The sequence below is a fragment of the Salvelinus fontinalis genome, chromosome 27 (genome assembly GCF_029448725.1).
Source record: "Salvelinus fontinalis isolate EN_2023a chromosome 27, ASM2944872v1, whole genome shotgun sequence".
NCBI lineage: Eukaryota > Metazoa > Chordata > Actinopteri > Salmoniformes > Salmonidae > Salvelinus > Salvelinus fontinalis.
Genome location: NC_074691.1, coordinates 7,057,522 through 7,129,610, shown reverse-complemented (window position 1 = coordinate 7,129,610; position 72,089 = coordinate 7,057,522). Strand labels below are relative to the sequence as shown.

Genomic DNA, 72,089 nt, shown 5'->3' with positions numbered 1-72,089 from the left:
TAACCGTTTACCCAGGAGAGGCATGCAGAAGGTAGAGGGGGGAGGTGTAGGATAAGGGATCAGACTTTGGAATGGTATTGCTTCCGTCGCTCTCCTCGCCTCAACCTGGGCTGGAACCAAGGACCCTCTGCACACATTCACAAAAGCCGCGACCCTTGCTGAGCAAGGGAAACAACTACTTCAAGGTCTCAGAGCGAGTGACGTCACCGATTGAAACGCTATTAGCGCACACCGCTAACTAGCTAGCTATTTCACACCGGTTACACTCACCCCTTTGATCTCCTCCTTTTCCACAGCGACCAGTGACCCGGGTCAACAACATCAATGGGATCAACTTTTATTGGATCAACTTTTTTTCTAGGACTACAAACCGCTTTCTATGCGACGCGTGAGAACTTTTTGCCCTAGGGGGAATCCCAGCGGCTATGTTTGTCGTCGGTCCAAGTGATTAGTCAAGCAAGGGAAGTTTGCAACATAAGCCCCCCTAGCCCTCGTTTGAAATGGAATTTGCCAGTGTATAATTATGTTCACTTCGGGGCCTGAAATGTCCCATAATTCAATTTGCGATGATTGTACATCCGCTAAGAAAAGTCAGCCAAAACGTAAAACCTCAACGTCAATATGGAGTCAACACACAAGTGTAAGTTAAAACAAATGTAAATAAGTTAGAAATTGTGCTAGTAATGCACAAACACGTCTCGTAAAAGTAATTATGTTTTTGTTTGGTTAGCTTTCGGAAATTGTAGAAAAAAGGCATTCTTTCCTTGACCGCCATACAAAAACTCGTTGCTTCGTGAGTCATTTTTTTTTTTTTTAACGCCACCTGCTGGAGAAGACAGATTTTGGGCCCAGCTATCCCTCTCGTTTGCCCTCTTCCTCTCTGGTATGACTCAAAAATGTCCGTTAATTACTATAGCTCCGGCCTTGGGCCAATCAGTGTAATTTTGTAAATCAAATCAAATCAAATGGTATTTGTCACATGCGCCGAATACAGAAGGAGTAGACCTTACAGTGACGTGCTTACTTAGAAGCCCTTAACCAACAATGAAGTTTTAAGAAAACAGATCTCTATGGCTAAATGACTCAAATGTAAATGTAGGGCAAGACGCATCATTCACCCAAGTTTCGTCAAAATCGGGCCAGTTTCATCTTGTGGGACAATTAGGGCTCTGGCTGTCATTTAATTTTGTCAGCCAGTTATTGTCATGCAAAAGAGTGCCGGTCTCACGGTAATTGACCTTAAATAACATAAACATGTTTAGCATCTCCAGGCTCCACACATAAAAGAAGCATACCAACCGCTGTTGCGAGCCTTTGGAACATCTACTGTACATTTAAAAGTTGAATAAATCCATTGAATAGAGACCATCACAATAAATTCAGCATTTCTTTTAGGCAAGACTAAAGAAACATTATGATATGAAGAAAATGTATTTCAGAAGAACAGAATATGAGTTGGCCTACTGTATGTTATCTGGCTATGTGCCGTGTCATAGGCTGTAGGCTTGTACATTTAGTAGACAAGATATGCTTATAAGTCCCATGCCATTATTTTATATTATATGATTTTATAGTTACAAGAATATAACTGAACTTAGCTGAATAAAATATAATGGATATTTTTCCCATTCTGGAGCGAGAGCACGCGCATATGAAGTGGCTATGTTGAGCATAAAATTCGTCATTTGAAACAGGTCCTATATGCTAGATTTAGAGTTATTTGGCAACTTTAGTTGTGAGTGATACAAACCTTAGAATGACTTAGAAATCACATGGGCTGCATGATGCGACTATAGACTATTGATGTTTTGAGAAAATGGCAAAGTAATGCTTGCACTCGGTTCCGTGTCTCAGGCTGCACCCGCTGTTCTCTCATCAAGTGTTCATATTTTCACCCGTCAGACTATTCTCAATGTAATCTTGTCTTTACTACTATGGAACGTTTGTTTCGAATTAGAATGGGCCTTATCAAATGGGCAAGACAAAAAAGACATAGACCATCATAGTCCCTGTGCCCAAGAACACCAAGGAAACCTGTCTAGATGACTACCGACCCGTAGCACTCACATCTGTAGCCATGAAGTGCTTTGAAAGGCTGGTCATGGCTCACATCAACACCATTATCCCAGAAACCTTAGACCCACTCCAATTTGCATACCACCCCAACAGATCCACAGATGATGCCATCTCTATTGCACTCCACATTGCCATTTCACACCTGGACAAAAGGAACACCTATGTGAGAATGCTATTCATTGACTACAGCTCAGGGTTCAACACCATAGTGCCCTCAAAGCTCCTCATAGGTTAAGGACCCTGGGACTAAACACCTCCCTCTGCAACTGGATACTGGACTTCCTGATGGGCCACCCCCAGGTGGTAAGGGTAGGTAACAACACATCCGCTACTCTGATCCTCAACACGGGGGCCCCTCAGGGGTGTGTGCTCAGCCCGCTCCTGTACTCCCTGTTCACTCATGACTGCACGGCCAGGCACAACTCCAACACCATCATTAACTTTGCCGATGAGACAACAGTGGTAGGCCTGGTCACCAACAACGACGAGACAGCGTATTGGGAGGAGGTCAGAGACCTGACCGTGTGGTGCAAGGACAACAACCTCTCCCTCGGTGTGATCAAGAAAAAGGAGATGATTGTGGACTACAGGAAAAGGAGGACCGAGCACTCCCCCATTCTCATCGACAGGGCTGTAGTGGAGCAGGTGGAGAGCTTCAAGTTCCTTGGCATCCACATCACCAACAAACGAACATGGTCCAAGCACACCAAGACAGTCGTGAAGAGGGCACAACAAAACCTATTCCCCCTCAGGAGACTGAAAAGATTTGGCATGGGTCCTCAGATCCTCAAAAGTTTTTACAGCTGCACCATCGAGATCATTCTGATGGGTTGCATCACTGCCTGGTAGGGCAACTGGGGCCAAGCTTCCTGCCATCCAGGACCTCTGTACCAGGCGGTGTCAGAGGAAGGCCCTAAAAATTGTCAAAGACTCCAGCCACCTTAGTCATAGACTGTTCTCTCTGCTACCACATCTTTTATGCTGCTGCTACTCTCTGTTATTATCAATGCATAGTCACTTTAATAACTCTACCTACATGTACACACTACCTCAATTACCTCCACTAATCAGTGCCCCCGCATTTTGACTCTGTACTGGGAAACCCCTGTATATAGCCTCGCTATTATTATTTTACTGCTGCTCTTTAATTATTTGTTACTTTTATGTCTTAATTTTTGGGGGTATTTTTCTAAAACTGCATTGTTGGTTAAGGGCTTGTAAGTAAGCATTTCACTGTAAGGTCTACACCTGTTGTATTCGGCGCATGTGTCAAATACAATTTGATTTGATTTGATCCATATGCACTGGAATAGCGATTGGAGGCCACTTTTCTGCCGGTATGTTTTTCACTCTTATCGGGTAGGCTACTCTGGTAATTTCATTGCAGCACAGGTGATATTCCGCCCAAACTCTGTATGCCATGGGCTCTCCAACCGTGTTCCTGCAGCTACCCAGTGCTTCATTTGGGAAACCAAGGGAAATCTGTTTGGGAACATGGATAGTAACATGTTTTCACAATGAAACATATTTCATTAAAACTTCTTCGGGATCGGTGTCCCTTCCACAGAACAGTTAAGCTAATGTAGGCTAATGCGATTAGCATGAGGTTGTAAGTAATAAGAACATTTCCCAGGACATAGACATGATATTGGCAGAAAGCTTAAATTCTTGTTAATCTAACTGCAATGTCCAATTTACAGTAGCTATTACAGTGAAAGAATACCATGCTATTGTTTGAGGAGAGTGCAAAGTTTTGAACATGAAAAGTTATTAATAAACAAATTAGGCACATTTTGGGCAATCTTGACACACAATTTTGAACAGAAATGCAATGGTTCATTGGATCAGTCAAATATTTGTAGTGGCCAAAATCTAAATTGCACCTGGGATGGAATAATACATTTTGGCCTTTCTGTTGCATTTCAAAGATGATGGTACAAAAAAATACAAAAGTTTTTTTTTTCTTCTTTGTATTATCTTTTACCAGATATATTGTGTTTGTCACGCCTGCTCCCGCTCTTCCTACCCCTGGCACTCGAGGGCGCCAGGATCCCCAGCATTACGCACTCAAGCCACCATCAGTACGCACACCTGCCTTCCCCCCGTCACGCGCATCAGCGATCATTGGACTCACGTGGACTCAATTACTTGTGTTATTACCTTCCCTATATCTGTCTGTTCCCAAGCTCTGTTCCTTGCTTCGGGATTGATTGTCATATGTCCGTGTTAGCCGTGTTCTGACGCTGTTCCTGTCTTGTTCTATGTCTGTTCCCTATTAAATGTTTAACTCCCCGTACCTGCTTCTCCTCTCCAGCGTCACTCCTTACAGTGTTATGTTCTCCTACATTCCTTTTACATTTCCTCAAACGTCAAAGTGTTTCCTTTCAAATGGTACCAAGAATATGCATATCCTTGCTTCAGGGCCTGAGCTACAGGCAGTTAGATTTTGGTATGTCATTTTAGGAGAAAATTGAAAAAAAAAGAGGCAGATCCTTAAACTGTTGACAGCCCCACTCTCTGCACGCTGGAGAAAGGAATGAAGGAGAGAGGGGAGGAGATGGAAACTCAAGATGGTGAGATATTCTGAAGCTAAAGGTAATGGTCAGTCTATTAATTATGAAAAAAAAGTCCTATTACTAGGCTATTCAAAAATAAAATTCATTACAATTGTAGACTAAATCTGAATTTGTTTAATTTAGTCTAGATCAATTATGTACCAAAGATATCCTAAATCAGTATTATAATTGTTTTTCTGCCATGTGTAATATGCAGTGGGCTCAGTATTGTATAATGGCACAATCATTATTTTAATTCTGTATTTTTTTTCGGGCTTGGCCTCATATATAGGCCTATGCTTATACGTAAGCTCTAATATGCATTCGGGATTTTTAAATGAATCATCACCTTAGAAAGCGCCGTCCATTTCAATTGTGTTTGGCTTCGAAACAACATCCACAAAGACCATGTTTTCCACTCAGTTTCAACCCATTGTTGAACTTCTTTCTTTAAACTGATCAATCACACTGAGGTGAGTTTTAAAAGCATGGTACTGTTTTGATGATAAGAGTTTGATGTGATTTTCGATAGCATTTGCGTTGATGTCAGAGCGGTTAGAGGGACAATAGAGCCCTTACGTACCAGGCCGTTAGCGACCTGATGAGATCATCAGGTAGTTAGCGAGTTGCATGTCCATAAAAGGAGATTACCATGACTCAGCGGTCACATAGAATTTCACTGCGGTCATGACTCCCGGTGTGCAGGTAATATGGTCACTGCAACAGCCCTAGGGACAATAAATGTTCTATCTTCCAAAACTTTTTAACCCTTTCATGCATGATATGGGCCTTGAAGGGCCATCCCGCAAGGTGATGAACACACATTTAAGATCACACACTTAATATAACATCATACCTCATAACTCACTAATCATACTTTGTCCCAGTTCTGCCAGTGCTTTGCAAGACAAAGGAGCTGATCGTGAACTACAGGAAAAGGCGGGCCGAACAGGCCCCCATTAACATCAACAGGGCTGTAGTGGAGCGGGTCGAGAGTTTCAAGTTCCTTGGTGTCCACATCACTAATAAACTATCATGGTCCAAACACACCAAGACAGTCGTGAAGAGGGCACGACAACACCTTTTCCCCCTCAGGAGACTGAAAAGATTTGGCATGGGTCCCCAGATCCTACAGCTGCACCATCAAGAGCATCCTGACCGGTTGCATCACCGCCTGGTATGGCAACTGCTCGGCATCTGACTGTAAAGTGCTACAGAGGATAATGCATACAGCCCAGTACATCACTGGGGCTAAGTCAAAGGCTCCAGTCACCCAAGTCATAGACTGTTCTCTCTGTTACCACTTGACAAGCGGTACTGGCGTCTAGGACCAAAAGGCTACTTAACTGCTTCTACTCCCAAGCCGTAAGACTGCTGAACAATTAATAAAATGGCCACCTGGGCTATTAACATTGACACCCCCCCCCCCCCCCATTTGATTTTACACTGCTGCTATTCGCTGTTTATTATTTATGCATAGTCGCATTACCCCTACCTACATGTACAAATGACCTCGACTAACCTGTAGCCCCCGCACATTGACTCCCTGTATATAGCCTCGGTATTGTTATTTTATTGTGTTACTTTTTATAATTGATTTGATAAATATTTTCTTAACTCTTTCTTGAACTAAATTGTTGGTTAAGGGCTTGTAAGTAAGCATTTCACGGTAAGGTCTACACCTGCTGTATTCGGCGCATGTGACAAATAAAGTTTGATTTGATATAACCAGAACTTAACATTAACATAACCATTACTCAACGTAACATAATATCACACACTTACCATGTACTGAAGTATAATAGTCAAATATTAAACAAAAACATGACGTACATACACTCAGTGGCCAGTTTATTAGAAAAACACTCATCTATTACCAGGTTGGAACACCCTTTGCATCCAGAACAGCCTGAATTTTTTGGGCCATGGACTCATGCTGCTTATGCCACATTTCGACTCTGCCATCAACATGACCCAACAGGAACTGGGATTAGTCAGACCAGGTGATGTTTTTCCACTCCTCAATTGTCCAGTGTTGGTGATCGCGTGCCCACTGGAGCTTCTTCTTCTTGTTTTTAGCTGATAGGAGTGTAACCCATTGTCATCTGCTGCAATAGCCCATCTGTGACAAGGACCGACGAGTTGCGCTTTCCATTCTGCACACCACTGTTGAACTGCGTCGTTATTTGCCTGTTTGTGGCCTCCCTGTTAGCTTGCACAATTCTTGCCATTCTCCATTGACCTCTCATCAACGAGCTGTTTTCACCAACAGGACTTCCGCTGACTGGATTGTTTTCTGTTACACCATTCTCAGTAAACTCTAGACACTGTTATGCTTGAAAAGCCCAGGAGACCGCCCATTTCTGAGATACTGGAACCTGCGCACCTGGCCCTAACGATCACACCACGCTCAAAGTCGCTTAAGTCACTAGTTTTGCACATTCTAACATTCAATTGAATAGTAATTGAATGTCTCGATGTCTGCTTTATATATAGTGGCTTGCAAAGGTATTCACCCCCTTGGCTTTTTCCTATTTTGTTGGGGGGTTTGTATCATTTGATTTACACAACATGCCTACCACTTTGAAGATGCAAAATCTTTTTTATTGTGAAACAAACAAAAAAATAAGACAAAAAAACAGAAAACTTGAGCAGGCATAACTATTCATCCCCCTCAATACTTTGTAGAACCACATTTTGCAGCAATTACAGCTGTAAGTCTCTTGGGTTATGTCTCTATAAGCTTGGCACATCTAGCCACTGGGATTTTTGCCCATTCTACAAGGCAATACTGCTCCATCTCCTTCAAGTTGGATGGGTTCTGCTGGTGTACAGCAATCTTTAAGTCATACTACAGATTCTCAATTGGTTTGAGGTCTGGGCTTTGACTAGGCCATTCCAAGACATTTAAATGTTTCCCCTTAAACCACTCAAGTGTTGCTTTAGCAGTATGCTTAGGGTCATTGTCCTGCTGGAAAGTAAACCTCTATCCCAGTATCAAATTTCTGGAAGACTGAAACAGGTTTACCTCAAGAATTTCCCTTATCACTGGGGGCACACTACCTGCCCTCCAGGACACCTACAGCTACAGGAAGGCCAAAAAGATCATCAAGGACGTCAACCATCCGAGCCACGGTCTGTTCACCCCGCTACCATACAGAAGGCGAGGTCAGTACATGTGCATCAAAGCTGGGACCAAGAGACTGAAAAACAGCTTCTATCTCAAGGCCATCAGACTGTTAAATAGACATCACTAGCTGGCTACCACCCGGTTACTCAACCCTGCACCTTAGAGGCTGCTGCCCTATATACATAGACATGGAATCACTGGTCACTTTAATAATGGAACACTAGTCACTTTAATTATGTTTCCTTACTGATTTGCTCATTTCATATGTACATTTGAAGTCGGAAGTTTACATACGCCTTAGCCAAATACATTTAAACTCAGTTTTTCACAATTCCTGACATTTAATCCTAGTAAAAATTCCCTGTCTTAGGTCAGTTAGGATGACCACTTTATTTTAAGAATGGGACATGTCAGAATAATAGTAGAGAGAATTATTTATTTCAGCATTTATTTATTTCATTACATTACCAGTGGATCAGAAGTTTGCATACACTCAATTAGTATTTGGTAGCATTTCTTTTAAATATTTTAACTTAGCTCAAACGTTTTGGGTAGCCTTCCACAAGCTTCCCACAATATGTTGGGTGAATTTTGGCCCATTCCTCCTGACAGAGCTGGTGTAACTGAGTCAGGTTTGTAAGCCTCCTTGCTCGCACACGCTTTTTCAGTTCTGCCCACAAATTGTCTATAGGATTGAGGTCAGGGCTTTGGGATGGCCACCCCAATACCTTGACTTTGTTGTCCTTAAGCCATTTTGCCACAACTTTGGAAGTATGCTTGGGGTCATTGTCCATTTGGAAGACCCATTTGCGACCAAGCTTTAACTTCCTGACTGATGTCTTGAGATGTTGCTTCAATATATCCACATAATTCCCCCCCCCCCTCATGATGCCATCTATTTGGTGAAGTGCAGCAGTCCCTCCTGCAGCAAGCACCCCCACGACATGATGCTGCCACCCACATGCTTCACGGTTGGGATGGTGTTCTTCGGCTTGCAAGCCTCCCCCTTTTTCCTGTTAACATAACGAGGGTCATTATGGCCAAACAGTTCTATTTTTGTTTCATCAGACCAGAGGACATTTCTCCAAAAAGTACAATCTTTGTCCCCATGCCCAGTTGCAAACCGTAGTCTGGCTTTTTATGGTGGTTTTTGAGCAGTGGCTTCTTCCTTGCTGAGCGGCCTTTCAGGTTATGTCGATATATGACTAGTTTTACTGTGGATATAGATACTTTTGTATCTGTTTCCTCCAGCATCTTCACAAGGTCCTTTGCTGTTGTTCTGGGATTGATTTGCACATTTCGCACCAAAATACGTTCATGTTTAGGAGACAGAACGCGTCTCCTTCCTGAGCAGTATGACGGCTGCTTGGTACCATGGTGTTTATACTTGCGTACTATTGTTTGTACAGATGAACGTGGTACCTTCAGGCGTTTGGAAATTGCTCCCAAGGATGAGCCAGACTTGTGGAGGTCTACAATTTTTTTTCTGAGGTTTTGGCTGATTTCTTTTTATTTTCCCATGATGTCAAGCAAATAGGCACTGAGTTTGAAGGTAGGCCTTGAAATACATCCACAGGTACACCTCCAATTGACTCAAATTATGTCAATTAGCCTATCAGAAGCTTCTAAAGCCATGACATCATTTTCTGGAATTTTCCAAGCTGTTTAAGGCACAGTCAACTTAGTGTATGTAAGCTTCTGACACACTAGAATTGTGATACAGTGAATTATAAGTGAAATAATCTGTCTGTAAACAATTGTTGGGAAAATGACTTGTGTCATGCACAAAGTAGATGTCCTAACCGATTTGCCAAAACTATAGTTTGTTAACAAGAAATTTGTGGAGTGGTTTAAAAACAAGTTTTAAGGACTCCAACCTACAGTGGGGCAAAAAAGTATTTAGTCAGCCACCACCACTTCAACTATGACAGACAAAATTAGAAAAAGATATCCAGAAAATCACATTGTAGGATTTTTTTATGAATTTATTTGCAAATTATGGTGGAAAATAAGTATTTGGTCAATAACAAAAGTTTATCTCAATACTATATACCCTTTGTTGGCAATGACAGAGGTCAAACGTTTTCTGTAAGTCTTCACAAGGTTTTCACATACTGTTGCTGGTATTTTGGCCCATTCCCCCATGCAGATCTCCTCTAGAGCAGTGATGTTTTGGGGATGTTGCTGGGCAACACGGACTTTCAACTCCCTCCAACGATTTTCTATGGGGTTGAGATCTTTAGACTGGCTAGGCCACTCCAGGACCTTGAAATGCTTCTTACGAAGCCACTCCTTCGTTGCCCGGACGGTGTGTTTGGGATCATTGTCATGCTGAAAGACCCAGCCACGTTTCATCTTCAATGCCCTTGCTGATGGAAGGAGGTTTTCACTCAAAATCTCACGATAAATGGCCCCGTTCATTCTTTCCTTTACACGGATCAGTCGTCCTGGTCCCTTTGCAGGAATACAGCCCAAAAGCATGATGTTTCCACCCCCATGCTTCACAGTAGGTATGGGGTTCTTTGGATGCAACTCAGCATTCTTTGTCCTCCAAACACGACGAGTTGAGTTTTTACCAAAAAGTTATATTTTGGTTTCATCTGACCATATGACATTCTCCCAATCTTCTTCTGGATCATCCAAATGCTCTCTAGCAAACTTCAGACGGGCCTGGACATGTACTGGCTTAAGCAGGGGGACACGTCTGGCACTGCAGGATTTGAGTCCCTGGCGGCGTAGTGTGTTACTGATGGTAGACTTTGGTCCCAGCTCTCTGCAGGTCATTCACCAGGTCCCCCCGTGTGGTTCTGGGATTTTTGCTCACCGTTCTTGTGATCATTTTGACCCCACGGGGTGAGATCTTGTGTGGAGCCGTAGATCGAGGGAGATTATCAGTGGTCTTGTATGTCTTCCATTTTCTAATAATTGCTCCCACAGTTGATTTCTTCAAACCAAGCTGCTTACCAATTGCAGATTCAGTCTTCCCAGCCTGGTGCAGGTCTACAATTTTGTTTCTGGTGTCCTTTGACAGCTCTTTGGTCTTGGCCATAGTGGAGTTTGGAGTGTGACTGTTTGAGGTTGTGGACAGGTGTCTTTTATACTGATAACAAGTTCAAACAGGTGCCATTAATACAGGTAACGAGTGGAGGACAGAGGAGCCTCTTAAAGAAGAAGTTACAGGTCTGTAAGTCTGTGAGAGCCAGAAATTGCTTGTTTGTAGGTGACCAAATACTTATTTTCCACCATAATTTGCAAATAAATTCATTAAAAATCCTACAATGTGATTTTCTGGATTTTTTTTTCTCATTTTGTCTGTCGTAGTTGAAGTGTACCTATGATGAAAATTACATATTTTTAAGTGGGAGAACTTGCACAATTGGTGGCTGACTAAATACTTTTTTTGCCCCACTGTAAGTGTTTGTAAACTTCTGACTTCAACTGTATATACTGCATTCTATTCTACTATATTTTAGTCAATGCCACATTGCTCATCCTAATATTTATATATTTCTTAATTCCATTCTTGTACTTTTAGATTTGTGTCTATTATTGTGAATTGTTAGATACTACTGAACTTTTGGAGCTAGGAACACAAGCATTTCACTACACCCACAATAACATCTGCTGAATATGTGTATGTGACCAATAAAATTAGATTTGATTATAAATGGTGGTTTGGTGAATTCCAGGACAGATAGTATTTTGACCATTAACCAGATCAAATGTGGCCAATCTGATTCAAGTGTCCTCCATAACTCTGAAGTGGGACTGGTGTCTGGCAACTGCCTCAGTCTTCTGTAATAGATCTGATATGGTAGGGGGAATTGGAAGCGAGCGGGGAATGGCGTCCCTTGAGAGAGCAAGAATGAGATTTATGTGTGAGGGAAAATGTTATGTTTGTATATCAGATCAATGCTGCTTTTCTAATAACCAATTAGATGGGTTCATGCAAGTGACTGATTGATCGTGCATGGAGAAATCCTCACTATCAGAAAAATCTATTTGGCAGTATGCCCAGAACATTGCTTTGAGAACAGAAAGGGGTATCTCAGTTTCAAGGTCTCAGCTTGAAGAGAAGAAGCCTTGTGAGGTATTTCTCGGTCACATGCAGGAACCAACATTATAATGAATAATGTAAATCATGTGAATATAACTTGTTTGTGTAAGTAGTAAATAAGAGAACTAATGGGACAGCCCCGGCAGAGCTCCCGACCGACGTGTACTATGGTGCATTACGTTTTTTGGAACCTCTTAATATTGACTTCATGTGTCCCTGGTGTTGAATTTCCACGACATATGTCAGAGGAGAAGTGCAGTATTATCATAATGAGACATATACGTGGATTACGGAGGAGGAATGGAGGGAAAAACAAAGGCAGGGGAGGTCAAAGGGGAGAGGGAGGAAGAGGGTGAGCTTGAATCGGTTAGAAATGGAGGAAGAAAGGGAGATGGTTTGTTGAAAAAGAATGGTAGAAAGTGTAAGCAGAGTGAGCTGTACACCGGATCGAAGACAGAAGGAGAAATGGAAGTGAATGAGGGCGAAGTAACAGAGGTGGTGGGTGTGTTAAAGTTCTCAGAGCCGAAGGCTTGCACCGAGGCTCTGTGACGGTAGGAGTGACATTTTTGGAAAAAGTGAACCCTTGCCTTTTGGGTGATCCATTTGTGGTTTCAGGGTGGGTGAAAATGGAGTTAGGTGCTGTGGAATTGGTGAAGGTAACCAGAAGTGATGTTGTGATAATTGTTTGTGTTTCTGTTGGTCAGAGGGAGCAGGTGCTCTGCATCAAATGACTGGGGACAAGAGATGTGAATTGTTTTGCTCTCAAGAAAAGGGTGCCATTGAAAGGAGCAATTACTGGGGTATGGATTGTGAAACTGGACAAACTGAAGGGAAAGATTCCTGGTGTTTGTGATGCTCGTCGTTTGGTGTGACACAGACAGGGTGGCGTGAGTGGAGAAACAGAAGAGTCGTTGTTTGTTCTTTTGTGTTTTGATGTTGTTATATCAGTTATCCCCTACAAGCTTTTGTACCAAATCCATTACGTTGTTACAGGTGTCAAGCTTATGGGCATGTGGCAGCAGTGTGTAGGAGGGAGATTTCAAGGTGTGAGAAGTCTGCAGAAGGGCATGAGACAAAGGTATGTGTAGCATTGGGGAATGAAGTGGTATGTGTTTAATTGTAGGGGTTGCCATGGGACTGGGGATCAGAAATGTCTGGGGAGAGAGAGGCAGGTTGAGGTTACCAGGGTTAGAGTAGAGCAGAACTTGTCGTATCTGAACCAGTACAGTAAACTTTTATGAGAACAGGCATGTTGTTTTGGGTTAACAGACGAAGCCCCCGAATGCTAGCTAGCTAGCTAGCTACATAACTTGCAAGTTCGGGTTAATTATCATATCTTTGTCCTAGTTTAAATTCATTGGCTAGCTAGCTAATGTTAGCTAGCCAGTTCAAGTTGAAACATTATTGAAAGGAAGCTGGCTAAATCATATGATTAGCTAGCAAACTAGTATCCAAGTGCCTGCCCTGTGTTGACCATACATTCCAATGGGCTTTAGTTAGCGGTTGTTAGCAAGATAGCTAGCTAACATGAGCTATGCACATCTTCCTTTGACATGCTACATCACATTACATGCTAGCTTGATTTATTTAGCTAGCTACAGTATCATTCCCCTTTCATCTGTGGTATCATAGCTAGCATTATCAAGTAATGTTGTATAACCAAAAGTAGTTACTAGCTAGCTAGTTACAGCTATCTACGTACTCAACAACACCAGTGTTTTGACGGTTGACAGGCATCCGTGTCGGATGTAATCCATTCCTGGCCATCTAGCAATATTGTTAAAATGCATTGGAAGTTTGCACCAATTTTATGGAAGCCCATTTTCACTCCTATTTTCCGAGTGTAATGTGTGTGTATGCAGATTTGACAACAAATGTCCACATGGCAGCTGGGGGCGGAACACAAGGTGTTGTCTCTGGGCAATTGGGCATCTTTGGAAAATGTGGGCTTGTAAGTAATCCAAACCCAACCCTCCAATAAATCGTGAAGAACTCACTTACGAAACTCTGTTTTGAACGAGACTGACTTTATGACCATAATGATCCTATTTACACTTTCTAGTCAATTTTGACACTATACTTAATGTTTCTGACTCATATCAATGTCATATAGGCCATTTAAAAAAAGGGCAGTTGATGTTTTTTTTTTTACTGTACACGCTACAATAAATGATAGTTGTATCAATGAAGCTTACTTGGTCGTATGTTTTATTCCTTTTACTGTTTCCTCCCTATTGATGAGATGTATTTGAGAGTTTTTTTCATGTTATGATCTTGTGTATATTGTATTTTCAAGAGGACCACAATGGAAATATATTTGTACACTTTTTTTGAGTCATCCTCATTGATTTTAAGGACATTGTACTGTATCCACATACAGTACAATGTACAACAAGCACAGTGAAGATGATCATCACACTGTCTGGTAGGATGTAGCCTAGATAATCATGCGTTTTCTAAGTTATCTGGTCTGTTTGTTGTATACTCTCTGTTGTCTCTTGAAGTTTGATATTGTTTGGGTTTACATGATTTGGGCTCCGACACAAGGGCCCCTGTGCTTGCATGCGAAAACTTGTGGCTGACTGTCTCTGGCTGTCAGTATTTGTCTAAATATCAAAGTAAAGAAATGGACGGGTCCCGTTGTTAAACCTTATTCAGGAGAGCCTGACACAGGCCTGAATGTAGGTGAGGAGCCACTGAAAGGGGGCTTTTGTGTCAGTTAATGGCTCCTTTTGTGAATGGACCAGCAAGGCTCAACAACTTCTTCTCGCTCTTGTGAGAGTTTATTCTCTCATTGTGCTGCTTTCTTGTCAGAGTTATTTTTACAGCCACTCATGTTGTCCATGTTGTTGCTCGGGTTGCAGTCAATCACCTTTTACAATGACCCTGGAAAAACTGTTTCCCCATTTTACGTGCCTGTCTTATCTTATCTCCATCATTATCGCTCAGTCTGGGTCCTGGCCCCATGCTCCTCCTGGTTAATCAGTGATGTTGGGGTTCTTTCCCCACTCCCTAATGGGAACCGTACAGGTGTATTATGTCTTCTTATCCCCACACTGAAGCACATTCTCGCCTTTGGTTCAGTCCTTTTCTGCTCAGTCCATTTCTTCTGCTTTCACTCAACCTATCATTTTGTAACCCAATGAACCGCCTGTGGAGTTTTCTGAGTCACGAGGACATGCCACGGTGTTTGTCTCATATCATTAGGCCCTATTGTGTCACACAGACGGCTGGATCCCAGACAGGTCACCTGGCATTGAGAGTGTTTCCCCATTGTTCCTGCTTAGCGCCGCTCCAGGCCAAGGTCTGCATCCCAAATGACACCCTATTCCCTATATATAGTGCACGTCTCTGGTCAAAGTAGTGCACTGTGTAGGGAATAGGGTGCTATTTGGGATGTAACCCAGGGCTCTGCAGCTGCCCCAGAGCCCTGGGGAAGGAGGGGAAGGACAGTTCATGTTTACCTGGCAGACAGGTGATCCTCAGCAGCTGCCTTAATCTGCCTCCCAAATGGCACCCTATTCCCTATATATTGTGCTTGGTCAAAAGCAGTGCACTATGTAGGGAATAGGGTAGGATTTGGGATGTAACCTCAGTCTGCCTACACACAGTCAGCACAACCTTCCACAGACCAGCAGTTTCCCTGTCGCTTCACAGCTCTGCTACACCAATGTGTTTAAATGGAATGAACCTATATAGTGCTGTGCATCTGTATAATGGGAGAGCACATACTTTCTGCTCCCTCCATGTGTTCTCCCTGCTGATAACGAGGCAGGTCATCATATGTTGAGCTCTAAGTCCCTCAAGAGTGTTCTTGTGTTATGTTCTGCCTTAGAGGCGTCTCTGCGTTAAGCACCCGTCGTTGGCTAGAGTTCGAGCGTGACCGGCACATCTGCCATGTCGACCGATGCCCAGACTCCTGACGTTCTCTCTTTGTTTCTGTGCATATGCATTGCAAACCAACTCTGTGCCTGGCTGTGTACTGCTAAGATATAGCCGGTGTACCAACCTGGCACCCCATTCCCTATATATAATGCACTAACTTGAACCATGGCCCATAGGGTTCGGATCAAAATAGTGCACTATGTAGGGAATAGGGGGTTGTTTGGGACAAAGTCACAGTGGTAATCCTTCTAGTGGGGAACTCTTTATCCCTGTGTTCTGGTTGCAGTGACCCTTGGGGACGAACACACTGGCTGGCCCTGCACTAATGCACTGAGAACATGGAGAGGTCTTGTTAGAGGTTAATGCAGACTAAGAGGGGAAGACCACACAGGTGAGAGGAATGTGAACAGGCTCACCAATGCAACGTCAATATATCCATCTTCTCTGTCAATACTAAAATGGTTCAATTCAGACACATTGCTTATGTTTTCTGTGAGTAGATAAAGTAACGAACAACTCCATATTGTAGTTGGAAGTATTTGATTACCCCAGTATGATAATAATGATACAAGAAAATTGCACACAACACAAAAATATATATATATAATTATATTTTATTTTACATGAATCTTGTTTTTTTTTAAATTATATGTATTATACAATTCTTTATACGCTTTGTACAACCTGTAACAACCTGCATTTTGCATACTTTTAAAACAAACAATTTCTTCAATCAACTGCTGTAAACTCTTATCCTTACTGAATGCCCACTTTGATTACCGTCTCCCTCACTCTTAAAGTCAGACCTCTTTTTTTGCTGGCGACGCAATGAGTTAATAGCTAACCTGTTATCTATATGCCTCTGGCCCAACCCTGCAAATGGCTGTCAATCTTCTGGTCACTCCAAACTCTCACCACAGTGAAGCAAAAAAGTCGCAGAAACAGGCTTTTAGGTCGCCTCGTGGCAGAGTCCTCACCTTACCAAAAATAAGCCATTGAAACCAAAACCAGTTTACATACACAGTCCACTTTGACTGGAGTCATTAAAACTCGTTTTTCAACCACTCCACAAATGTTTGTTAACAAACTATAGTTTTGGCAAGTCGGTTAGGACATCTACTTTGTGCATGACACAAATCATTTTCCCAACAATTGTTTACAGACAGATTATTTCACTTATAATTCACTTTATCGCAATTCCAGTGGGTCAGAAGTTTACATACACTAAGTTGTGCTTTTAAACAGCTTGGAAAATTCCAGAAAATGATGTCATGGCTTTAGAAGCTTCTGATAGGCTAATTGACATCATTTGAATCAATTGGAGGTGTACCTGTGGATGTATTTCAAGGCCTACCTTCAAACTCAGTGCCTCTTTGCTTGACATCATGGGAAAATTAAAAGAAATCAGCCAAGACCTCAGAAAAAAATTGTAGACCTCCACAAGTCTGGCTCATCCTTGGGAGCAATTTCCAAATGCCTGAAGGTACCACGTTCATCTGTACAAACAATTGTACGCAAGTATAAACACCACGGGACCACTCAGTCGTCATACCGCTCAGGAAGGAGAAGCGTTCTTAGAGATGAACATATTTTGGTGCGAAAAGTGCAAATCAATCCCAGAACAACAGCAAAGGACCTTGTGAAGATGCTGGAGGAAACAGGTATAAAAGTATCTATATCCACAGTAAAACAAGTCCTATATCGACATAACTTGAAACGCCGCTCAGCAAGGAAGAAGCTACTGCTCCAAAACCACCATAAAAGCCACACTACAGTTTGCAACTGCACATGGGGTCAAAGATTGTACTTTTGGAGAAATGTCCTCTGGTCTGATGAAACAAAAATAGAACTGTTTGACCATAATGACCATTGTTATGATTGAAGCAAAAAGGGGGAGGCTTGCAATTAGAAGAACACCATCCCAACCGTGAAGCACGGGGGTGGCAGCATTATGTTTTGGGGGTGCTTTGCTGCAGGAGGGACTGGTGCACTTTACAAAATAGATGGCATCATGAGGGAGGAAAATTATGTGGATATATTGAAGCAACATCTCAAGACATCAGTCAGGAAGTTAAAGCTTGGTCGCAAATGGGTCTTCCAATGACCCCAAGCATACTTCCAAAGTTGTGCCAAAATGGCTTAAGGACAACAAAGTCAAGGTATTGGAGTGGCCATCCCAAATCCCTAACCTCAATCCTATAGACAATTTGTGGGCAGAACTGAAAAGGCGTGTGCGAGCAAGGAGGCCTACAAATCTGACTCAGTTACACCAGCTCTGTCAGGAGGAATGGACCAAAATTCACCCAACATATTGTGGGAAGCTTGTGGAAGGCTACCCAAAACGTTTGACCCAAATTAAACAATTTAAAGGCAATGCTACCAAATACTAATTGAGTGTATGTAAACTTCTGACCCACTGGGAATGTGATGAAAGAAATAAAAGCTGAAATAAATCATACTCTACTATTATTCTGACATTTCACATTCTTAAAATAAAGTGGTGATCCTAACTGACCTAAAACAGGGAATTTTTACTAGGATTAAATGTCAGGAATTGTGAAAAACTGAGTTGAAATGTATTTGGCTAAGGTGTATGTAAACTTCTGACTTCAACTGTATATATAATTGGAAAATGACTAATGTTTTCTCATTTCTTTTTCGAGCGACCAAATGTGCCTTTTTTATGTATTATTCTCAACTGCTATTTCTCTTCTTTAAAAATTATAGTTGTCAGAAATACAAGTTTCTCACATTTGTACAAAAACTATTTAATATGTGATAGATAATATCTACAGTCTTGCTTCTTTTCTAGGTGTTGGGAAGTTTCTCCCTTCATGAGTGAGGTAATAGTGAGTGCGGATTATAATTTATACTGTGTCCTCATTCTTGCCGGGCCGTGAGATCCCCAGTAGCCAAGCTCATTTCCTCTTTTCCCTTACTTTACAACTTTACACCCTCTCTTCTGTTGGTTTTGACTGTTTGCTTCAAACACCTTTATCATCTTTTTGAATCCGGATGGATGAAGTACAAACATATAAATATTTGAACAAAAACAGGTAGTTAGTCTGACGTGTGCCAGACAGGCAAAGATTTTACGTGTTAAACACCACTGGTAGAACCACTCTGTAAATCACTGTTGCCTGTATTTGGCCCTCGGGTGGGTTTATTTGGCCGCCCAAGTTTTCTGAGCAAAAAAATCTAATGTTTTGTGTTGTTGAATTTTCATTGTTGGACATAAAAAACTGTGAAAACACCAGGAAATCAGCTCCAAGTGATTTTAATTTGTGAAATCTGTTCCCAAGTATTTCCTCGCATAATAGAGAGACACGTGATCATATACAAATGTAAGGAAGGTTTGAAATTCTTAGGTTTTAGTCAAATAGTATATCTGTTTGGGCTGATTTCAAATAACTTGGAGTCTCTTCTGTAAATGCAGAGTTACATTTTGAAGTGTAAATAAATGTATTATCCAAAATAAATAATACAAATCAGATGTGAGGCAAGTGTGGCATGCTATAGATGTAGGATCTTAATTTGATCACCCGGTTACAGGACATTTAATAAAAACGTGTCATGTATTTGAGGGTTAAAAAGGCTTCTGAAGTTTGTAATTTCCACTTTGAAATTTCAGACTTCATTTTCACTTTTGAAAAATACATCAACCTTACCAAAATGTCCATTAATTATAATCCACATAATAATTCACATTTCCTGTTGTTACAGGATTATTTTCCTGCTGTAGCAAACTGGCTCAAATTAAGATCCTATACCTTCATACCCCTAAACTTATTACACATTTTGTTGTGTTACAGCCTGAATTCAAAATGGATTAAATATATGTTTTTCCTACCCATCTATACACAATACCCCATAATGACAAAGGGAAAACTTGTTTTGAGAAATTTCAGCAAATGTATTGAAAATAAAATACAGAAATATCTAATTTACATAATAATTCACACCCCTGAGTCAATACTTTGTAGAAGCACCTTTATGAGCAAAATTATTATTTTCAAAATTCTTCAAGCCCTGTCAAATTGGTTGTTTATCATTGATAGACAACCATTTTCAGGTCTTGCAATAGAGTTTCAAGCAGATTTTAGTCAAAACTGTTACTCTGCCACTCAGGAACTTTCACTGTCTTCTTGGTAAGCAACTCCCGTGTATATCTTGCCTCGTGTTTCAGGTTATTGTCTAGTGGAAAGCAGCCTGAACCAGGTTTTCCTATAGGATTTAGCCTCTCCTTAGCTCCATTCCATTTCTTTTTTTTTTTTTACTCCCCAGTCCTTAACGATTACAAGCATACCCATAACATGATGCAGCCACCACTATGCTTGAAAATATGGAGATTGGTACTCAGTAATGTGTTGTATTTGCTCCAAACATAACACTTTGTATTCAGGACAAAAAGTGAATTGCTTTGCCACATTTTTTGCAGTATTACTTTAGTGCCTTGTTAACAGGATGCATGGTTTAGAATGTGTAAATAAAGGTTAAATTTAAAAATATATTTTTTTTAAATCCTTCTTTTCACTCTGTCAAATAGCTTAGTATTGTGGAGTAACTACAATGTTGTTTATCCATCGTCTGTGTTCTCCTAGCACAGCCATTGAACTCTGTAACTGTTTTAAAGTCACCGTTGACCTCATGGTGAATCCCCTGAGCTGTTTCCTCCCTCTCCGGCAGAAAAGACGGCGGCATCTTCGTAGTGAGTGGGCGTATTGATACACCAAGTGTAATTAGTAACTTCTCCATGCTCAAAGGGATATTCGATGTCTGCTTTTTACATTTTTACACATTTACCAATAGGTGCCATTCGATGCGAGGCATTGGACAACCTCCCTGGTCTTTGTGGTTGAATCTGTGTTTGAAATGCCCTGCTCAACTGAGGGACCTTACAGATAATTGTATGTGTGGGGTACAGAGATGAGGTAGTCATTCAAAAATCACGTCAAACACTATTATTGTCACGATCGTCTTCGTGAGAGAGAGTGGACCAAGGCGCAGCGTGTGCAAAATACATCTTTTATTTTAGAGAAGGGAAAAAAACATGCAACGAACACTATTACAAAAACACCGTGAAGCTAAAGACGTAAGTGCAACCACAAGCTACAAACGTACAACATAGACAACACCCCACAAAAGCCTACTGCCTATGGCTGCCTTAAATATGGCTCCCAATCAGAGACAATGAATGACAGCTGTCTCTGATTGAGAACCAATCTAGGCAGCCATAGACATAACTAGACAACATTACTCTACTCTGCCCCATACACATACACCACCCCTAGACACCACAAAACACATACATTCCCCATGTCACACCCTGACCTAACTAAAAAACATAAAGAAAACAAAGAATACTAAGGCCAGGGCGTGACAATTATTGCACACAGAGTGAGTCCATGAAACTTCTGTGACTTGTTAAGCACATTTTTACTCCTGAAGTTATTTAGGCTTGTCATAATAAAGGGTTCGAATACTCCTTGACTCAAGACATTTCAGCTTTTCATTTGTAAAATAAAACATAATTCCACTTTGACATTATGGGGTACTGTGAGTAGGCCAGTAACAAAAAAAAAATCGAAATCGAATCATTTTTAAATTCAGGCTGTAACACAACAAAATGTGGAAAAAGTCAAGTGGTGTGAACACTTGCTGAAGACAGCGTTTATGTATGTGTATTGACCTGTGAACAATGTTTGTGTTACCTATCCAGCCTTCCAAACCATGTGGGTGGCTCTGGTGACTAGAATGCTGGACTGCTTCCTTAATTTGCCACAAGGGGTCATGGATATAGCCCCACTTGAGAAGAATAAATTTGTTTTGTTTTCCAAAGTGAGGGCTTTTACACCACAAATGAGTTTGCTCACCCCCATCGTTTGTTCAACCAGACCTCCCATTTCAAAAGGCTCAGAATACCTGTGCCTGTTCCCTTGCTCTTTTCCAATATCTCTTTTCTCTTTTTTTTCATTCCTTCATTCGAATGCACAGTGTGGATAGTTACGAATGTGGGGGGGCAGTCGGGAGATACGGTTGGACATGAAATTTTGGATCACCAGGAAGCAGCAGGCAAACAGTGTGTCTCACTGGATCAGGCATTACTGCTCGTGTTTGCGGTTGTCCTTGACAGTGAGCGCCACTGACTCCAAAACACCTGTGTTTGCTCACTGGCTTTCCCCAATCTACTAGGAAAAGGCCTCGGCATGTCACATGGCAGCCAGATAACCCAGGCACCAAGGGAATACAAAGGGCCAGGCTTTTAGCACAATTAATGATTAATGGACACCTTTCATTTAGCTTTGTCCCATTCAATCTCTCTGACTAGAGTGCTGATATTTCATTATTAGCTTTCGGTCTAAGATGTGGTCATATCCAAGCAACGCAGTTAATATTCCCGCCTTCACATGTTTCCTTGAAATGTTACTCGTGGAGAAGGACATTCATGGCGCAGTAAGCATGGACCGTTTCAGTGTTCGGGTTGATAACACTGTTTAAATGTACCACAGATGCAGGGTGAATCCAGGGCCAGCGTTGAGAGTTTCCGCTAGTCTGAACTCTTGTCTGTTTTTCAACCTCCTCCACACTGCAGCCAGATCAGCACACAAACCTGTAAGACAATAGATATTAACCAATCAGGTAGAATTGGTTCTGCTGGCCCAGGAATATTAACATATTACTATAGTTTCATAAAAGTCAGGCAATTTACAATGACAAGCTTAGCTTGAGTCCCAAATGGGGCCCTATTCCCTATATAGTGCACTACTTTTGACCACCGGCCCTGGTTAAAATTAGTGCCCTATATGGGGAAAAGGGTGCTGTTTGGGACGTAGTCGGAGTTGGTCCAGCCTTTCACTTAATGTATGAACCATGACTGAAATAGATAATAGTTCTTTCATTCTACACTGTGTGTTAATTAAATGGGGCCCTCGTGTTTCTGTCTTAATTCATGCTCTGAATGAGAACTCTGATGCTCATTTCCTCGTTGTCAAGTGCTTTTATTGGATCGGGAAATGAAGCTCTCAGAAAAATACCTCCATTCATCCTCAGATGAGAGTCCACACCAAGACCCTCATTCTCAGTCTTTGTCGCTGTGGCAGCCAATCATCCTTTCTTATGTCCCGGCCCACTCGTAACGTTTGTTTATTTATGTTTTCCCAGCAGAGGCGTTTTAGTGGTATGTTGTGGAACTTGAAGAGAGGACAGGGAGAAGTTTAAAACATGGTGAAACTCCACTGAGTCAATAGAGAGGCCCAAACACAGGAGGACTCTAGTGGGTGGGAGTGTCAGGTCAATCATTTACCACAGTGATCTGAGTGGCCTGCCCCCAAGGGGTTTAGGACAGAGTACCATGACAGTATGAGCACCGTAGATTAATACTGAGGGAGTATGGAGAGGCTTTATAGATTCATGATGGAACAACTGAGAAAAGTAATGTGTTTAGTCAAGTTTTTTCTCTTTATGGGAAGCGAGCCTCTACTGTTTTCCTTTCAGCTTCAAGTTATAGCCACGGTGAAACATACAACTATTTAATATGGAAATGTAACGGGGGGGGTAGATCATCTTTAATATTGCAGATACACTGGGCCTTCTATCAATGTAATTGTCTACATAATTTCCATAAAAAAAATACATATTTTTCTTCTTTATTATTTTCCCATAACCCTACCACCCCTCCACAGGTTGGATTAAACTATTTGAAGACAATACTTAGGCTGAACAATGAACACTTCGTTAATGGATAGATTTCTCTCTCGCTCTTTCTGAAAAATGCTTCGAACTTCTTCATGTGTAACTTTGACTGAGCTGATTTTATGAACTTCCATTAACAGTTGTCGTGCACAAGGTTGCAATATGGCAGCCATAGATACTACAACTCATAGGACGTTTACTAGCTGGTTAGTATCAGTTTTAGTAAGTGATGGAGAAGCCGTGTTGACACAGACAGGAAACACCTGTCTGGTTTAGTTTATAGGTCTTGAATGTTTATGAGAGCACACCATCCCTCTCTTATCAAAGAGCACCTGGCCATTCGTGTTTTACATTAAATTACTGTTTGTGCTGGTAAATAAAGTCTCTGTGGGCAGTAAATGTTGTCAGGCTGCCTTAAAGGCCCAGTGCAGTCAAAAACTTGATTTTGCTGTGTTTTATATATATTTTCATTAACACTTGCCATGTACAAGGTTGCAATATGGCAGCCATAGATACTACAACTCATAGGACGCTTACTAGCTGGTTAGTATCAGTTTTAGTAAGTGATGGAGAAGCCGTGTTGACACAGACAGGAAAACACCTGTCTGGTTTAGTTTATAGGTCTTGAATGTTTATGAGAGCACACCATCCCTCTCTTATCAAAGAGCACCTGGCCATTCGTTTTTTTACATTAAATTACTGTTTGTGCTGGTAAATAAAGTTTCTGTGGGCAGTAAATGTTGTCAGGCTGCCTTAAAGGTCCAGTGCAGTCAACATGATTTTTTTCTTGTGTTTCATATATATTTCCACACTATGAGGTTGAAATAATACTGGGAATTTGTGAAAATTATGTTAATGTCCTTTTAGTGTAGGAGCTGTTTGAAATTTCTGCCTGTTTTGGTGGGATGGTGTTTTGGCCTGCCTGGTGACATTTCAGTGTTCCCTCACAACTCTGACCACTCCTAGACAGTCCTAGCTAAATTCTTGCTTGAGAAATAGCGCTTTGCTGAGCTATTTTTTTGTTTCTTTTGCACTATTTTAATTGAAAACAATCACAGTAAGGTCCTTCATTGTTATGCAGAAATGATTTGATATTGAGATAAAGATGGCTACATTGGACCTTTAAACGTGTGCTTCCCGCATGTCAGCATCTTGTGTTGTCTCCACAGAGGACACTCACCCATATACAGTATCTGCAGTAATTTATCAGTCACATTTATGAGCTTTAGAGTGGACCGGGACCTCCCTTACTTTTATTAGCATAGAGGCCTGGCTCTAGGGCCACTGTGACAATGACAGTTCACTTTTTTAATAGTTAAAAAAAAAAGTGGAGCCACTCAAATTCAGACCATTTACAAGTGAGACAGTCCTAAAATGAATCGTATTACCTATTGGCCTTTTTCAGCCTCCATTAACTAATGCTGCTTTTCAGCAGTAACACCAGTGTTTTCAGCAGTAACACCAGTGTTTTCAGCAGTAACACCAGTGTTTTCAGCAGTAACACCAGTGTTTTCAGCAGTAGCATGTCACGTTCCTGACCTATTTATGTTAGTTTGTTGTATGTGTTAGTTGGTCAGGACGTGAGTTTGGGTGGGCATTCTATGTTTTCTGTTTCTATGTTGGTTTATGGGTTGCCTGGTATGGCTCTTAATTAGAGGCAGGTGTTTGGCGTTCCTCTAATTGAGAGTCATATTTAGGTAGGTTGTTTCACAGTGTTCATTGTGGGTGGTTGTCTCCTGTGTCAGTGTTTGTCGCACCATACGGGACTGTTCGGTTTGTTTTTGTACATCGTCATTTTGTGTAGTCTATTTTCCCTGTTCGTGCGTTCTTCGTGTTTTATGTAAGTTCCATGTCCAGGTTTGTCTACTCCGTTTTGTTATTTTGTTAATTAGTCAAGTGTATTTCGTTTTCGTGTTTTCCGTCTTTTCTTTAATAAATATCATGTCTTCACAATCCGCTGCATTTTGGTTCAATCCCTGCTCCTCCTCTTCGGATGAAGAGGAGGAGGACAACCGTAACAGAACCACCCACCTAATCTCCAGAACCAAGCAGCGGATGTTCGAGCAGGATTATACACAGGACTACTGGACTTGGGAGGACGAGCTGGATGGAAAAGGTCCTTGGGCTCAACCAGGGGAATATCGCCGCCCCAAAGCTGAGCTGGAGGCAGCGAGAGCAGAGAGGCGGCGATATGAGGAGGCAGCAAGGAAGCAAGGCTGGAGACCGGAGAATCAAGCCCAAAACCAGCGTTATGAGGGGACGCGTCTAGCACGGAAGCCCGAAAAGCCCGTGAGTACCACCCAAAAATGTCTTGGGGGGGGGGAAAGAGGTAGTGGGCCAAGGGCAGGTAGGAGACCTGCGCCCACTTCCCAGGCTAACCGTGGAGAGCGGGAGTACGGGCAGACGCCGTGTTACGCAGTAGAGCGCACGGTGTCTCCTGTACGGGTGCATAGCCCAGTGCAGGTTATTCCACCTCTCCGCACTGGTAGGGCTAGATTGGGCATTGAGCCAAATGTCATGAAGCCGGCCCTACATATCTGGCCACCAGTACGTCTCCTTGGGCCGGCTTACATGGCACCAGCCTTACGCATGGTGTCCCCGGTTCGCCTACATAGCCCGGTGCGGGTTATTCCACCTCCCCGCACTGGTCGGGCGACGGGGAGCATTCAACCAGGTAAGGTTGGGCAGGCTCGGTGCTCAAGGGAGCCAGTACGCCTGCACGGTCCGGTATTTCCGGCACTACCTCCCCGCCCCAGCCCAGTACCACCAGTGCCTACACTACGCACCAGGCTTCCAGTGCGTTTTCAGAGCCCTGTTCCTCCTCCACGCACTCTCTCTATGGTGCGTGTCTCCAGCCCGGTGCCTCCAGTTCCGGCACCACGCACTGAGCTACCTGTGCGTCTCCAGAGCCCTGTACACACTGTTCCTTCTCCCCGTACTCGTCCTGATGTGCGTGCACTCAGCCCGGTGCCACCAGTGGCGGTACCACGCACCAGGCATATAGTACGTTTTGAGAATCCAGTGTGCCCTGTCCCTGCTCCCCGCACTAGGCTTGAAGTGCGTGTCCCCAGTCCGGTGCCTCCAGTTCCGGCACCACGCACCAGGCCTACAGTGCGTCTCAGCCGGCCAGAGTCTGCCGTCTGCCCAACGGCGCATGAACTGCCTGAGCCTGCAAAGCTGCCCGTCTGCCATGAGCCTACAGAGCCTTCCGCCAGACAGGAGCAGCCAAAGCCTTCCGCCAGACAGGAGCAGTCTGAGCCATCCGTCTCCGCAGCGCCATCTGAGCCATCCGTCTCCGCAGCGCCGTCTGAGCCATCCGTCTCCCCAGCGACGTCTGAGCCATCCGTCTCCCCAGCGCCGTCTGAGCCATCCGTCTCCCCAGCGCCGTCTGAGCCATCCGTCTGTCCCGAGCCATTAGAGCCGCCCGTCTGTCCCGAGCCGTCAGAGCCGATAGTCAGTCAGGAGCCGCTAGAGCCAGTCGTCAGTCAGGATCTGCCAGAGCCGCCAACCAGACAGGATCTGCCAGAGCCGCCAACCAGACAGGATCTGCCAGAGCCGCCAACCAGACAGGATCTGCCAGAGCCGCCAACCAGACAGGATCTGCCAGAGCCGCCAACCAGACAGGATCTGCCAGAGCCGCCAACCAGACAGGATCTGCCAGAGCCGCCAACCAGACAGGATCTGCCAGAGCCGTCAGCGAGCCATGAGCGTCCAGAGCCGTCAGCCAGCCATGAGCGTCCAGAGCCGTCAGCCAGCCATGAGCGTCCAGAGCCGTCAGCCAGCCATGAGCGTCCAGAGCCGTCAGCCAGCCATGAGCGTCCAGAGCCGTCAGCCAGCCATGAGCGTCCAGAGCCGTCAGCCAGTCATGAGCTGTCCCTCAGCCCAGAGCGGCTATTTATCCAGAACTGCCCCTCAGTCCAGAGCTGCCTCTCTGTCCGGAGCTGCCTTTCAGTCCGGAGTTGCCCCTCTATCCTGAGCTACCTCTCTATCCTGAGCTACCTCTTTATCCTGAGCTATCCCTCTGTCCTGAGCTATCCCTCTATCCCGGTGCTGCACCTTGTGTCGATGTTACCTAAAAGATTTAGTGGGTGTAAGATGAGGGTGGTCATTGGTAGGGGGAGATGTAAGCTGGGAGTGACTATGGTGGGGTGGGGACCTCGCCCTGAGCCTGAGCCACCACCGTGGTCAGATGCCCACCCAGACCCTCCCTTAGACTTTGTGCTGGTGCGCCCGGAGTTCGCACCTTATGGGGGGGGTTATGTCACGTTCCTGACCTATTTATGTTAGTTTGTTGTATGTGTTAGTTGGTCAGGACGTGAGTTTGGGTGGGCATTCTATGTTTTCTGTTTCTATGTTGGTTTATGGGTTGCCTGGTATGGCTCTTAATTAGAGGCAGGTGTTTGGCGTTCCTCTAATTGAGAGTCATATTTAGGTAGGTTGTTTCACAGTGTTCGTTGTGGGTGGTTGTCTCCTGTGTCAGTGTTTGTCGCACCATACGGGACTGTTCGGTTTGTTTTTGTACATCGTCATTTTGTGTAGTCTATTTTCCCTGTTCGTGCGTTCTTCGTGTTTTATGTAAGTTCCATGTCCAGGTTTGTCTACTCCGTTTTGTTATTTTGTTAATTAGTCAAGTGTATTTCGTTTTCGTGTTTTCCGTCTTTTCTTTAATAAATATCATGTCTTCACAATCCGCTGCATTTTGGTTCAATCCCTGCTCCTCCTCTTCGGACGAAGAGGAGGAGGACAACCGTAACATAGCACCAGTGTTTTCAGCAGTAGCACCAGTGTTTTCAGCAGTAACACCAGTGTTTTCAGCAGTAGCACCAGTGTTTTCAGCAGTAGCACCAGTGTTTTCAGCAGTAACACCAGTGTTTTCAGCAGTAACACCAGTGTTTTCAGCAGTAACACCAGTGTTTTCAGCAGTAACACCAGTGTTTTCAGCAGTAGCACCAGTGTTTTCAACAGTAACACCAGTGTTTTCAGGCAGCTAACAAACTCAACTGTGCAATAATGAGCATAGCTTTACTGCAGAAAGCCCATAATCCATGAACAAAGGTGTAAAACACAAATCAAAGGGGACCCATCAATCCTATTTGCAATCCTATTGAGCGGCATCTCAGGTGAGTGTGTTAAGTTAAAAAATTGTATGACTGTATGGCTCAAACAAAGATCTTTGTGTAGGAGGATTAGGTAAGATGGATGTGAATGTCTCGTTTAACATTTGCCACATACCTTGCTGGTGCCACTGAAGGGTCATTACCTCGTGGGCAAGTAAGACTTTGTCTACAGGCTTCGTCTATACTCAGTGGTCTGCATTTCTCGCTCTCTTTTTCTCATTCTCTATTTCCTTCTCCATCTTCTCTTTCTCTGGAATTGGCTCAGACTGCATCAGCCCTCCTGTGTGTACTGGGAAGAAACCTGCTTTGGGGAGAAAGGAGAGCTTGAGCTTCTTAGGGCTTGGTGTTAAATCTTCCATAAGCCCGGCCCGTCTCTCTTAATATCATCAGAGAGTACACCTCGCAATACCATTCACAAAGACTTGAGGGTCAGATAAAGAGCAATGCAATGTGGTATTTTGCCTCCTTAGAAAGCATTGCATCCTTTTGTATGGCGCGCCCCCCCCCCCCCCCCCCCCCTTTTTGTTTGCAAGCTAATATTGAGGTTGGATGGTCATTAGTCAGTCCTAAGGTGGAAACCTCCACACAGAATAGCCCAGGAAGGAATTTTTGACTCATCTGCCCCTCACACCCGAGACATTGTGCTAGAAAGCCTGTTAACAGAGACCTCACACCCACAACTCAACAGTGGATGAGCCATATCAGTGAATTACTGTGGGTTTGTGATTGGAAATGTCCTTTTCAGTCCTATGTCTGTAATATAAGGAAAAGATACCATGACTCCGTAGATTCAGTGTCATATTGTTGATGACTGGTAAGTCCTGGTAGGCCTACATAAAAAAAACATGCTTTGGGTTGTAATCAAGTCATTTGTCACTATCATTCTCGACAAGGATTCTCTGTGAACGGTCTTGAGCACGGCCCAAATCATTTCATTTCATGGCAGATGAGGACTGTGAACAGGGATGTGTCCCAAATGGCACCCCATTCCCTATGTAGTGCACTACTTTTCACCAGGGCCTGGTCAAAAGCCGTGCACTACATAGTGCAATTTGAGACGCTGCCTAGGACTGTGAATGAGTGGTGAGATCCTGTGAACAGGGATACGTTTTAGCACCAGGGAGGCATGTAGCCTGAGTCCTGCACAACCCAGTAGCCTAGCCCACTCACTAACAGAGAGAATGCCTACCTATGTGTATCTCTCTAAACCACGGGTTGCACCAGTGGCACTCACCCCACCCGGAATGATTAATGGGACTTCAAAACATGTCGTCATACCAATGTACTCTAGGACTACGTGACATGGGATCTCTCATTCTGGTCTAGATGTGATATTTAATCACTTTATAACATCATATTAGAGGGTTAAATAATTAAACTCAGCAAAAAAAGAAACGTCCTCTCACTGTCAACTGCGTTTATTTTCAGCAAACTTAACACGTGTAAATATTTGTAGGAACATAACAAGATTCAACAACTGAGACATAAACTGAACAAGTCCCACAGACATGTGACTAACATAAATGGAATAATGTGTTCCTGAACAATGGGGGGGATGTCAAAATCAAAAGTAACAGTCAGTATCCGGTGTGGCCACCAGCTGCATTAAGTATTGCTGTGCATCTCCTCCTCATGGACTGCACCAGATTTGCCTGTTCTTGCTGTGAGATGTTACCCCACTCTTTCACCAAGGCACCTGCAAGTTCATGGACATTTCTGGGGGGAATAGCCCTAGCCCTCACCCTTCGATCCAACAGGTCACAGATGTGCTCAATGGGATTGAGATCCGGGCTCTTGGCTGGCCATGGCAGAATACTGACATTCCTGTCTTGCAGGAAATCACGCACAGAACGAGCAGTATGGCTGGTGGCATTGTCATGCTGGAGGGTCCTGTCAGGATGAGTCTGCAGGAAAGGTACCACATGAGGTAGATGGATGTCTTCCCTGTAACGCACAGCGTTGAGATTGCCTGCAATGACAACAAGCTCAGTCCGATGATGCTGTGACACACCACCCCAGATCATGATGGACCCTCCACCTCCAAATCGATCCCACTCCTGAATACAGGCCTTGGTGTAACGCTCATTCCTTCGATGATAAAAGTGAATCCGACCATCACCCCTGGTGAGACAAAACTGCAACTTGTCAGTGAAGAACACTTTTTGCCAGTCCTGTCTGGTCCAGCGACGGTGGGTTTGTGCCCATAGGCGACGTTGTTGCCGGTGATGTCTGGTGAGGACCTGCCTTACAACAGGCCAATAAACCATCAGTCCATCCTCTCTCAGCCTATTGCGGACAGTCTGAGCACTGATGGAGTGATTGTGCGTTCCTGGTGTAACTCGGGCAGTTGTTGTTGCCATCCTGTACCTGTCCCGCAGGTGTGATGTTCGGATGTACCGATCTTCTGCAGGTGTTTTTACACGTCGTCTGCCACTGCGAGGATGATCAGCTGTCCGTCCTGTCTCCCTGTAGCGCTGTCTTAGGCGTCTCACAGTACGGACATTGCAATTTATTGCCCTGGCCACATCTGCAGTCCTCATGCCTCCATGCAGCATGCCTAAGGCACATTCACACAGATGAGCAGGGACCCTGGGCATCTTTCTTTTGGTGTTTTTCAGAGTCAGTAGAAAGGCCTCTTTAGTGTCCTAAGTTTTCATAACTGTGACCTTAATTGCCTACCGTCTGTCAGCTGTTAGTGTCTTAACGACCGTTCCACAGGTGCATGTTCATTAATTGTTTATGGGTCATTGAACAAGCATGGGAAACAGTGTTTAAACCCTTTACAATGAAGATCTGTGAAGTTTGGATTTGGATTTTTACGAAATATCTTTGAAAGACAGGGTCCTGAAAAAGGGACGTTTCTTTTTTTGCTGAGTTTATGTTGTAGGTGTGTACGCAATGATCAGATTATTTTAACAATTATTTTAACTCAATAATGATGACTTTTTCCTTTCCTAAGATTGTCTTGTATTCTATTACTCACTATTCTTATTATGTTATTATAGAACAAGTAGCGATGTAGAGTTGTTGAATAAATCCATCCTTCACATCCAATAAGACACTCGTTCTATCTAGATCACTCTATCAAGTCATATGTGGCTTACCATTAACACAATCTATAAAACCGGATAAGACTCTAACAACCCTATTTTATACTGGGTTAGTCAGTCAACACGTCTCAAATGACTCCTTATCACAAAGCCTTCCTGCCTGTTAATTAAAACAACCAAGAAAGCAATGGGACCAACAGTGGTTGTCCCAAATTGCACCCTGTTCCCTAAATAGTGCACCACTTTTCCCATTTAGGACGCACACAATGCTGTAACATCAAACGTCACAGAAAGCATCAAAGAAGCTATAGAATCAAATATATAGGGGGGTTTCCCATTTAAATCTTTCCTCTGTAACCTCACTGAAGGCATGGCACACCATCAACCGTTGTATACAGCCTGACCACAAGCTACGGCGGGACTCTGCATAGAGGAACGTTTTTTTGGACTGACTCGAGAAAGTGACAGGATGCAGAGAAATTCACGTTGATTAAACCTTTTTGCGTAAGACATATCCCAAAAACGGAGTTCACACTAGTCTAGAGAAACAGCTGTCATTCAAAGGGATGTACAATGTCTCTTTTTATTAAGGCAAAAAAGCTTAAGCGCCAATCTGTATGCCTTTCAGACCCCCAGGTCTGGCCACCCAGAGTGATCCAGGCTGGGGGGCTTTGGTGGGGTGGAGAAGGTGGCTAGGGGGGCTACTAAACACACTGTAGAAAAGTCACTTTGGGTCCACATTTATAGTAGCACAGCCAGGTACCTCTGCAACTGATGAAACACTATAGTGTGAATTTAATTGAAGCACTGTCAAAGGTTTGTAACGTGTCTACTGCATGGAGAGGCTGGATCATAGGCAATCCAACATCATTCACCACACTTGGCACCACCAAAACAAACTATAGCCCATGCTAAACCACGGCACGTGCATGGCTGATCTCTGCCAATAAAACAATTGGCTATCGAGTTAAATGGAGCAGAATCAGGCCAGATTGGACAGATGTGGTCACATGACGCTACAGTTTTACAGAGAAAAGGCTTTTAAAGGCATAAGACATCTGTAGTCTTATCTGACCGATGGGGATACAAACCGGCCACAACAAAAGGAGCCCTAAGACACCGCGCTTGATTCATGGGAAAGCCATCGGCCTGCCTTTGTGGCTGCCCTTCTCCTGAGCAAATAGTCCAAACTGTTCATTCGCCGTCTCCCATTCTCTTGCCGGCACATTGTTTGTGTCCTTGCATTTCATTCTGACTGGGGAAGATTGCTCTCAGGGCCACTGAGCAAACAGTGGAGAAAGGAGCCTGCCATCTTCCTCTGTTCCCAGGAGAACTAGCATTTTTATTTCAGCTCCAAGCTGTCAAAGGAGCCAAGAGTTTATGTCAGGATGCTGAATTAATTGCTTTAAGCTGGGGGGCTGGCCACCGCCGCCTTTATCACCAAAAGCTCCGTTAAACGTTTCCAAGAGATTATTCGAAAATAATGTCTCCTCCCCTCTATCATCCAACCGCTGCACAGAGTATCGAAACATTTACAAATGTTTGGAGAAAAAAAGGATGATGCATTCGTTTCCCAGTTGCCACCATTGTGGTATGAACGATAATTTGAGTGTGGCTGTCGGCCATCATGGGTTTCAAAGGCAAACAATTGTTTTTGATTGTGCGATGTTTTGCTCAATATTTCTTGGTTGAAGAGTTGTTGCGGCTTCATGGAAAAGCCACACACAAAAGATATTGATTTCCTTTCGATTGCTTTCAAAATGTTTGGAATTCTGTCTTGCGCTTCCCTGAATCTATCTACAGAATAATGACTAATGAATAACTAGGCATCCAATAGCCCTGCCTTGTATCTACGTCCCAAATGGCACCCTATTCCTTATCCATAGTGCACTACCCTATGGGCCCTGGACAAAAGTAGTTCACTAATTAGGAAATAGGGTGCAATTTAGGATGCGGATATAGCCTACGTACCTGCAGAAAGCCATCGATCCTGTCCTGTTAATAAGTAACTCACGGTGTCTGTACCACAACCCACCCTTAACTGACCATTCTCACAGCCAGGCAGGTCAAAACCTGTTCTCTGCACTCACTGCAGTCTTTTTACTGCACTTACAAGGGCTCATTCCAAATGGGACCCTATCCTCTATATAGCGCACTACTTTAGAAAGTAGTCAAATGTCAAAAGTAGTGCACTATATAGGGAAGAGGTGCCATTTGGGAAGCATACATTTCTCCCAGGCAGGTAGTCTCTGACTCTTGTACAGGCTGGGGTCAGAGCTGAAAGATACTTCAGCTCTGACCCCAGCCAGATTATGTAGCCTATGCTCTAACGTATTTCCTTTATCATACCCAAGACAGATGTAGGATCTTAATTTGATCACTGTTTTGTTGCTGACAATTTTCCTGCAAAGCAGAAGTGTATTCAAGGTTTAAAAAGGCTTGTAAAGTTTGTAATTTCCACTTAAAATTGTCAGACTTGATTGGCCGTAACAAAAATTTGCAAACCCTACAAAAAAATGTCCATTAATTATAATCCACATAATAATTAGAATTTCCTGATGGTGCAGGATTATTTTCCTGCTGTAGAAAACTGGCTCGTATTAAGATTCTACATCTGTAACTGTGATTAATTCACATGTTAGATACTGCATTTGACATTCATGCTGTGGCTTGACTCTCATTGCACAAATCTCTTCATTTCTTCTTTGTCACATTTAACCTCAGATATTGGAGTTAGATTTAGCAGACCCCACATAACATATCCTCTCTGTCCCCCTCAGCATTTCAATCTACAATGTAGATCTAGCCCAGTTCATTCTTTTGTGTATTGGCACGGTCTCTCTCACGCCATTCAGCAGGCTTCCCAGTGGGAACATCCATAAAGTGGGAAACTGATCCTGTCTGCAGTGGGAAACACTATAGCTCTTTACATGGAGAATTTCCATGTTAAATCTCCCACTGATGACAGCCTTGTCACAACCTCAATACCTTCTCTGGGGGTCTTTCTTTTGCTAATGGTAAAACAAGCTCCAATCACATCAGGTAAATCTGGATTTGGGTGCTATGGGGCATTGGCATTACAATGGGTCATTCCTTTAATCTGCAGATAATTCAAATGGATCCCAGAACCCCTTTAATGGACAACCTCTGGAAAACTGTAGGCATCAGGGGAGTTGTCTGCGGGGAGCTGGTGGCCTTTCACTCCGCCAGGAAGCACAATACACATCCCACGGCTTTGAAAATGATGCCTGACTTAAAGCACCCACCATAACCTAGACAGGGTATTTGTGTGGTACATGCCTTGATAATGAATGCAATTAATGAAACAAAAAAAACTATGGAGTGGGAAATACAGATCAATTGTTTGTCTTGTAGCTTTTGAAATGTTTGATTGTTTCACATCCTTACAGTTGATTATAGCACTTTCAATATCAGAAATATATATTTTTATTATACTGTCACTATACTGCAATGACCTGTGGCTTCATTAATAACCAACGTGTAGCACTACCAGCTGGAATTAGTTTTCCCACACTTTGCAAATCCATAAGGCTCCCAGGTTTTTATTGCACAAGGGCCTCTAGACAGGAGCACTCGCAGGCAGCAGCTTTGCTTGCAGTGCAGACCAGAGATCACCCTCCTCTCATGATGGGTAGATGGATGGATTTATTGATAGATTGATTGACTGTTTACTCAGTGTGAGAGCCGTGAGGAGGACGTGAAGGGGAGCCTGTGAGGGGGTCAGGGTTGGTGCAGACTGCAGGCAGGCCTCTCAGCCCAGTCAATGGGACAGTGTTGACACAGAGCTCCTTCCCTCCATCCCCAAGTGTCAACGCCACTGTGGCGACCGCCTATGAAAGGCTCCCCCACGGCAGGAATTTCGCACCAGGTCGCCAGAAAAGATCAACCCAGGCAAGTGGAGTCTCCTCTCACATTCTCGCCCTTCGCTTTCACCAGTACCTTCCCCTATCCAACTTCTCCTGTCAGAGGTTGGTCCTTTTCGGTGATGTCTGAGAGAGGGAAATGCCATAATCAGGGCCGGTTCCAGGCATAAGTGACATAAGCGTTTGGTTAGGGTCCTAGGGCCGATAGGGGGCCCCCAATCAAAGGAATAGTAGAATACACCAGGTGCAATTTCTAAATGTGGTTTTGCATCAGCAGTTTTTCTCTTGTTATGTCAGTCACTGACTGTCACTCAATTAGACACTGTTAGATAAAAGTTTTTAGATTGATAGTTAGTCTAGCCAGCTATCTAATCTTGTAAATTGTTCTCTACATCCCATCGCAAAATGGGTAGAACTGCAGGAAATTAGCTTAAAGAACGTATGTCTGCCCTTAGGCAAAATGAGTAGAATTGCATGACATTCTTTCTAAAATTGTAACGTTTTATCCCGTCAAGAGGGGGGCCACTAAAATGTTTTACCACGAGGTGAGGGGCCCCCTAACCAAATCTCCCTTAGGGCCCCCAAAAGGATAGAGGTGTCCCTGGCAATAATGAGAAAAGGCCCAATTGCTCCCACAGATTGTTATCATGTGGATGGAACACTGTGCACCCCTTGCAGTCTGATTTGAATCAGGTTAGGTTTCACACACACTAATGGAGCGAGGATGTCCAAAACCTGAGCTCTCCATCTACAACTCCTCTTGTTTATGCAGTACACAAACAAAATAAAACTACCATTTTCGAATTTGTAATCCCCAGACAATGTTAGATTCAAAATTAGGGAACAGTGTCTAGTACATTTACTGATATTCAATAACATTACATTATTTCCATTTATAGTGGGTCAGTCTGTTATTTGAGTATATTTTGTTTCAACCTGTTCTAACATACTATGGGACGAGCCTCTCTCCCAGTCTAAAATATGAGATTAGGACTATATCTCGATTGAAAGGATATCTAGGCCTAAAACCAGAGTGGAGTGAACAGCCCCAACCCTCCAATACACTAAAGCAATATTACAGCTTGTATACATTTGATCAGAAATCACCTTGTTCCAGGTCTAGCCAAAACGGCTCATCTGGAGGGCATGAGTTGGGTACTACTGCCCTCCATGGAATCAATGGGTGTCATACTGTATACAATCAGAGCCATATATTTAAGCAATAAGGCACGAGGGGGTGTGGTATATGGCCAATATACCACGGCTAAGGGCTGTTTTTAGCCAAGACGCATCGTGGAGTGCCTGGACACAGCCCTTAGCCGTGGTATATTGGCCACATACCACAAACCTCCGAGGTGCCTTATTGCAATTATAAACTGGTTACCAATATAATTAGAGCAGTAAAAATACATGTTTTGTCATACCCGTGGTATATGGTCTGATATGCCATGGCTGTCAGCCAATCAGAATTCCATGTTCGAATCCATCCAGTTGATAATTGAATATAAACAGCTAAGTATATGGCTCCTGGTACAACGTGAAGCGAACTTGTTCTAGTATAATGGGGCTACGATTACATTTAAAAATAAATTGTATACTCCTAAAAATATATTTTTTAAAGATAGCCTACTAAAAGGATGATTTTTGTTCGTTGAGCAAGATGCTAAATAAGCTATTTCCCCTACTTATATTGCCTTTTCATCCTATTGTATCTTGTTATGTTTCATTTCTGTCCGTTTTCAAAACGACCGAAACCCTATATGGCAGAGTACGATATTCTGAGCATACACTCATTTAATGTGTAGTAATGGCCTAATCCAAGACCTGCATTATAAGTGGAATCGGAGTTAATCAATTATTTAAACACTATTATCAAGGCGCTGTCAGGTAGGTCTACCGATCCCATCTCCTGCTATAGATGAAATCAGAAAGAAAAATCGTGCCAAGATAGTAGAGGGGTCACCTTCAAAATATGAACGTGCCCTTGTATCGGCGCTTTTTTACACACCACTGTAAACAAACATTTGCCTATACAAATGAATAATGTATAACACATAATAATAATAATAATAATAATACTAAAGCATTATTACTAATATTATTATTATCATCGTGTTTTATCAATATTATTAGCATAGGCTACACAATGTTCACATTTAACATTGGCCTACGGTACTCATTTCTATTCGAAGAAAAACTATTTTAAATTGAACACTAGAAAGAAATACCATCTGGCGGTGAATCTAAATTTCATGAAAACAAAAATATCAAGACCAATCTATGACAAAAAGACGGCATGCATGACAAGGCTCAAGAGAAATACATGTGTTATTGCATGCCTACCTCTGGATATTGGTTTGTTGTCGCTGGACATTGAAAAGCGACGAGATCTTGGAAGAGTGCAGCAAACTGCTTCCGAGGACTGCATTCGTCACAGCATTTATTTCAACGCTAACTCTGTCACTGTTTACTGAGCCACAAAGCAAAGATGTCACTGCCTTGCTAGTTTTGAGAAGAAAAAAAAATGTTTACACTGATAATACCGATTTTTTTTGTGTTATCGGCAAGAGAGACAATTAAAATGTTTGTGTAAATGTATCTACCAAGACTAATAGGCCTATAGCCTAATATTTAGTACATATTGCAAATGTGACCTTCAGTTGTTTATTGTAAACGTGTGTTTTGCTTGCAGATGATTGTCCCATGTATTGTGCCCGATCATTTCTGATTATGAGTCGGTCATATGAGGGGATACTGTTGGCCTAAAGTGTGACAGGACATGTGGCAACATATGGACAGTTCGGATAGGCCTTCAGACGTCACATTCTAGAGATTATAGACCACAGAGGGCTTTCTTGATTTTTTTTTGTATAATTTGAAAGGGGTAAAGGATAACAAAAACACGGTACATTATAATATTCGTTTGTTGTTGAGTAAAAACATGTTTTAAAGGTTACTAGGCTGTCGTTTTTTTTCCCATGTAAACATGGGCTACGTTTACGTTCCCTCGGCGAAAGCCGCATGGGCTACCATCCCATCGCGAAGTTGTTGATGTATTTAGAAGGAGCTATGACATGGGTTCATCTTATCAGTTAGGATCTGTTGTGAGTCACGTGTTAAGTGGTTTAAGAGTAACCCCATGACAGTAACCCCATGACTAAAATCAGGGTAATTAATCACCGTCACTTTCATTGTTCATTGTTTTTTTCTCCCTCGCGTGCACTTATATATTTTGCAGGTGATAAAAGTGATAATGAAACAAATGTAGGGTGGCAGGTAGCCTGGTGGTTAGAGCGTTGGGCCATACCCATAGGTCGCTGGTTCTAATACCCAAGCCGACAAGGTGAAAAGTCTGTCGATGTGCCTTTGAGCAAGGCACTTATATTAACCCTCATTTGCTCCAGGGGCGCTGTACTACTATGTCTGACCCTGTAAAACAACACATTTCACTGCACCTATCTGGTATTTGTGACAATAAATATATATTTTTAAATGTCAGGCTTCATTTGCGAAATAGTTGGTCCGTGGGGTTCAGGAAGGATTGGTGGGGTGTGACATATGACCAACGGGAAATCATTCGGGAATTGTCAGATTGTGCAGAGGAAAACGCCCCTTCGTTGTATAAATTGTCATGTTAAAAAAGACTAACCGAACCCGTTTTATTATTAATAATAATAATAATAATAATGTGGTTATGTTAGGTTTAATACAATGAATAAAGCATTATAAGCCTATTACATTTTTGGGGTGTGGTGGTCTTCGTTTCGTTTCTTGGCGAAAATTGCAACCTTTATCCTAAATGTGCATTTGGATATATTGTCTTATTGAATAGTATTGAATAGTATATAGGTCAATTGTGTAGGCCTATAAATACAGACATATTTCTTTATTCATTGATGCTGCTAATCTTTCATTGTTTTATATTTGACCTAACTGCTAGTCTTTCTTAAATAAAGATGTTTGATATTTTTAACATTTTTCATCATGCATAATTGCCTATTGCATAACCTTAACCTTATGCGGTTGTCATATAATAATGCAGACAGAAAGGTAATATCAAATAATACTTTAATATAGATTTTCGCTTGCTACATGAATACACATTAACAACTTATAGCCTAAGTTATAAGGGATACACAAACGATATTAGCACAGAGCACGTCTCACAATTTGTAACATACCGAGGTGCCTGTGAATCCCACAGTTACGCCTTCAATTCATGTAAAAGTGTCTGTAGGAAATAATGTCGTCACATATCAACATACTCTGAACGAACTTGACACTGAATCAGTCCCTTCCATGTCCAATGTCCATAAAAGGTGATCCATAAAACAAAAAAAACTACAAATTTACAAATGTACAAATTGTAATTGTTAGAAAAAGTTCATTGAACGCAGATTCAAATTCAAGAAGAGTTCATGATTGGCCTCGAATACACACCTTGGTAGTAAGATGTGTCTGTGGGTGTAGAAGCAACATCTAAGCCCGTTTTAGTCGACATTGAGCCCATGGACAGCGGCCCTGTCATTGGTGAACCATAGCCGTACTGCATCATCTGTTCATACGTTTTTAGGTCCATTTTGTGGTGATGCTGCTGTTCCGACGACATTAGATTGTTGATGGAGAAGGGGTGATTGAATGAATAGTGGTGCTCCGGCTTCAGGTGCGCTTCGTGCACGAGCACCGAGTGATGCTGAGACAGAAGATGGTGAGTCTGTGGGATAGGAGAGAGCGCGTGCTCCGCGGGGCTCATTACCTGCTGCCGGGGTTTCGGGTTAGATACTGTCCGCTTGACGTCTTTTACCGACGGGGTGGGGTGAGGTGATTCGTTACCGTTACAGCTCTCTGGGCTGCTGTTAGAGCCGCCCTCGGAATTTTTCTTCCCGGTCTCCCTGCCGAGGTCTTTCTCGCACCTGAACCGCTTTTGCCTCCGGAGATAGCAGCCGTTCTCAAACATATTCCCCGAGTCCGGGTGAAGGGTCCAGAAAGATCCTTTGCCCGGCTTATCCGGGGACCTGGGCACTTTGAGGAAGCAGTCGTTGAAGGATAGAGAGTGGCGGATAGAGTTTTGCCAGCGCTGCTGGTTCTGTCTGTAGAAAGGGAAGAGGTCCTGGATCCATTGGTATAGCTCATTCAACGTCAGCATCTTTGTGGTAGACTGCTGCAAGGCCATGGTGATGAGAGAAATGTAGGAATATGGGGGCTTGGCGTGCGTATAGCTTCTCCTGTATGTTTTGGGGTCCCTTGACCTTATGTTGGACTGTCCATACATGGGGCTCATAACGCTCATGTTATTATAGGAGGTCAGGGCATTCATCGATGGAGACTGGGTGTTTATGGGGCTCATGTTCGGGTTCAGCGCCGCGCTCATGCCCGCCATCCCTGCTCCCATACTGTGCATGGCTCCGGAGCCCGGTGACATCGCGGCCATGGAGTGGTTCACACCCGTGTTGACGTATGACATGTTCATGGGGCTGCCTGACATGTTGCTGGTTGAAGTCATTCCAGGCATGCTCATATAGCTGCTCATCGAGTTCATTCCCAGCCCCGTGTGTTGTGTCATGTTTCCAACTGAGGTGTAGCACTGTCGAGAAAAGAGTGCACAACGTCAATAACATCTTTAACAATGTGAATAAAGTAGACACCTATTAAAATCACCTCGAAATAATTATACCTGTAGAAATTTTTTTTTTTTTCAGTTGGCCAAATATCCAATCTTAATTTGCAACTTCAAACAATTACGTTGAAACAGTGAAGAAGTGCATGTAGACCCACACCCTAAAGAATATTCGAACGCTATTTTATTCGCAAAACGAAAGCGATTGAAAAGGGGGAACAATTAGTCGATGAATGTAGCCTAACGAGGCGAAAGGATCATTGTAGGCTCCGTAATAGCCTAATTCGATACATAGTCAAAAGGCAAATTATATGCTACGATTAAATCATAAGAAATACATTTCAGTTTCAATTAGATTTTCTAAATAATAAAGATTCAAGTAATATATTTCGTAAATGTTCTTTCCATCCTCACTAGACATTGGTCAGGAGAGCGAAGAGATCCGGCAGGATTTCTATGGCGCCTCAAGTCAATATTTGATCACAAAGTTAATATTATCTGAAGGATAATATTGAGTTGTAGAGACAGCAAAATGCATATATATATAAACTCTACCCACCTCGGGCTCTCCGTAGTAAGCGCTCCAGTCTGAATGTTCGTGTCCTTCCATTTTAACAGCGCTTAGCATTGTGGACCGTCCAAAACCAATATCCGTCAACAGCCTCTCTCAGTCCCAGCAGAAGATGAAGTGAAAAAAAGTGCCCTAAAACCGATAGGGGACCACGGGCAACCCAGGTCGTTTAGTCTGCGTGCTGCCTGGGGACTGGTTCATGGGTATCGTTCTGCCCGGAGTGCCTTCAGACTTTGTAAAGCGAATGACGATGACAAGAGTTGTAATGACGTTAGCTCCTCGTCTTGCTGTGGTATAGCAGCATGTGTCGCGTTGGCGCTCGACCCTCCAACCCTCACTCATTCAATGCCCTATTTGAATAATCTGCTCACACCTAGGCACGAGACTCCTCCGTTGGCCCTGTGTTGTACACCTGCGCTGTCTGAAAAGGGCAAACCCATTTGATCCAATATGTAAAATGTGATTATTTTCCACCGGAGAAAAAAAACCAAGGAATTTTGTAATCTAAGAAGGATAATAGGAAGGTGGTTTGGCATCCTCTGACCGACTATTCTCATTTCTCTCAAGGAGTGTGGTCCTCGCCTAACTTAATTTGCATTCCTATCACGTTTTAGTTTCAGCATGCAATCAAACATTTTGTTAAAAATAAACAAGGAATTTCCTAACCAGTTATTTCACCAAACCACAACGCTACATCGATGTAATAAAAAGCCATATTGATATGGAGATATCATGGGTGACTATAAAACACCACTTTTAATACTTATTTAGGCCATATTGAACAACGATTGACGACTGTAACATGGGAATGTTTTTATTTGAGCAATAAGTCCAGGGGTCCATGCATCGATTCAATTCTGGAGTGAGGGGGCGATAAGGGTAGTCTAGTCTACCCAGTGGCGATGACAGAAATTCACAACTTCGTAGAACGTCGTGTGCAGCATTTCGAATTTCGAAACATCGTAAACAAATGTTCAGGGTCAACTCAACTCGAGGGACGTTGTAAGATTTTGGATCGTTATCATTAACATATAGGCCTAATATTGTGCGTAATTGTCTCTTGAATTATAAGTGTTAACGCAACTAATATAGTTATATCATATTTTTTGTATTATACCTCCGTTGTGTATTACAAAATACTTCAGTGGACAACAAATGATTGATCCATCTGTAATGTGAGCTCTGAAGTACACTGAGTGAACAAAACATTAGGAACACCTTCCTAATGTTGAGTTGCACCCCCCCCCCCCCCCCCCCCCATTTGCCCTCAAAACAGTCTCAATTCGTCGGGGCATGGACTACAATGTGTCGAAAGCGTTCCACAGGGATGCTGGCCCATGTTGCCTCCAATGCTTCTCACAGTTGTGTCAAGTTGGCTGAATATCCATTGGGTAGTGGACCATTCTTGATATGCACGGGAAACTGTTGAGCGTGAAAAACCCAGGTTGAAGTTATTGACACACTCAAGCTGGTGCGCCTGGCACCTACTACCATACCCCGTTCAAAGGCACTTACATCTTTTGTCTTGCCCACTCACCCTCTGAATGGCACACATACACAATCCACGTCTCAATTGTCTCAGGGCTTAAAAATCGTTCTTTAAACTGTCTCCTCCCCTTCATCTACACTGATTTGAAGTGGATTTAACATGTGACATCAATAAGGATCATAGCTTTCACCTGGATCCACCTGGCCAGTCTTTGTCATGGAAAGAGCAGGTGTTCCTAATGTTTTGTACACTCAGTGCGCCTGTCAACTACTACCTACCATACCCCGTTGAAAGACCCTTACTGTCAACAGAACCTCAATTTCAGACAATATCAAACAAATATTTTTTACATGATCTAGGCCTATTTTAATTTCCCCTGATTTAGTTGGTGGCTGTTTGGAGAATAGAGATTATTCAAACATAGCACTGTGTCTATACTCATGTGTCGGACCATCATTTTATTGACTTTTTTCGAAGGCCTTACAGCCTTGCTGCCGTATGTTTGATATGCCGGTTTCAAGAGAAGCAAAGTTTATCTAACGTGTTTGATCACTAGAGTTGGAATGGATATCCACAGCAATCGCTGATAAACCTAGCTACGGAAAACAAGGATACTATTGAGGGGATATTAATAGAGCGGTTGAACTGGTCATGTATTTGCCAAATACACACTATAGTACACGCGCACAGGCCAGCGATGGGACCTTTAAATGATGGTGTTGGAAGAATGTTCCATCTGATATTTAATCGTGATAACTTCCATAATCTACATTATTCTGATGATAATGTCACGAAAAAGTGCACAATTGTTAGAATGTATTGTACGCCATAGCCTACATAACAGATTCATGAGAAGTATACCAACATTTGTAATGTTCATGTCAAAAAATTATTCACGTGGTTATGCACAGCTTATGAATGTCATTAAGATGCCCTTCTATTATGGGTACTGTTTAGCCTGTCATCAATGACAATTTGTGATAATGGTTTAGTGCTGCCACACAGGTAGTTAACAGGTAAACATTCATCTCAGATCACCTTGTTTGACCTCACACTCTCTTAAGGGCTTCTATTGACTGTTAGGTCAACCAGGGTCTTCTCACAAGCACTGATACAGTACTATCTAGTGGCCTACTGTAGGTGTATTGCTCCTATCAAATGCGCTGAGGCCGATTCATCACAAAGTGTGTCAATAAAGGCGCCACAATGGCCTTCAAGTCAATCATTACTTTAGAAGTAGAGTAACATTAGCACTTTTAATTATTTATTTTTTTACAATTTGTCTCTGCTCAATTTTATTCCCTGAAATCTATTTGATTGGGTGAATTATGTGTTTGCTGAGTGGGGGGAAAAAACAGGCAGTTATGAGTGTGGATGTGTTGGATTCTCAAAGATTGCAACACATCATATTGGCCAAAACACATTATATTGACCAAAACACATCATATTGACCAAAGAATGAGAGAAGCTAAAGAAGAAAAGAAAAGAACAATACATTCTATAACATGCATATACATATCCAGGGAGTAGGAATCTCGGAATGTGCCAGTTTCATTACAATGTTTTCCACTGTGGCATAGGGAGTTAAAATCCCCTTAATTCGTTGTTCTGCCAGTTACCCTAGTCCCCCAGAACAACTTTTAAAGAAACACAAGGGTAAGAGGTTAAGCTAGTGATTAATAAAGAGTCTTTTCAGTGTGAGACGAAACCACTAAATGTTTGCTGCCATTTGCCTATAGTGACAGCAAACATACCAGATTGAGTGAGGCTTTGGTCGGGCCTTTATCCTGTACAGCTGTGACAACGGCTGTTGGCTGCAGGTTTGCGGCCTGCCACAGTGTGTTTACCTGGAGATGAATCTGAAAGGCGGCGGGACAGGGAGGACACACAACCAAGGTGAAAGGGAACAAGAGACGGCTGTTTTAGATCGAAGGAGAGCGGTTATTGCACGAGCTGGCTGGACCACCGTGCTCTCTGTACACACACAGGGTCCTAGACCAGAAAGCGTCGCTCTTAATGCACCAATAAACTGCTTTTCATATTGAAAGCATATTGTGGGTTGAAATGGAAGACAGTTTAGATTTCACAGGGTCCATTGGTATGTACAGTGCCTTCAGAAAGTATTCATACCCCTTGACTTATTTCACGTTTTGTTGTTACAGCCTGGATTCAAAATGGATGACATATATTTTTTTCTCACACTCACACACAACACCCCATAATGACAAATTGAAAACATGTTTAGACATTTTTGCAAATTTATTGAAAATGAAAGACACAAATATCTCATTCATTTAAGTATTCCCTTAAGTCAGTACTTTGTAGAAGTACCGTTGGCAGCGATAGCAGCTGTGAGTCTTTCTGGGTAAGTCTCTAAGAGTTTTCCACACCTTGATTGTGCAACATTTGCTCATTATTCTTTTCAAATTCTTCAACCTCTAGCAGTGTTGATCATTGCTAGGCAACCATTTTCAGATCTTGCCATAGATTTTCAAGTAGATTTAAGTCAAAACCGTGACTCAGCCACTCAGGAACATTCACTGTCTCCTTGGTAAGCAACTCCAGTGTAGATTTGGCCTTGTGTTTTAGGTTATTGTCCTGCTGAAAGGTGAATTAATCTCCCAATGTCTGGTGGAAAGTAGACTGAACCAAGTTTTTCTCAAGAATTTTTCGTTTATTTTTATCCTGAAAAATGACCCAGTCCTTGATTACAAGCACACCCATAGCATGATGCAGCCATCGCTATGCTTGAAAATATGGAGAGTGGTGCTCAGTAATGTGTTGTATTGGATTGGCCCCAAACATAACACTTTGTATTCAGGACAAAAAGTGAATTGCTTTGCCACATTTTTTGCAGTATTACTTTAGTGCCTTATTGCAAACAGGATGCATGTTTTGGAATGATTTTTATTCTATACAGTCTTCCTTCTTGTCACACCCTGATCAGTTTCACCTGTCTTTGTGCTTGTCTTAGCCCCCTCCAGGTGTCACCCATCTTCCCCATTATCCCCTATGCATTTATACCTGTGTTCTCTGTTTGTCTGTTGCCAGTTCGTCTTGTCTTGTCAGGTCTTACCAGCGTGCTTTCCCGTCTTCTTGTTTTCTCAAGTTTCTGTTTCCTAGTTTCCCCAGTTCTGGCCATTCTGCCTGCCCCCAAGCCTGCCTGCTGTCCGGTACCTGCCTGACTCTGCCCTGGATTTCAGACCTCTGCCTGCCCTTGACCTGTCTTTTGCCTGCCCCATGTTTTGTCAATAAACATCCGTGACTCTAGCTGTCTGCATCTGGGCCTTATCCTAAGTTCTGATACTTCTTTTCACTCTGTCAATTAGCTTAGTATTGTGGAGTAACTACAGTGTTGTTGATCCATCCTCAGTTTTCTCCTATCACAGCCTTTAAACTCTGTAACTGTTTTAAAGTTACCATTAGCCTCATCGTGAAATCACTGAGCGGTTTCCTTCCTCTCCGGCAACTGAGTTAGGAAGGACGCCTGTATCCTTGTAGTTATTGGGTGTATTGATACACCCATCCAAAGTGTGATTAATAACTTCACCATGTTCAAAGGGATAGTCAATGTTTCCTTTTTTTATTTTTACCCATCTACCAATAGGTGTCCTTCTTTGCGAGGCTTTGGAAAACCTCCCTGGTCTTGGTGATTGAATCTGTGTTTGAAATTCACTACTTGACAGTGGGACCTTACAGATACTGTAATTGTATGTGTGATACAGGGATGAGGTAGTCATTCAAAAATCATGTTAAATACTATTATTGCACACAGTCCATGCAATGTATTATGAGACTTGTTATTCACATTTTTAATCTTGAATTTATTTAGGATTGCCATAACAAATTGGTTGAATACCTATTGAATACTCATTTATAATTCATTTGTAAAATATTTAAAAAACATAATTCCAATTTGACATTGTGGGGTATTGTGTGTAGGCCAGTGACAAAACAAAATCTCACTTTATTCCATTTAAAATGCAGGCTGTAACACCACAACATGTGGAAAAGGTCAATGGGTGTGAAAACCTTCTGACGGCACTGTAATACACCTGTTATAAGGCTCGGTACATAATACATTGTTAGTCTACAGAAGGATCCTTATTTTTCTCGTCTTTTGGTGTACTGTATATGAATCAAATGTACATGGTTTTATTTCAACCGTTGAGATATGCCTGTTTATGCATTCTATACTATAATAATACTAGTTGATTATTTTTCATACAGTTAACCTTTGTTCAGAAATGTATTATAGCTGATGGCTTTGTGGCTTTTCCATCAGCCTGATGGCTCTTCTTTGATATATTTTTTTTAATAAGGGAACTTCAAAACATGACAACACAAAGACACTTCCATCTATCCCAGTGATATCTACCTACCTCCCTTGGTCCTCTGACTTGCAAGATGCAATTTGTACTGTTTACTGAGAAACAGGGTGGGGTCTTCTTTAGTAAAATCGGTGAGAGCTTCACTGATGTCACTCTCGGCTCCATGACAAAGCTCCCTGCCGGCAAACAACATGTGTTCAATCTGTGTTTGTCTACCCGAGAACGCCCTACCAGATCCTAATAAATCAGTTTCTTTACAGGCTCTGACAGGCTAACAGGCTAACCACAGTGTAGGCTAATGGCATGGACACTCCTCACCCTGCGTTCCAAATGGCACGCTATTCCCTATATAGTGTACTACTTTGGACCAGGGCCCGTAGGAAAAGGGTGCCATTTGGGACGGAGCCTCAGATTAGCACCTCATCAGCCTCCTACAGCTCCGGACAAACATGGAGTGAAAAACAGCCGCCTGGCTGGGGAGACACCACTCCTCCTCAAAACCTCCTTGGCCTTCCCGACTGACCCGTCTGTCTGCCCTCAGCAGTAGCCACCAGCTGCCTTCCTGGCTAGGCAGGCCATTCCAACAGCCGGCCAGATGTGTGTATCTCAGGTGAGCAAATATTGCCATTTAGTTAAGACTTCTCTGGTCCCCTCCTTCAGAGGCTGCTGTGTATTCCAGGGGTCTGCGGGAAGTATTAGTAGCACTGTGAAGTTTCTATTGGCATGAGAAGTTAGACTTAGAAGATGCACAGCGGGGGTCAGTTAAGCTTCAAGTTGTTTCAAAGTTTATTCGCCACATCCACAGGACAGAACAGGTGCAAAACAGTACAGTGAAATGACCTTGAGAGCTCCTTACCAACAATGCAGTGATAACAATAACAGTACTGTATAGATAATAATAGAAAATAGAACAAACAAACACAGCAACTACAATGTGAGTTAAAGAAACAGGAGAATGCAAGTAATTCAACTGTTCATTACGCTCTGAGGGATGCCCCCTCAATCCTTCATCTTAACTCAGATAGGGAACATCCCAAATGGCACCCTGTTCTCTATATGGGCACTGGTCAAAAGTAGTGCACTAACTACAGTATATGGAATAGGGTGCCATTTGGGATACAGCCATAGCTATTACATTCTTAATCCTCACAATGCCTGATCACCACAGCCAAGGATCAGCCTATCACATTTAGCAAACTTATTTCATCACATTTTGTGTAAATAGTTCACATTCTGGGCTATAGAACAGATTGCACATTTGTCCTGAGGAGGAGGAATCACCTCCAGACTGCGTCAAGTCAAAGATACTTATAACTAAGTATTACCCTATGCCTTTGCTTTACACATATTTGCTCCAGTATTAGCTGCGCTGAGGTTGGTATGGCCTCCATGAGCGAGACCAAAGCATTCTTTCATCGTATGGTTACATACACGTAATTGGACAGTGAAACACACTCCAGCATTTTGGATTTGAGATCAAATGTTTCATACGAGACATGCTATGTACACAGAATGTCACCTTTTTTCACCCAGATCTGTTTTACCGTTTAGACTGTTGTTTTGCCTCTGTACTCCGGCACTTTGGACTTGAAATGATACATTGACTATGAGGTTAAAGTGCAGACTGTCGGCTTGAATTTGAGGGTATTTTCATCCATATCGGGTGAACCGTTTAAGAATTACAGCACGTTTTGTACATAGCCGCCCATTTTAGGGGACCAAAGGTATTGGGACAAATTCACTTATATGTGCATTAAAGTAGTCTAAAGTTTGGTATTTGTGCAGAGTCAAAACAACAAAAAATGTGTCCTAATACTTTTGAAGCTCACTGTATTGCTACTTTTCAAAGCTTGATCATTTTTAAATTGGATGGGCTGCTTGAAATTTACACACTTTTATATATATAAATAAAACAATAAAATAGGTGATCTCCTTGTCTGGCGGAAACTATCCCCTGCATATATTTTCCAGTGAACAAAACTCTTCTATCGGTTTCAGGAATGGGGAGGATGGTGGAAGGAACTCTATGGTTATCCTTTCATGCGCAGCAAACCATTCCCTACATTGTCGTTTCGGTGGAAGCTGACATCCCACACAATTACATAATTTGGCAAATCTGCACTAACTAAACCTCTTTAATATTCTGTTATTAGGTCTCTGTAAAGTGTATTTAGGAAGGCCAGGAGAAGATATGTGTTATAGGGCCCGATGTGTGGAATATGTGCGCTCACACCATTCTCAGAAATGGCAGCACACATTGTAATATTTATTGCTCCCCACGTTGGCCTGGTGTGCCAATTGTGGCTCGATGCCCAATGAGATTGCGGCCACATCTCCTGCCTTGGGCCAGATTGAACCCAGCCTTTTACATAGCCTATTCTAGAATCAGACAGTTTAGCAAAGTTGAAATGTTTTCTGTTCTTATAGGTATCTACAACTTCAGGAAGTATATACAGGTATCATTGAAGTACAGTAAAAGTCCATGTACAATATACCATGTGCACACCAATGGTTTACCTGGACATACTGGCACCGCAGCTCCTTCACTCTGTCACGATTCCTCTCAAATGGTACCTTGTAGAGCTGTTTCATAGTCATTTTTTCCCAAAACTCTGTCTATAGTGGAAATGCTGACAGAATTGATATTTGCGAAGATATCGTCGTCATTTGTGATTGCACTTCGGATCCCTCTTAGCCTGATGGACTTGTTGGCTATGACCATGTTGCAAATTTCTCGTGCTTGCCGATGGCTGAATACTGCTACTCTGCCACCAGCATGAGGTCGTTGTGCAGTCCTATATATGACATGTAAAATTCACACATGGACCATGTTACAGATAATGTATTGTATTCAAATTGTGCTGTATTACTGTATATTCCTCATACATATCTTACGGTACATTGTGACTTTATTTTACAATTTACAATAGTTGCTGTATTGTTGTGAATGAAATGCTGTAACAAAAGTAAAGAACGGGTACATATTTACCTGTTTTCCCTACGGAATGTTTGCACAATTGATGACACTGTGGACCTGTTTACATAAGGCTGTACTTGGGGGTGGCGGATAGCCTAGTGGTTAGAACGTTGGACTAGTAACCGAAAGGTTGCAAAATCAAATCCCCAAGTTGACAAGGTAAAAATCCGTTGTCCTGAACACGGCAGTTAAACCACTGTTCCTAGATCATCATCGAAAATAAAAAAATAGTTCTTAACTGAGTTGCATAGTTAAATAAAGGTGAAAAAAAAAACTCTGACCAGGCTCTTCCATTGTAAGACCATGTTTTATAACATGGTCCACAATTGTGGCTCTGATTTCATCAGGGACTCTGTCTTCTACCTCTTCCTCTATTCTGTCTTCCCCTAACACCACCACCACACATCCTTACACCTCTTCTTATTTCTCTTCCACCAGCATGTAGCTGCTGTTCAGGGTTCTGATGTTCCTCCATGTTGAAAAATGGTAGCGATTGTGCTGTGGGAAAGATCCATATATATGTTTCCAAAGTTGATTGGTTGATTGGCAAGATTGCGATTCCTATTTCATTACTATGTCAGCCGGCAGGTAATTTGCCAATTTAGCAGACATCACAAACATTCAATGTCATAGATATTTATGGAATATACATGTACGTCTGACAGATTGTGATAATTGAATGGATCATTTTGCACGATGAAAGGAATGTTTAGAAGTTGTGAAGAGTAGGACCGTTTCACTGAGAAGCAACTCATCAGTCGTAATCACCAAGTCATGTGCTTGTAGTCATTGTGCAAATTGTAGAAAATTGTACTTACGCTTTTGCACACATTTGCCAAAACACACGCAATTTGCTTAAACGAATAAGAAATTCAATTCGGGTGTGAACTAGAAACTAATTGTTCAGAGGTTTGAACTTCTTTTTTTGAAAGAAATAATTCTCTTTCGAGAATTGAACCAAAGCGATTGAGAAAAACTGTAATACATTTGTCCAAATACTTTCTTCAAATGGGGGGTGGGACTAGATACATAAAATACTTTCATTTCTAAACGGTAAAACAGTCCGAATTCACTGTCTGAATTCATATGGAGGGGAGTGTAGATCCCCTTATAAACATTTCACATAATAGTACACAATACTAAACAGTCATAATGCATTCGGTTTTTAAAAAGCATAGAGGTTCATCTATCTGTGAGCACAGTTGCGTAGGTGTGGTCTCTCACCTTGGTGAAATGGAGATCTGCGGTGAAAATAAGATCCTCTCCTCCTTACAAATGCAGGCTACTTGGAAATGCCTGGTTTCCTCCCTACTAGCACATCTTTGCTCTGGGGAGGTAGATAAGCACAGGTGTGCATACGATGATCCTATGGTGATATGGGAATAGACTAAATAAATGACTTCGGTAATTGAATTCCTCCCTTCCTCCCCCAATCATTCCTGTACTTTTTTTGGACCAAATGAAATGGATTTATCATGCCCTGCCTGTTATATCTTGAGTACAGTGTCCCCTTGTGGTGAGTCCTCGCAGTAGCAGGGAGCAGTGTTAATAGAAACGCTTTCACACCGCCCTGCATAATGGTCGTCACTAGTTACCACAGCCACAAAGTCATAAACCCCGCTTATTTCTACAATTTATCTTCTTAAAAATGTATTTTAAAACTTTACCCTAACCGTAACCACACTGCTAACCTTATGCCTAACCCTAACCTCAAATTAAGACCAAAAGGCATATTTATATTTTCATGAATTTCACAATATAGACCTAGCCAATTTTTACTTGGTGGCTGTGCTATCCAGTTGAAACACTGTATGCCTCATCTGCGTGTCCGTACTGCACAGAAAGGTAGGTTGTTATAACAACATAAAACCGATATTACAACCTATTTCATTTGTAATACGACAAGTATTTGCTTTGTTAGGTTATATGTGTACTGAAAAGACTGGGGTGTCAGTGATACACGTCTTCTCTGCTGAAATAAACATTTGTCTGCCTTAATCGGGCTCCCAAAGTGGCACAGCCGTCGAAGGCACTGCATCTCAGTGCAAGAGGCGTCACTACCGACTCTGGTTCGAATCCAGGATGTATCACATCCGGCCGTGATTGGGAGTCCCATACGGCGGCGCACAATAGGCCCAGCGTTTTCCGGGTTTGGCCGTCATTGTAAATAATGTGTTCTTAACTGGCTTGCCTAGTTAAATAAAGTTTAAATACATTTTTAAAAGGCTATGAATTTGGATTGAATCAAAGATCATGGATATACTAACAAGATTACATGTCTCTCCGCCCTAACAATGGGAGCTGTTGTCCAAAAAGCTGCACCGCGGGCTGTTTAGCTCCCGCCTATCCTTTCTTTGGATTGGTGGATAGATCTCGTTCTTGTTATCTGTTTTTGAAAATTCGATTAGGTTTGTTTACGTCCTGTATTCAATGGAGAGACGCTACTATATATGCATATCCGACAGTGTTTTTTGGCAGGTGTGCTGGGTGCTTATGGTCTTTTTTACAAGATGGTACACAAGTCACGGTATGGTACCATTTACATTTTATATAGAAATGACATTTGCTATGTACACCTTTGCTTTGTAACAAAATGTTATTTTATTTTTATTTCAGAAACAGTATGAGCATCATGCTTCCCTCTGTTCTGGAGGGTACGGGCTGTAGACAGTTCAAAACATACAAACTTGAAGAATCGTTCCAATTCCAAACCACACAGCAATAAAATTGGCACCAAATAATAAAATGTTTAATCTTCAGGTACAATTATTACAGACTGTATGCTAATGTTTTCATTTTGTATTTACCTTGCATAAACCTATATAAAATATAGAGCACAGTTTAAAATGTCAATACAGATAATATGGCTGTGTTTACACAGGCAGCCCAAGGTAACTTCAAAGCATGACATCCCAATTATGGGTAAGAGCTGATCTGATTGGTCAATAGTTCAATTAGTGGAAAAATAAATCAGAATTGGTCTGCCTGTGTAAACGCAGCTCACTTGATTTCACACAGGCATGAAGTAGTTTCTCCAATGATCGGTAGAACAAACCAGGAACTGTCAACAAGTATAGATAAAGGCAATACAGTTTGCACTATTGAACACACCCCTGGCATGTGACCCACTTGCCCTCAAATCCTATTAACCCTGGCATATTCGTTGGACTTGTAATAAACTGGAGACAAAACAAAAGTGTTAGGCAGCATTCACACAGGCAGCCTAATTCAGACTCCCCCCCCACTAATTTGTCTTTTGACCAATCACATCAAATCTTTTCCAGAGCTGATTGGTCAAAAGACCAATTAGTGTAAAAAAAAAAAAAAAGTGAATTAGGATGCCTGTGTGAATGCAGCCTAAAACACCATCACTTTGTCTGTCCAGCGAATATGCCAGGGTTTATGGGATTCGAGACCAAGACCTTGGAAGATTGTTCCAAGAAGGCGTAGGGAAGTGTGCGCGAACACAAACTTAAGTGATCTTAGGTTCAGAAATGATTACTACTTCTTGAAAGTCTTTTTGCCAGCCCTTGATTTGCCAAACGGTGGCTTGCCAAACTGTTTCTTCTTGTTAAACATGGCCTTCTTCTTCCGTAGGGTCTTGACGTCTCTACCTCGGACCCAATCGTCTCGCTGGGCCTCCCACTTGAGCTGCCTGACACCTGGGGGGAGAAGAGCAACTCACTCTGCATCCTCTACTAAAGTTTGGTCATCTACTGTATTCAACAACCTGTTTGATATGAAATGTACCCTGACACGGACTGAATTCACTATTGGCTTAGGGTTGGTTAACAGTTAATCTCTCAAGCATGATGGAGCTATCTATTTTGGGCAACTTGACAGGAATACTAGAGTGTGAGTGTGCTCCAAACTGCTGTGAAGTTACTGACCCTCTCCATGTGAATATGCTGTAGTTTTTAGCTAGTATCTAGCCAACCGAGTAAAATAATTTACACAATTTGGCTTTTTTCCTGTCAGGTGGCACTAACTGTAGTATTCAATAACACATGTTTAATAGGTTGATCGACTGTATTTAAGCCAAGGCTTACCTGCTTTGTCCTTGTTGGCCATGGCATTTATGCCGATGTTGTCAAACTTTGAGCCAGCATTTTCATCCAACATAAATCCAAACTGGTGAAAAAAATGAAATATACATTTAGCATTCAGTGATATCCTTTGTTTAAGAGTTAGTTTATTGTATGAAACTAAACTGATGGATAGGATAGCCATCAGCACGCCAACTTAACATTGCGAGATGTGAGAGATATGATAGGCGTGACCATCTCACCTCTTCAGCAGATGCAAACATGGCGGTGTCCTTCTTTCCTTTGTGCTTCTTCCCTGGTTTGGAACCTACAATGGAAGAATGTCAACATGTCAGATAAGAGTCTACACTTCTACATGAGACTCAGAGCAGTTCAGTAGTACAAATAGAGGCCCGGCTACTAACCTAGAGACCCACTGTAGTTAAGATCCTCTGACGCCTTCCTCTTGCTCTTTTTAGAGCCTGGAGTGATGTTTGGAACCTCCATCTCGTCATCTGAATCTTGAGGGGAAAACAATATTTTTTAAGAGTCAACTTTTTAATTGCCATTCAAAATTACTTTCAAAAGGGCATAATTTAAGTTAAGAAAATTGACTTAAATTACCACCAAAAGCAATATCTCCATCATCAAGTTCTGGAACTGAAAGAGATGAGAAATTAGAGTAAAAAGTCTGCACTCGTGGAGGCATGGACTAGTGGGACTTTCCACCATATTTCATAAACCAGTCATTTCATTTCAAACTAGTGAAGGGAAGTGAACAAGTGCACACTTTGGGAGGAAGGAGAGATAATTGGGACATAAACATACCTTCCTCATCGTCATCCTCCCCAGCGGGGTCCATGAAGGCCCCTCCCTCCTCCTCCAGTTCATCTCCAAAGTCCTCCTCGTCCATACTGCCAAGGGACATCTCCTCATCATCCAGATCACCATCCAAGTCATCATCCAGGTCTGACTCATCCTCATCATCCTCGCCACCCTTCTTCCCCTTCTTAGATTTGGTCTTAACATTTCTGCGACATGCACAAACACACACAAAATGTCAGATATATCATTCAGTATGAAAATAAAAATAAATCACTGGGAACCATTTCAATGCCATGTTTGATAGGTGTACACATGAATCACTGATGATATCTGAATGCAAAGCTTTATCAAACTTGTACTTACCCAGCAAAGTCCAGGTCTGTTTCATCAATTGGCAAGTCAGTGAAGTAACTGTCTCCCTCGTATGAATCTGGATAGGACGAGAAGGCAACCAAAGATGAGCCCGAAGTCTGATAGACATTGACCTATTTCCTGAATTTTGACCAATAACAGTTCATTTCAGTCCTTGAACCTACCGAGCAGCTTCTCAAACTCATCATCGTCCACGTCATCCACACTCCCGTTATCTCCATCTCCCCGTGGCCGACGCAGTGCCTTCTCCGCTTCTCGCTTCTTGAAGAACCTAGCGTGGGGAACACGGCATTTAAAGACGGTCCAGAACTTGAATCACTCAAACAATGGACCATTAATTTCCTTTGCTGCCTTATTCATAATATATACATATATTTGTAAAATCTGATAAGTGTTACTCAAAAGGTCTGTCTATATAATCATTGTTACTCACCGATAGAAGAAGACCTCATCCACAGGAATCTGACTCTCCTTATTGGACAGGAACGCCTCACAGTTCACTGAGAGATGGGAGAAAGAAGACTTTCCTTACTTCTGCTCAATAAAGGGACCCCTTTATCATTCTTCATAGTGATTCAAAAGACACTCACCAGGTAAATTGTGGATGTTATTCATGGTCAGCTTCTGTTTGGGCTGCATCACTGTAGCCTCTGTGTTTTCTGTGAATGATTGAGATGAAAACCGTTTCAACCAAGACGAAAAGGCAGGGTGAATAACTGATTTGGGGAATGAACTGAGACCAGAGAGTTGATTAATAATGTGAATCGTGCAATGAAATGCATTTCTGGTGTACTGAGAGAAAAAGGCAATTGAAAATGTTGGCAACATTACGTTTGCCCTTCAGTTGTTTGGGATTCCTGAAGACGAAGCGATCCAAGAACTTGCTGAGAGTGAAGTCCTGGAGAGGGTCTCCTGTGTAGTTGATGAACTCTCCCTGAGGACATGATGCAGAGGGGAAAGGGATGAATTAAACACAGAAAAACTCAAGTGGTAGTAAGAGGAACAGTGAGGGCTAGCCCTGACACCCACTTGGGCCCATTGTTACACAGGCAACTTTTGTATGATTTTTTTGGTAATAAGCACCAAGTTTCCCCATGCATATAAAAAAAAATAAAACAGTTCATTTACCTGTAGGATTGTCTTGGCAAACAGTGACACTGATGGGTGGAAATGTGCAGAGAGCTGAGGGGGGAAAGACATGACGTCAAATAACAACAGAAGTGGATTATCCTATGGTACAGTACCTTTTCTCAAGCAAGCCCATAACACCTTTCATCACACAACGACTGTGTCCCAAATGGCGCCCTATTATCTAGTGCAATATGGGCCCTGGTCAAAAGTAGTGCACTATATGGGGAAAAGGGCTCCACAACAATATTGTCACGAGGCTCACCCTTTGCAGCTCCCATAACGTGGTGTGGTCAGCCCCACAGAATAGGGGGTTTCTGTGGAACGGGTCGTAGGTCGCCATACTCTTCCCACCTGGACAACAAAAGAACGAGTATGCATGAAGAGGGGGAAAGGTGACCACTGAACATGCAGGAGTCACAATCAAAACATGATTCTACTTACATTACAACACAAATGTTTACAGTAATCACAACACAATAATACATGCATTTATAAGTATCTGGGTGTAGGATTTCCCCAAATATGTGAGTTGAAAATAATGTTGAGGGGGGGGGGGTGGTCTTAATAATAAAACTCACCTTCAATGTTTCGGTGATGTACCCACGACGATGCAGTGGGCTTCGGCTGTTCCGGTTTGATCTCACGCAGTCCTTCCTCCACCTTATCTGCATCTACAAACCTCTCCTCATCATCCTCTTCTTCCTTAAGATCTTTGAAATTCTCCTCTTCACCATCCTGCAATCATATCATAATATGTGAGATCAAGTGACATGACAAAAATCATTAGAATAAATGAATCTAATGGCTGGTTTCCCCAGATATAGATTAAGTCTAGTCCTGGACTAGTCTTAGACTGTGCTCGGGAAACTTTCCCCAAGAGTTCCATCATGTGATTGTACACAATATGAAAACAACTAGTACTTTATGCTGATGTCATGGAGCTTGGCCTTACCCCACCCTCCTGCAGCATCATCTTGAGGCCTGGTTTGGCCTTCATGACCTCTGATACAAGGAAGAGAGCCCCGCAGGCAAATGTTGGGTTCTGCTCACAGCTGACCTGCAGCAGCCTCTTCACAAAGCCTTTGACCCGCCGCAGGACAATGTCTGCCTTCAGAGACTTGTACAGCAGGTTAAGGAACATACTCTGCCTGGAGCACAGAGACAGACCTGGGTCCATGAGCTTCCTGTAAACCACAAAACATAGATGCATCAACGAAACATCATGATCATTATATACTAAACAAAAATATTAAAACTCAACATGTAAAGTGTTAGTCCCATGTTTCATGAGCTGAGTTGGTAGAGCATGGCCCTTGCAACGCCAGGGTTGTGGGTTTGATTCCCACAGGGGACCAGTACAAAAAATAACAAAAATGCAAGCACTCACTGCTGTAAGTCACTCTGGATAAGTGTGTCTCCTAAATGACTCAAATGTCAAATAAAAGATCCCAGAAATGTTCCATACGCACAGAAAAGCTTATTTCGCTCAGATTTTGTGCAAAAATATGTTTACATCCCTGTGAGCATTTCTCCTTTGCCAAGATAATTGATTTACCTGACAGGTGTGTCATATCAAGAAGATGATTAAACAGCATGGTCATTACAGAGGTGCACCTTGTGCTAGGGACTATAAAAGGCCACCCTAAAGTGTGCAGTTGTCACAACACAATGCCACAGATGTCTCAAGTCTCGAGGGAGCATGCAATTGGCATGCTGACTGCAGGAATGTCCACCAGAGCTGTTTCCAGAGAATTGAATGTTAATTTCACTACCATAAGCCGCCTCTAACATTGTTTTAGAGCATTTGGCAGTATGTCCAACTGGCCTCACAACCGCAGACCACGTGTAACCACGCCAGCCCAGGACTGCCACATCTGGCTTCTTCACCTGCGGGATCATATGAGACCAGTCACCCGGACAGCTGATGAAACTGAGGAGTATTTCTGTCTCTAATGAAGCCATTTGAGGGGGGGGGGGGGAATTATTCTGATTGGCTGGGCCTTGCTCCCCAGTGGGTGGGCATATGCTCTCCCGCGCCCACCCATGGCTGCACTCCTGTCGAGTCATGTGAATCCATAGATTACGGCCTAATGAATTTATTTCAATTGACTAATTTCCTTATATGAACTGTAACTCAGTAAAATTGTTGAAATTGTTGCGTGTATATTTTTGTTCAGTACAGTCAACGGTATGTTTACTATAACATTGACTAAGAAAGTGCAAAATGAGGTCCCATGACTAAATACTATCAAGTTAGTATAAATTAGACAACTATTAAGAAAAGAGAGAGCAAACAAATTCAGATGTCAATTTTTTTTGTACAGGATTTGATACAACCTACAGCCATTCTTCTTGATCACACCAGCAAGTCTAGAAGTGCAGTTTACCTGTAGAGAGCCACATAGTAGCGGTCTGAGACGATCTGCTGAGAGTCCATCACCTGGAAGAGCAGCATGAGAGCCTGGACGGCAGTGTTGAACTTCACCAGGTGCACTACTTTAAACAGCGTGTCTAGCTGCTCCTTCACCTTCTCGTCCCCGGCCTTGGCGTAGGGATAGGCCCTGTTCACTCCCGACAGCAGGGCACTCAGCATCTTGGACTCCACATCCTTCTTCTTGATGCAGGCTCGGAAGAAGGAGAAGTAGACGGAGATGAGCTTGCTGGCCAGCTCGGCCTCGTCGTGGCTCAGCAGCACCTGGTTGAGGAAGCACACGGCGTAGTACTGGGCCTTCAGGTTGATGTTGGGCCTGAACATGAGGCGCTCCACCTCGCTGCACACCACCGCCTTCATGTTGGGGTGCTTGTGCAGCAGGTTCTCCAGCAGGTACGAGGCCTTGGCTGCCGTCTTGTACTCAGGGTCTCCCAGCTTGTTGACCACCTGGATGAGAAGGGCCCTCTCCTGCTCGGGCCGGTTGAGCAGCAGCTCATGGGCAGTGGCCAGAGATTTGGCCTTGGTGGTTGCCACCGTGTCGTGAGCCAGCTCGTCCAGGGCCACCACGAACTCGGCCACGTGGTGCTTCAGAAGGTGCTCAAAGTACCACAGGATGAGGCGGCGGTCGCGCGCGTCCTTGTTCCCGCTTGCCATCTGCTCCAGATTGTCAAAGGGATGCTGGGCGAAGGTTCTGAGCTTGCGGTTCACTGGCAGCAGGTCAGACATGATGAGCTCTCGGAGAGTGTCCAGAGCCATCAACCCCTGTCTGCGACTACCCTTCTTCTTCACCATGCAGACCAGGTTCTCCACATGCTCTATGCTCTGTACCGGGGCATCCTGGATCAGAACTGTCATGGCTGCCATCCTGTCAGCCAGCGTCCCTGCGGAGACCACATTTTTCATCCAGGCTGAGTTGGCCCCCTTCTGCATGTTCTTCTTGCTCTTGTAGAGCCCTGTCTCAGCCTCAAACAGCTTTATAGCCAGGGCCTTGTACTGGGAGACTTGAGACTCATCCTGTGGGTTAGAGGTACCCTCTGCAGTGTACTCCAGGTCAAACCACTTGCCACCTGGTTTGATCAGAAGCAGCTGCCTCGGCTGAAACTCAAATATGTTGGCATTTAGTTTAGCTTTCTTTCCGGTGGCTGGGATGCTGGTTTTTGCTGTCTCTTTATTTTTCTTATTCTTTCTCTCCACTGTTGATGTGGCAGGCAGGTCCTTGCCTTTAGGCTCTGGTTTGGGCTTCTGATCATCTGACTTGGCTTTCTTGGCATCAGCCTTTTTGTTTTCCTTTTGGCTCGCCTCTGCCTTCTCTTCCTCTGTAGGCTCATCTGGGACAATCTGTTGTTCTTTATATAAGCGGATGCCCAGCTTGGTGATGAATGTCTCCAACTCTCCAGGTTCCAGGTCATCTATGGCTCCTTTCTTTCCACCGTCGATCAGCTCGTTCTCATCAATGATGGTGTCAAGCAGGGCAAAGTCAGCCTACACCAGGACAAGAAAGAAGCCATGAGAAAACAGGTGATTTAACAGTCATGACTTGTCAGTGAACATTACCAAGTACAACCACTTGCAAGCAGCTAACGTTAGTTATAGTTAGTTGTAGTACCTTGCCTGGAAACCCGACGTTAAATTGTATTGAATTCTACATCGAGCAGAAATTTGCATTTGAATCTCACAGACCTCTACAAGCCAGAATGATGAGTAAAATTACATTTGAACTTAGTTAACAGTTGGTCCCCTGTGTTACAATATATCCACAGGTAACATTAAGTTACAATTAAATCCATTTTTTTACAGCGCCGGTTGTTCGTCCAGATTTCTATAACCTGAAGTATGTCCACAAAATGATAATACATGCAGGCCAAACATGTATACGTGCCGAGCTTGTGCATATGTTTACATTGTTGTGCGAATACTTCAGGGGATATTAATCTGCCCGTACATTGAGCGCTTTGATACCGTGGTTTTAATTATACTTTCCTGTGGATATATTGTCTTGCATTCCTACCGTAAAAAGACCAACAGCTGTAACAACCGGTAGAGTATGTTTAAATGTAATTTTATTCAACACACTGGCTTGTAGAGGTCGCGATAAGAAACTTTCCAGATCAAAACACTTATTTTTGAACGACGTAGAATCCAATGCTATTTATCGTCGGGTTTCAAGGCAACTAGCTAGCTAACTTAGCTACCTAGCATCATCGTCAATAACTACTGAGTGCTAGATAAAGCGTAGCAAAGTCGAACAAATATAGGTAACATTAACAATTGAACAACAAACAGTTTATTCAATATTTTTGGAGAAAAAGTGGCTTAGTGGTAACAGCAGGATGAATGTGCTAGTTAGCATGCAGTGCTAGCCTCAAATAACGTTACTTACTCGGGTTCCACCCAAACGTAAAACCTCGTCCAAATTAAATTTGTCGTCCGGTTGAGGACCATCTCCATTGATTTCTTCTTCCTCATCTCCATCGTTGTCATTTTCAAACTCGTCTTTTACATTTACAAAATGTGTTTTGGCTATTGCCTTACGGTTCTTTCCTTTCGGTGCCATGCTGAAAGCAGCATGTAGAAAAATGACAGGACCTGGAAGGAAAGTGTGTACAGTAACTGCCTTACTATCGTCGAAAGCAATTATTCTTCATATCCAGCTTGATTTCAGAACAAGATTAGTATATTTTATTTTGTTATCCAAAACCACATGATTAGTAGTGTATAGGATTTTCTGGATTGTATTTCTGATTTGTATGTATCAAACAGGACTGTTTGAACTAAAGTTCAAAGTTCACAAGTAAATTTCATCCAATCAAAAGTTTTGTTACCGGCTTTGCAAAGAATGGGCGAGATCGTTTGCACATTCTAAACCATTCCATTTATCTGAAGTGAACTCTCCACTCACCCAAGGCACCGCGCCATGCAAAACAAACTAACCAAATATTGTCCAATCAGAAGTGTTGTTGGCGTAAGAAGGCGGATGTACTAGCACTTTTTTTTATTTGATTTTTATTTCAACTTTATTTAACCAGGTAGGCTAGTTGAGAACAAGTTCTCATTTACAACTGTGCTGGCCAAGATAAAGCATAGCAGTGTGACACAAACAACAACACAGTTACACATGGAATAAACAGACATACAATCAATAATACAATAGAGAAAGTCTATATACAGTGTGTGCAAATGAGGTAGGATAAGGGGGGTGAGGCAATAAATAGGCCATAGTGGTGAAATTATTACAGTATGGCAAATTAAACACTGGGGTGATAGATGTGCAGAAGATGAGTGTGCACGTAGCGGTACTGGGGTGCAAAGGAGCAAAATAAATAACAATATGGTGATGAGGTAGTTGGATGGGCTATTTACAGATTGGCTATGTACAGGTGCAGTAATCTATGAGCTGCTCTGACAGCTGGTGCTTAAAGCTAGTGAGGGAGATATGAGTCTCCAGCTTCAGTGATTTTTGCAGTTTGTTCCAGTCATTGGCAGAAGAGAACTGGAAGGAAAGGCGGCCGAAGGAGGAATTGGCTTTGGGGGTGACCAGTGAAATATACCTGCTGGAGCACGTGCTGCGGGTGGGTGCTGCTATGGTGACCAGTAAGCTGAGATAAGGCGGGGCTTTACCTAGCAACGACTTATAGATGACCTGGAGCCAGTGGGTTTGGCGACGGATATGAAGCGAAGGCCAGCCAACGAGAGCATACAGGTCGCAGTGGTGGGTAGTATATGGGGCTTTGGTGACAAAACGGATGGCACTGTGATAGACTGCATCCAATTTGCTGAGTAGAGGGTTGGAGGCTATTTTGTAAATGACATCGCCAAAGTTAAAGATCGGCAGGATAGTCAGTTTTACTGGGGTATGTTTGGCAGCATGACTGAAGGATGCTTTGTTGCGAAATAGGAAGCCGATTCTAGGTTTATTTTTGGATTGGAGATGCTTAATGTGAGTCTGGAAGGAGAGTTTACAGTCTAACCAGACACATAGGAATTTGTAGTTGTCCACATTTTCTAAGTCAGAACCGTCCAGAGTAGTGATGCTGGACGGGTGGGTAGGTGTGGGCAGCGATCAGTTGAAGAGCATGCATTTCATTTTGCTTGCATTTAAGAGCAGTTGGAGGCCACGGAAGGAGAGTTGTAATGGCATTGACGCTCGTCTGGAGGTTAGTTAACACAGTGTCCAAAGAAGGGCCAGAAGTATACAGAATGGTGTCGTCTGCGTAGAGGTGGATCAGAGAATCACCAGCAGCAAGAGCGACATCATTGATGTATACAGAGAAAAGAGTCAGCCCGAGGATTGAACCCTGTGGCACCCCCATAGAGACTGCCAGAGGTCCGGACAACAGGCCCTCATATTTGACACACTGAACTCTATCAGAGAAGTAGTTGGTGAACCAGGCGAGGCAGTCATTTGAGACACCAAGGCTGTTGAGTCTGCCGATAAGAATGTGGTGATTGACAGAGTCAAAAGCCATGGCCAGGTCGATGAATACAGCTGCACAGTATTGTCTCTCATCGATGGCGGTTATGATATCGTTTAGGACCTTGAGCGTGGCTGAGGTGCACCCATGACCAGCTCGGAAACAAGATTGCATAGCGGAGAAGGTACGGTGGGATTCGAAATGGTTGGTGATCTGTTTGTTAACTTGGCTTTCGAAGACCTTAGAAAGGCAGGGTAGGATAGAATCCAAGATGGCGTAGCAGTCAGATGTCCTTTGTCCTCGTCTTGTCGTGTCCTGTGTATATATATTTTTATATCCTTTTCTTCGCATATCTTTAAAAAAAATTCTTTCTAAAACTCAACTTCAAAACACTCTCCTGCAACCCGCCTCACCCAATGTGGTGCGGATCTGTTTTTTTCTCTAAAGTATTATTCACCTCGAATCTGGAATCCCCCAACAGAAACTAGCCGTCTCACTAGCTACTAGCTAGCAGTCAGCTAATTACAGGTAACCTTTAGCTCGGAAAGCTCTCGCCAGTTTGTACAACGCGTCTCAAACCAGAGCATACCGGACCTATTTTCTCTCCATATTCCCGGATTCCTACCGCAGACTCTGAACATTTTCATCTGGTTCTTCGCAACTAGCTAACCGTAATCCCGGGTGACTACTCCTGGCTAGCGTTTCCATCCCGGAGCAAGCACCAATTAGCTTGAAGCTAGCTTGGCTAGGGCTCCTGGGCTACCACCGAAGCCCACTCCTGGGTTACAACATCCGGACCCCTTCTACTACCGGTACGGGGCACGGAACCCCACCGATCCTCTACGACTGGAATACTGACATAATCTGCCCGAGGATTCCAACAGGCCCCTCAGGCGTGACGTCCGCTGAAGGCCCATTCTGCTAACCCCGGCCTACTAGCTACCTGGAGCAACTTGGAATCCTACTAATCCACGACTGGTTTATCAACGTCACCGCACGAAGAGCAGAATTACTCACCAATTTACCAGCATCGGACTGTCTCTCGACAACAATGCCGGATTCCTGCCGTAATCCCTGAGCCACTACTTCTGATCGTCACAGCTAGCTTGCAGCTAGCGCAGCTAGCGCCACTGCCACGAAGCTAACACCAGTTAGCAAACACAATTCTACAATTCACAACCTCTCTTTCGCCATCGCCATCCGGCTTGGATTCTCTGTCGACACGACCACGTCTGGTCTGCAGACGAATACCCCATCCGCTGTGCCCTCAACCGGCCTCCGTCTGAGCAGACCCCCTCCGTCTGAGCAGACCACCCCCCGGGCTACTAACTTTAAAACGCTGCGTGCTAGCTTAGTGGAGGCCTCCCTGCTCCATCTACGGCTGCCCCCTGGACACTATGATCACTTGGCTACATAGCTGATGCCTGCTTGACTGTCCATTAATTCACGGTACTCCATTCTGTTTATTTGTGTTTTATCTGTCGGCTCTGTGCTTTAACTCAGGATCTGTGTGTAGTTAATCCGACCCTCTCTGCCTAGTCGTCGCCATTTTTACCTGCTGTTGCTGTGTTAGCTGACTAGCTGCTGTTATCTCACCTGTTGTTTTAGCTAGCTCTCCCAATCAAGGCCTGCAATCACTTTATGCCTTATTGTATATCTCTCTCAAATATCAATATGCCTTGCATACTGTTGTTCAGGCTAGTTATCATTGTTTTGGTTTGCAATGGACCCCGTAGTTCCACTCTCCGTACCTCTGATACCTCCTTTGTCCCACCCCCCACACATGCGGTGACCTCACCCATTGAGACCAGCATGTCCAGAGATACAACCTCTCTTATCATCACCCAGTGCCTGGGCTTGCCTCCGCTGTACCCGTGCCCCACCATACCCTGGTCTGCACATTATGCCCAGAATCTATTCTACCACGCCCATAAATCTGCTCCTTTTATGCCTTGTCCCCAACGCTCTAGGCGACCAGTTTTGATAGCCTTTAGCCGCACCCTCATCCTACTACTCCTCTGTTCCTCGGGTGATGTGGAGGTAAACCCAGGCCCTGCATGTCCCCAGTCACCCTCATTTGTTGACTTCTGTGATCGAAAAAGCCTTGGCCTCATGCATGTCAACATCAGAAGCCTCCTCCCTAAGTTTGCCTTACTCACCGCTTTAGCACACTCTGCCAACCCTGATGTCCTTGCCGTGTCCGAATCCTGGTTTAGGAAGGCCACCAAAAATTCTGAGATTTCCATACCCAACTATAACACTTTCCGTCAAGATAGAACTGCCAAAGGGGGAGGAGTTGCAATCTACTGCAGAGATAGCCTGCAAAGTTCTGTCATACTTTCCAGGTCTATGCCCAAACAGTTCGAACTTCTAATTTTAAAAATTAATCTCTCCAGAAATAAGTCTCTCACTGTTGCCGCCTGCTACCGACCCCCCTCAGCTCCCAGCTGTGCCCTGGACACCATCTGTGAATTGATCGCTCCCCATCTAGCTTCAGAGTTTGTTCTGTTAGGTGACCTAAACTGGGATATGCTTAACACCCCGGCAGTCCTACAATCTAAGCTTGATGCCCTCAATCTCACACAAATCATCAAGGAACCCACCAGGTACAACCCTAAATCCGTAAACATGGGCACCCTAATAGACATTATCCTGACCAACTTGCCCTCCAAATACACCTCTGCTGTCTTCAATCAAGATCTCAGCGATCACTGCCTCATTGCCTGTATCCGCCACGGGTCCGCGGCCAAACGACCACACCTCATCACTGTCAAACGCTCCCTAAAACACTTCTGCGAGCAGGCCTTTCTAATCGACCTGGCCCGGGTACCCTGGAAGGATATTGACCTCATCCCGTCAGTTGAGGATGCCTGGTCATTCTTTAAAAGTTACTTCCTCACCATATTAGACAAGCATGCTCCATTCAAAAAATGCAGAACCAAGAACAGATATAGCCCTTGGTTCACTCCAGACCTGACTGCCCTCGACCAGCACAAAAACATCCTGTGGCGAACTGCAATAGCATCGAAGAGCCCCCGCGATATGCAACTGTTCAGGGAAGTCAGGAACCAATACACGCAGTCAGTCAGGAAAGCAAAGGCCAGCTTTTTCAAGCAGAAATTTGCATCCTGTAGCTCTAACTCCAAAAAGTTCTGGGATACTGTAAAGTCCATGGAAAACAAGAGCACCTCCTCCCAGCTGCCCACTGCACTGAGGCTAGGTAACACGGTCACCACTGATAAGTCCGTGATAATCGAAAACTTCAACAAACATTTCTCAATGGCTGGCCATGCCTTCCTCCTGGCGACTCCAACCTTGGCCAACAGCCCCGCCCCCCCCGCTGCTACTCGCCCAAGCCCCCCCAGCTTCTCCTTTACCCATATCCAGATAGCAGATGTTCTGAAAGAGCTGGAAAACCTGGACCCATACAAATCAGCTGGGCTTGACAATCTGGACCCCCTATTTCTGAAACTGTCCGCCGCCATTGTCGCACCCCCTATTACCAGCCTGTTCAACCTCTCCTTCGTATCATCTGAGATCCCCAAGGATTGGAAAGCTGCCGCGGTCATCCCCCTCTTCAAAGGGGGAGACACCCTGGACCCAAACTGTTACAGACCTATATCCATCCTGCCCTGCCTATCTAAGGTCTTCGAAAGCCAAGTCAACAAACAGATCACTGACCATCTCGAATCCCACCGTACCTTCTCCGCTGTGCAATCCGGTTTCCGAGCCGGTCACGGGTGCACCTCAGCCACGCTCAAGGTACGAAACGATGTCATAACCGCCATCGATAAAAGACATTACTGTGCAGCCGTCTTCATCGACCTGGCCAAGGCTTTCGACTCTGTCAATCACCATATTCTTATCGGCAGACTCAGTAGCCTCGGCTTTTCTAATGACTGCCTTGCCTGGTTCACCAACTACTTTGCAGACAGAGTTCAGTGTGTCAAGTCGGAGGGCATGTTGTCCGGTCCTCTGACAGTCTCTAGGGGGGTACCACAGGGTTCAATTCTCGGGCCGACTCTTTTCTCTGTATACATCAATGATGTTGCTCTTGCTGCGGGCGATTCCCTGATCCACCTCTACGCAGACGACACCATTCTGTATACTTGCGGCCCTTCCTTGGACACTGTGCTATCTAACCTCCAAACGAGCTTCAATGCCATACAACACTCCTTCCGTGGCCTCCAACTGCTCTTAAACGCTAGTAAAACCAAATGCATGCTTTTCAACCGTTCGCTGCCTGCACCCGCACGCCCGACTAGCATCACCACCCTGGACGATTCCGACCTAGAATATGTGGACATCTATAAGTACCTAGGTGTCTGGCTAGACTGCAAACTCTCCTTCCAGACTCATATCAAACATCTCCAATCCAAAATCAAATCTAGAGTCGGCTTTCTATTCCACAACAAAGCCTCCTTCACTCACGCCGCCAAACTTACCCTAGTAAAACTGACTAACCTACCGATCCTCGACTTCGGCGATGTCATCTACAAAATAGCTTCCAATACTCTACTCAGCAAACTGGATGCAGTTTATCACAGTGCCATCCGTTTTGTTACTAAAGCACCTTATACGACCCACCACTGCGACCTGTATACCCTAGTCGGCTGGCCCTCGCTACATGTTCGTCGTCAGACCCACTGGCCCCAGGTCTTCTACAAGGCTATGCTAGGTAAAGTGCGGCCTTATCTCAGTTCACTGGTCACGATGGCTACACCCACCCGTAGCACGCGCTCCAGCAGGTGTATCTCACTGATCATCCCTAAAGCCAAAACCTCATTTGGACGCCTTTCCTTCCAGTTCTCTGCTGCCTGCGACTGGAACGAATTGCAAAAATCTCTGAAGTTGGAGACTTTTATCTCCCTCAACAACTTAAAAAATCTGCTATCCGAGCAGCTAACCGATCGCTGCAGCTGTACATAGTCCATCTGTAAACTACCCACCCAATTTACCTACCTCACCCCCCATACTGCTTTTATTTATTTACTTTTCTGCTCTTTTGCACACCAGTATCTCTTCTTGCACATGATCATCTGATGATTTATCACTCCAGTGTTAATCTGCTAAATTGTAATTATTCGATTTATTGCCTACCTCATGCCTTTTGCACACATTGTATATAGATTCTCTTTTTTTCTACCATGTTATTGACTCGTTTATTGTTTACTCCATGTGTAACTCTGTGTTGTTGTCTGTTCACACTGCTATGCTTTATCTTGGCCAGGTCGCAGTTGCAAATGAGAACTTGTTCTCAACTAGCCTACCTGGTTAAATAAAGGTGAAATAAATAAAAAAATATATATATATAGGTCTGTAGCAGTTTGGGTCTAGGGAGATGACCGCGGCAGCTTTCCAATTTTTGGGGATCTCAGACGATACGAAAGAGAGGTTGAACAAGCTAATAATAGGAGTTGCAACAATTTCGGTGACTAATTTTAGGAATACAGGGTCCAGATTGTCTAGCCCAGCTGAATTGTAGGGGTCCAGATTTTGCAGCTCTTTCAGAACATCAGCTATCTAGATTTGGGCAAAGGACAAATGGGGGAGGCTTTGGCAAGTTCTAGTGAGGGGTGCCGTGCTGTTGACCAGGGTATGTGTAGCCAGGTGGAAAGCATGGCCAGCCGTAGAAAAATGCTTATTGAAATTCTCAATTATTGCGGATTTATCGGTGGTGACAGTGTTTCCTAGCCGCAGTGCAGTGGGCAGCTGGGAGGAGGTGCTCTTATTCTCCATGGACTTTACAGTGTCCCAGAACATTTTGGAGTTAGTGCTACAGGATGCAAATTTCTGTTTGAAAAAGCTAGCCTTTGCTTTCCTAACTGCCTGTGTATATTGGTTTCTAACTTCCCTGAAAAGTTGCATATCGCGGCGGCTATTTGATGCTAGTGTAGTACGCCACAGGATGTTTTTGTGCTGGTCAAGGGCAGTCAGGTCTGGAATGAACCAAGGGCTGTATCTGTTCCTGGTTCAACATTTTTTGAATGGGGCATGCTTATTTAAGATGGTGAGGAAAGCACTTTTAAAGAATAACCAGGTATCCTCTACTGACGGAATGAGGTCAATATCCTTCCAGGTTACCCGGGCAAGGTCAATTAGAAAGGCCTGCTCGCTGAAGTGTTTTAGGGAGCTTTTGACAGTGATGAGGGGTGGTCGCTTGACCGCAGACCCATTACGGACGCAGGCAATGAGGCAGTGATCGCTGAGATCCTGGTTGAAGACAGCAGAGGTGTATTTGGAGGGCAGGTTGGTTAGGATGATATCAATGAGTGTGCATGTGTTTACGGATTTGGGGTTGTACCTGGTGGGTTCATTGATAATTTGTGTGAGATTGAGGGCATCAAGCTTAGATTGTAGGATGGCTGGGGTGTTAAGCATGTCCCAGTTTAGGTCACCTAACCGCACGAGCTCTGAAGATAGATGGGGGGCAGTCAATTCACATATGGTGTCCAGGGCACAGCTGGGGGCAGAAGGTGGTCTATAGCAAGCGGCAACAGTAAGAGACTTGTTTCTGGAGAGGTGGATTTTTAAAAGTAGAAGCTCAAATTGTTTGGGCACAGATCTGGATAGTAAGACAGAACTCTGCAGGCTATCCCTGCAGTAGATTGCAACTCCGCCCCCTTTGGCAGTTCTGTCTTGTCGGAAAATATTATAGTTAGGGGTGGAAATTTCTGGGGTTTTGGTGGTCTTCCTAAGCCAGGATTCAGACACGGCTAGGACATCCGGGTTGGCAGAGTGTGCTAGGGCAGTGAATAAAACAAACTTAGGGAGGAGGCTTCTGATGTTAACATGCATGAAACCAAAGCTTTTACGGTTACAGAAGTCAACAAATGAGAGCGCCTGGGGAATGGGAGTGGAGCTAGGCACTGCAGGGCCTGGATTAAGGCTAATTGGTTCTTGCTTCGGGACAGAGATGTTAGCCAGGAGTGGCCACTCTGATAGCAGCTAGCTAGCTGTGATGATCCAGGTGAAAAATAAAGGTTCAGAGCTTGCGGTAGTAATCCGAAGATATGGAGAAAAATAAGTCAGATTTGCTCTGGTTTGAGTCGCGCTGTGCAGACCGGCGAGAGTTGACCGGGCTAAAGGTAGCTGATGACCGCTAGCAGTGGCTAGCTGACTACTAGCTAGTAGCTAGTTAGCTGGCTATCTTCTGTTGGGGGTTCCGGTTCAGAGGACGGATCAGCAGGGCTCCGTGTTGTAAACCAGGCCAATTGGCAAAATAGGTATAGTGGCCGAAGAATTTGTCCGATGGGCCTCTTAAGCGAACAGTCCGATGTGCTCTAGACAGCTAGCGGGCCACGGATAGCAGGCTAGCGGGTGGGCATTCAGGGGACGTCGCGACGGAGGAGCCAGTTGAAAAACCCCCTCGGGCGGATTACGTCGGTAGTCCAGTCGTGATGGGTCGGCGGGGGTCCAGGCCAATTGGCAAAATAGGTATTGTAGCCCAGGGAGTGGCTGAAGGGCCTCTTCGGCTAGCCGGGAGATGGGCCTAGCAGATGGGCCTAGAAATGGCTAGCTTTTGATGGAGGTTCCGCTTCTTAAGTATAAAAAATAGCAGATCCGTACCACATTGGGTGAGGCTGGTTGCAGGAGAGTATATTCAGTCTGTAGATGGAAAGTGATATTAAAATATATACGCCATTTTTTACCAAAAAATACAAGGAAAAACGATATTTACACTGGACAAGACAAAACACACGTCTGACTGCTACGCCATCTTGGGTGGACCAAGCACTTTTGAATCTGCTAGCTTGTTAGTTGGCTACACTCGTGGAGTCTGAGGAATTAATTAATCTTCTGCCAAAGTCTGTCATGTAAAGATGGGCTGAAGTTTGACAAGATATTGTATGTAGGCCTATGAAATGCAGTTCAAATCAAGTTTATTTTATATAGCCCTTCGTACATCAGCTAATATCTCGAAGTGCTGTACAGAAACCCAGCCTAAAACCCCAAACAGCAAGCAATGCAGGTGTAGAAGCACGGTGGCTAGGAAAAACTCCCTAGAAAGGCCAAAACCTAGGAAGAAACCTAGAGAGGAACCAGGCTATGAGGGGTGGCCAGTCCTCTTCTGGCTGTGCCGGGTGGAGATTATAACAGAACATGGCCAAGATGTTCAAAATGTTCATAAATGACAAGCATGGTCAAATAATAATCAGGAATAAATGTCAGTTGGGTTTTCATAGCCGATCATTAAGAGTTGAAAACAGCAGGTCTGGGACAGGTAGGGGTTCCATAACCGCAGGCAGAACAGTTGAAACTGGAACAGCAGCAAGGCCAGGTGGACTGGGGACAGCAAGGCGTCATCATGCCCGGTAGTCCTGACGTATGGTCCTAGGGCTCAGGTCCCCCGAGAGAGAGAAAGAAAGCGAGAAGGAGAGAATTAGAGAGAGCATACTTAAAATCACACAGGACACTGGATAAAACAGGAGAAGTACTCCAAATATAACCAACTGACCCTA

The 72,089-nt window shown here is 43.4% G+C and overlaps 2 protein-coding genes and 1 long non-coding RNA gene across 3 annotated transcripts; all 3 read right to left on the bottom strand.

The window, feature by feature from the left end:
• Positions 1-16,299: 16,299 nt before the first annotated feature.
• Positions 16,300-37,877, bottom strand: LOC129824938 (uncharacterized). Its single transcript, XR_008754811.1, has 3 exons — positions 37,790-37,877; positions 28,628-28,816; positions 16,300-22,313 (listed from the first exon to the last, which is right to left on the bottom strand). It is a non-coding gene; the product is annotated as an uncharacterized LOC129824938 (long non-coding RNA).
• Positions 37,878-39,497: 1,620 nt separating this feature from the next.
• LOC129824937 (forkhead box protein A2-like) lies at positions 39,498-42,418 on the bottom strand. Its single transcript, XM_055884508.1, has 2 exons — positions 41,623-42,418; positions 39,498-41,030 (listed from the first exon to the last, which is right to left on the bottom strand). The coding sequence occupies exons 1-2, from the start codon at positions 41,689-41,691 to the stop codon at positions 39,852-39,854; spliced, it is 1,248 nt and encodes a 415-aa protein (XP_055740483.1). The 5' UTR covers positions 41,692-42,418; the 3' UTR covers positions 39,498-39,851.
• Positions 42,419-53,158: 10,740 nt separating this feature from the next.
• Positions 53,159-61,938, bottom strand: LOC129824936 (CCAAT/enhancer-binding protein zeta-like). The gene is made up of 17 exons (XM_055884507.1): positions 61,596-61,938; positions 59,172-60,697; positions 57,737-57,968; positions 57,363-57,519; positions 57,047-57,135; positions 56,782-56,835; positions 56,485-56,587; positions 56,244-56,312; positions 56,087-56,153; positions 55,818-55,924; positions 55,645-55,711; positions 55,285-55,487; positions 55,081-55,116; positions 54,882-54,977; positions 54,720-54,784; positions 54,481-54,562; positions 53,159-54,093 (listed from the first exon to the last, which is right to left on the bottom strand). Exons 1-17 carry the CDS (start codon positions 61,767-61,769, stop codon positions 53,933-53,935), a joined length of 3,288 nt encoding a protein of 1,095 aa, XP_055740482.1. The 5' UTR covers positions 61,770-61,938; the 3' UTR covers positions 53,159-53,932.
• Between the last annotated feature and the right edge of the window lie 10,151 nt (positions 61,939-72,089).

What these genes read in the sequence shown, in the direction of transcription:
- LOC129824936 (XM_055884507.1), bottom strand. Translation starts at nt 61,769, where the DNA reads ATGGCACCGAAAGGAAAGAACCGTAAGGCAATAGCCAAAACACATTTT. An exon ending in TTGCCAAGACAATCCTACAG is followed by an intron (nt 56,588 to 56,781) that starts GTAAATGAACTG and finishes TCATGTCCTCAG; the next exon opens with GGAGAGTTCATCAACTACAC. An exon ending in ACAGACCTGGACTTTGCTGG is followed by an intron (nt 55,488 to 55,644) that starts GTAAGTACAAGT and finishes TGCATGTCGCAG; the next exon opens with AAATGTTAAGACCAAATCTA.
- LOC129824937 (XM_055884508.1), bottom strand. Translation starts at nt 41,691, where the DNA reads ATGCTAAGCGCTGTTAAAATGGAAGGACACGAACATTCAGACTGGAGC. An exon ending in CTTACTACGGAGAGCCCGAG is followed by an intron (nt 41,031 to 41,622) that starts GTGGGTAGAGTT and finishes TTTTCTCGACAG; the next exon opens with TGCTACACCTCAGTTGGAAA.